The following is a 72,089-nucleotide window of genomic DNA, read 5'->3' as shown; positions in this document are numbered from 1 at the left end:
ATTATTGTTATATTTTTCTTTTGTAGCACCTAAAATTGGATTCGTGGGATGTGGCGATTGGATTTACGTTTCCCTGACATCACCACGTTACACTACACACTATTCGTTCCTAGAACCCTGTGTTAGCATCCCGTTGGGCAACTCCAGTGTTCCGCATCTGAGACTTTGATGTGTTTGTTTGTGGTCACATACAGTCAGCAACCAGACCAACGACTGTCGGTGTGGCAACGTGACTGCTTCAGTTTCATGTGGAGGAAAAACAAAACAAACATCGGCGTCGTCAGACGTGTGAGGCATCAATTCATCAAGCATCAGACACTGAACCCGTCAACCTGAAGTGGCGGCGCTCCCCCCCCTCACCCTGTGCTGAGAGATGCTTGTTCACCTGTTGTTTTCACCCAGCTGTTGACTCGTGGAGTCTTTCGGATAATTTTTTTTACAGTCACTTCTACTTTAAAATAGTTCTGCAACACTTATTTATATATATGTATATATATATATATATATATATATATATATATATATATATATATATATATATATATATATATATATATATATATATATATATATATATATATATATATTTGTGTGATCTCAAGTGGCAACTAACACAGCCATGACAAAACATTATCTGGGCAGCAGTGTAGATTAAAAGGTGGGAGATTTCTTCCCGTTCAATATGTATATCTTTAGCAGTAGCACACTGTGGAAGTATTTAGTAACAATATTGACACTACTTGTGTAGAATTGAGCCAATGCTGATGAAGCGCTTCAGCAGACTGGAGGCTGCGGGGCTCAGGCAACCCGCTGCAGACAAGTGGTTATATTCTCAACACTCGGGTGGAGTACATGTCTTGATTGCTCAAGGACTGTGGTGACTTCAGATACAGAAACACTCGACTCAGCACATCTCCCCGGGCAACATGAGAACTTTACGAGAGCCTATTTGTTTTTTTTTTAACCTGTAAAATGTAAACATCATTCTGCTCTCATTTCCGGACGCATTACTTTTATGCACTTTGCTGGATCAAAGAGCTCAAAGGAAAAATGTCAGAATGAGGATCTTTGCACTCCTCCTGAGGTTTTGATTTTAGGAATATATATATATATATATATATATATATATATATATATACACACACACATACATACATACATATACACACACACACCCATTTACTGTTACTCCACCAACTGTAATGTGGACCTGGTGGGTGGAGTCAGATTTTTTTTAAATGAGTCAATAAAATATGAAATCCTTGTCCAAGCCCTCATTGAGAAATCATCTGCAGGACAACGGCCCAAACAGTGCACCCACCCCCCACACCCTTCAATAAAGCAAGAACACATAACGCACCTAATATTCCACCTGTTTTCCCTGATAGTAAAAAAACAACCTCCGGCTCGCCCCTGCGCCTATTCCCTCACAAATAAACTCTGAGTGGCAATTCCTGCAGTGCAGTCACGTTGATAGAGACGACTCTTCCTTTCTGTTACCCTGTTTCAAAAGTTTGATTTCCTCTTTGGATCACACTCAACTGTCAACAAGCATGAGGGATCCCCACTGTGGGTTACTTAACCTTGGTCCCCTATACGCAAAGGCCATTTAGCTACTGTCGGTCATTTCTTCATCACAGCAAGTTAGTCATCAATGTCCACTGGCTAACACACTACAACCCCCCCAATGTAATGTCAAATAATCAGGAAGACGCATTACTATTACTTCGCTCTCCATGTGTCATGTGTATTGCGACATCTATTCATTGTAAAAACAGTTGGAGGTGACCCTTGGGCGGCAATCAAGTCCCATGAAGGTCAGCCAAACCAAGGAGGTGGAGGAGAAACGTACAGGTGTGTGTCTTGGCAGCAGTCGCAAGGGAGGGGGGAGACTTATTAATTTCAACACAAACTCAACTTGCTTCCTGTGCAGTGACACAAAAAAGCCCTGGCACAAACAAATCACACGTTTTTTTTTGCATCTGATGATGCACTTGTTGCTTTATCAGATGGAGCTGAACTTTTTGAGGCACACGTTTTTTTGTTTTTTCTACCCCGTTTTATTGGGTCATTACTAATGTGCACCCATGTAATAACAGTTTACACACACAAATTGCCAGAAAACAAACAACTGTTACTTCACAGTTTTGTTTCCAAGTGCTTTAAGGTTGAAATAAAAAGCATGTAGATGGGCATCTTCAGGAAGTAAAAAGCACTGACTGTAAAATGTCAACCAGTGTTTCCCTGAACTCTAGATGGATGAAGTATTGGAAAACAAGGAGATAAACACAAGTAAAGTCATTGTCTTCGTGTACATTTCATTGGTGATTCCCCCCCCACACCCCACACACACACACACACACACACACACACACACACACACACACACAGAGACCTCATCCTTACCTGAACCATTGTCATGACATGGCAGGGGTTCAGCAGATATATCACAGTCTTGGTCGCGAATTTGAACCCAACCTCCACTCCAAAAGTCATGCAAAGGGCCACCAGCAACAGGTTCTTGCCCAGACTGTCCTCCTTCGCCCGCGTGCAGTCTTTGCCCACCACCCTGTGCTCCTTGGAGAGGTTTATCTTCCTGAGCGCCACGCATACCTCCACCAGGGAGACGATGACGATGACCAGACTTTCGCTGAGGCGCTGCTGGGGCGCGATGAAGGCGGCGCACTCGGGGCCCCCGTTGCCCTCGAACTTCGGGTCCACCCCGCCGTAGATCCAGTCCAACAGGCTGTAAATGTTATATCTGGACATATTCCTCTTCTCGTGTTGGAAAAGATACGAACAAGATGGAATAAAAGACGTCACACCAACTTCTTCTTGGCGAAACATGAACTGCAAGATTTCCCTTTCGTAGCTCGTCTCGTGGTTGAGAGGCAGACATGTATATCCACCGCCTCGGCGTGCTTTAAGCTAGCTAATTCGCCAAACTACTGGGTCCACGGGCAGAGGAGGAACTTCTGCTAGCAGCGGGAGGCAGGGCTGAGGGCGACACTACCCGGAGCTGATGCTGCTGGTACCGTTACCGGCTCCGTCTTCTTCCACACTACCTCACAGTCGCTAGCAGACGATCACGGAGACAAGCTGCGGCGCTGGCTACGTGCTCTCGGTTGTATCAGGCGGGACAGCGGCTCGCGGGAGGTTCAGTTAGCGTTCGTTAGCAACCGCGCGGACACCGGATAGGCGCTAGCTTAGCTACCGATCCCACCTTGCTGAAGGGAAGTGAGAGTTTATTTTTTCCCCGAGTTCAGCCTCTCAGGCTTAGCACAAATCTAATTCAAGAACTAAAATAGGAAGTAGGGTTTCTTCCTCGCTGATTTGCATCCCTGATTATTCGCCGAGGTATACTTTGGCAAACACGTGAACAAGAAACACATTTAGATATTGACGTTAACTGTACAATGCAGTTTAATTGAAATACACATTCGTAAACGTGAGTTTATTAAAACTAGTGATATTCACAGCTGGCATTTACAACTTTTATCGTATGTTGAAATGCACCTTTATGATAGTCAACTTTTTATTCTTTCTTTTTACTTCAGGGATTACCCCAACCGACATACGGTGTGCTCTGCCTGAGAGACTAATCTGAGGGCAAACAAAAGTTCCACGCACGGAGGACTCCCAACACACGTGATGCTTCGCATGGTGTGTTCATGAAATATCAGGAAACTTCTAATATTCTTCCGTCTGAGAAGTAAATTGCCGGTGGATGCAGAGGCGGCAATGTTTATATTCTACACCTCCTTTGCTTCTTCAGCATAACGGCTCCTCAGCCGAGTATTACTTTAATTTCAACCGCGTTTGGGTAATGAGAAACTGTATCATAGTCATTGTTTTGTTAATGGGTTTCCTTCTCCATGGGGAAACATCTATGATAAAGACAGTAATTAAATTCCAAGTTATGCATGAAAATCATAATTCCTACCTGCATTTATAAAGTTAACTCAAGTTACACTCATTCAGAGCAATATTTATGAACGGATGTTGCCACTACTTAGTAAGGACACAAATAAACCTCCACACATTTACACATAGTGGAGAGTAGCATTCCAATAGGCTTTTAGTGTGGTAACTGAGACCAAATCAATAAAACTACTGGGTTTCTCACAGCAATGTGTGTTATCCCGTTCCCTCTATAGCACCCTGTTGGTCAATGTCAGACTTGGATAGTGACCTCTCATTCTTTTTGAGCTGTTTCTTTTTTATTCTGGTAAGTACACTGTAGCTGAATTAGACAATAAAGTTACTCTCAGTTTTAAAATAATTTTAATTAGTTCCACCACTGATAAAGTGTGACTGTCTTCATAGGTCTGTTTGACTGTGGCCAGTTTATCTTGAAAAGAAAGGAAAGGATTGACATGATATTTTCTGTGCAGGATGACATTTATTCTCCCAAGAGCAGGAAAACTTTTAATTTTACCACCTCTTTTGCCTTTCTCCAAGCACTGCCACTCGTCATCCCCCCCCCCCCCCCCCCCCCCCCCCTCCCTCTTCGCCCCCCAGGACACACCCATTGTTCCAAATGAAGAAAATTAAGATTGTTTTGTGAACTTTACATCACAAGCAGGAGAACATTTTTGAGTTATGTATTGTAGTTTTACAGTTGATGATTATGTCAGAAAAAAAAACATAGGCACTGTCACTTCATGGCAAAATGTCTCACCAAATGAGTGCTTTTCAATATGCAGTTGGTAATACATGGACTGGTAACTGTGCATCATATCTATTGGGGGAAAGCAACCATCACCATGGCTATCCATTGACACGCCGCGCTGTTAATTTGTCTTTTCAACTTTCCTTACAAATGCACGACACCAAAATAAGTTGTATCCTCCTAATTAGAGACAAACATGATCAAGGGCCACATTAAGAGGAAAGTTGTATGATTTGCATTATAACGGGATCCATAAATTTCCTTTGAAACCACTTCATTAAAGAACAACTAAGTCTCATTGAAGTGAATTTCAAAATACATAACTTGCCAGTATGAAAGTGCACAAAGAAATAATTTGCAAGCTGGTGTCCTCCATGCTTGTTTGGTGTTGCGTTTCCATCATAGTAGGGGGTAGTGACGTACTTTCCACACTAATTGGTTTGGGATTTGCTTCAATATGGCGAATATCTTTCACAAACAAGCCAGAGGAGATAGAGTGGAATGAATGAGGGCGCGGTTAATGAACTGACATGGAGAGACGAAGAGAAGTGAAAAATCTTTGGGAGGCATCTAATGTCTCCCACAGTGCCCGCTTTGGTTGGCCGATGCTCGTTTTTTGAAATAACCACACGCTGACATAGTTCCATTAGTGTAAGGCTGAGTGTGAGTGTGTGTGTGTGTGTGTGTGTGTGTGTGTGTGTGTGTGTGTGTGTTCGCGCCTCTTTGAAAGCAGGTCCACCAAATGACTCCGTGTTGAAATGTTGTAATTGTGGCCAAAAGTGCTTTACTATGCACAGTAAGGGAATACATGGCATATCTGGTTTGGTTGCACTGGTGGCTGAAACTGAGCCTGAATGTGAAATGAGTTGAATATGATTGCATGAATAAGGTGGGTTTTATATCAAAAGATTATTTCAAAAGAACAGGATTTTCTGATAAATGCACAAAGAGGACTCACAAGGAGGAAAACAGATGGGTTATATACGGGTCAATCCTCTTGTGCAGCAACATTTCTTTCCCCATGAATAAATCATCAAATCCATCCATTCCATCAACTATTCTAACTAATGGGTTAAATTATAGATTACGGTCTTCTTTATCACATAAACACAAAATAATGCACATCCTTTACTTTACCTTTTTGCTTTTTGCTACATGTGTGAGTATTGACTCATAAATTATATACCAGTCCACCCATAAGAATTACTATCTGAGCGCCTGCAATTGACCAATATGGTTTCCTAACAGGTAAACACGTCACTACTCTTTTATGCTAACAAATATGTTAAAAATGAAAAAAACATGCATGAGAGAGAATGCTATTACACCACCATGAAATTATTCCAGTAGACTTCGATACAAACAGTCATGGTTATGTGAGGGGAAAGATCCCATTAGTCAACGACAAATTATTGGAATTCTAGGTTCATGTGACTCATGTTACCATTGGTTTCTATTTTAGACACAGATGGACACATGTTCCGTTCCCACAGATCAAGGTGACTGATAAGGTTGTGTTTCCTGAGGCAAATATTTGTAGAAAGGGGTTAGAAAGGCACATGAAGACTCCAAATAGGGTGATTCAGGCCTCCATTCAGGAGCTTGAGGGCCTGCTGTCATTTGATAAGGAAACGGTCTCATCAGCAGACCTTTTCCCATGACTTTCATTCCCAGAAAAATAAAATGGACTCCTTTTCCACATTCTTAAAAGGGTAATACTGTGTTTGCTCTGTCCCATAAGGGAAGATACTGACGTTTATAATCCAATGGGGGCTATAAAATCCAGGCCTCGCTTCAGGACGTGGAGAGGAGCGGAGAGAAGGCTAAAGATCAACCAGCTTCCCAGCACTTGATCCTGAGGGATAAAGAGCGAGTTGGTTTCCTGGCTCGAGATGCGGAACTCCTCAAGAAATAAACTGTCAGATTGGAGCAATTTTGTGAAATCCAATTAGTCTGAGATTGAGGAGACTGGGGAAGAGCAGCTGAACGGGGAGGAAAAACAGCAGCACAGCCTCAGTTACCCAATATGTGTTTCAACCTTCTTAATATACTGTGTTTGTTCATGTAGGTCCAGTTTGTCGGCAAACAGAGAAAGCAGAATAACACTGACGGAGAAATAAGAACAGCTCTTCCCACCAAAAATATGTTTTTTTTGTGAGGGATGCATCATTTTGTGAGTGCAACTGTAACCCATGTGTCAGAAACATATAATGGGATTTGCTTGATATTTGCTGCAGCAGGGACTTGCAGTTCAGCTTTAAGTTAGAATTTTCAATTTTGTTGGTACTTTGGTGCTTTGTGAGATTCATTTGATTTATTTGGCAATGTTAACCAAGACAATTTGGCCTCGGAAAATGAGTCAGTTTCTGAGCTGCATGTCAGTTTTTAAGCTCCGAGTAAACCCGAAAGCATTAGGATTCAAAGCTGGTTTGACACTCCAGCTCTCCATACTGTTCAAATGATGAGCCAAATGTTGTCACAACTGAATCAACTCCTCATTCGAATATAAAATGGATTATGGCTGATTCAGAAATGCACAAAGAGATGCACAAAATCCTGTATCACACTTGCCAGTGCTGCCTGTAATGTCTGTTCTGGACACCGTAAGCTAATGCCCGGACTTGGGATACAACAGAACACTCACACTCACAAATAAACAATCTCCACAAAATGAATTTAGAGTTTGAATCGTACCGAAATGCAGGTTAAATTAAACCTATTTCAAAAGCACAATGCTTTTTTTTTTTACTGTCTCATTTGTGTCACCAGGGGGCGATATTACCATTTTCCCTTCCTAGGTGGATTTCAGCTTTTGCCACTTGAGGCTTTTTGGATGATATTTGAAAAAGACATTGTGAATCTGAACCTTTTAAAATACAGTCCAATTACAGACCTGATATGGTTTTAGCTCTTTAGCGGCTCAATGTGCACTCATGTTAATGATTGCAAACAGCATTTTATTGTAATACAAGCATTTTTGCAATTGGAGATACTAAAGAGTTAGAAGGCAAATCAACACTGTGCAGCTGCCGGACCACATTTAGACGTCCCATTATACGTGAGTCAATGCGAGTCATTAGAGTTCAACACGAATGTTTATGCTGATTTACTCTGTTTTGACTCCATTTGCATTATGCTGTTTATTGCCTTGCCTTGTCGGAGGTGTTAAGTTATATAGTTGTGTTTATTAAATATTGACGTGTGGACTGCAAGGAGATTAGATGTGCTATAGAAGAAGCTATCTGGGCTCCAAATAAAACAAGCAAATACATAAATAAACGAGATTTGTGTATGTTCACATTTAGCATTCACATATCACATACCTCTAAATAAACACTTCCTGAGTGTATTAACAATAAATACCAGGCAGCAGACTCTATTTTGCAAACACTGGCTAAAAAACAACAACAACCACAACAGACAAACAGAGCGATTTCAAAAAAACAAAAGCAGATGTGGACTGCTGGGCCCGAGGAAATGGCATCTGGATGGACAACAAATAAAGTATTTTGTGGGTCTAGAAGGTTTATGTTTGTCAGAATGGTGCGAAAATCAATGGACTCCTGAGGGGGCGGCTGTGCTCTGATAGGCCTCCTCCTCTCTTCACCGCAGAGCAGGAATCAGTCAAGGATATTAATCTAAACATCAGTCATGCATGGGGAACACCCCACAAGGAGAATAAGCTTGCTCATCCATGCATCTCCTGGGGGAGGTATAGAGGGCCTTTAAGGAAGGGACTTGAATGGGTAAGTTTGTCAGGGTATCATCTCGGGAGATGTGACGTGGGCTGACTTTAGGCACACAGACAATAAAAAACGAAATTGGAGAGGTTGGCACCATCGAAACTGGAATTCACGCGTAGCTGCACTGGACCACATTGTAATCTGTTAAATGCATTAAACAAATGCATCAGACAGATCGGAGAACGCCACAGTCCAAACCAGCAAAGACCAACACACGTCGCCCTGTGTGGGAAAAAAAGGGGAAAACTTTGGAGTTATATGTTAATGTGACTCATCTCAGGGCAATCTAATCCTCCAGCCGTTCCAATAAGCCACACAAGTAGCGGCCTCGAAATATTAAAATTCAAGACCAGTTCCTTTTCTTATTACCTACAATATGCAGCATTTAATTTTCTCTCATCACCTTTAAAAAAATGTCTCCTCTGCCCCCACTGTTTCCACTGCCCGAACTGGATTATCTTCCCAAGGATGAATACAGATGTGGAGCTGCTCCTCCATAAGGGCACCGCAAACTGACTGCAAGGCATCTGAGCTTTCCACTCCACAGCTCTCGTCGAATGCACCACCACTGTCAACAGATGCAGGAACACTCCAGCATGGTCAATCTTAACTTGCTAATCGATGGCATAACCTCAGCTTCACATCATGGGTGGAATTTAAAATTGAACTCATCTTGAGTTTCAGTCGGGCTGAAAAGAGGACAATTTCAAATCAATTCCATATTCAGCTGTACCGCTACGACTGGATCTGTTCAAACCCGGCGATACTAAAGCCAATAGATTTGCTGAGAAAATGTTAAATAATTGCAGAGGTTTTCAACAGAGTCAAGTCACGTCTTGTTATGTCTGGTAACAGCAATCTGCAGCTGTGACATCGATCATGTGACGTTCCACTGATGTCCATGGAATGTGATGTCCTGTTCACGCTCCAATATGTGTGTGTATCCGGTGTCTCCTCCTCATTGGAGGCAAGCAAGTAAGCACAAACCTTTCTCCATGTAAAGTTTTCATCGGGTCATAACATATTCATTTTCAAAACCCATTTGTTTGTCGTCCTGGAGCCGTTGGGGCCTGTGCTGGTCCCGGCAGCAGAGTGCAGCGTCATAACTGAAAGTGATGAATGGGCTCATCCTAATGTTTAGACCAGACAGTCTGCTGCAGTATGCTCGAGAAATCAATAATGATTATGAGGCATTCTCTTCCCAGGCAGATACAATGACAAACCATCAAACACACTCTTTTGCGAGAAAAACAACCAAAGCAATAGTTTATTTAAAAAATATTATTTTGGAAGTGTACAGTAAAAGAAGACATGGCAATGATAGGCGACAAAAAAAAACTCAGCTCAGATTCAAATTCTGGACAACCTGTTTTCATGGTCATAACACATCTCACAACACATTCATGGCACAGGTAAAAAAATTCCTGTGCCAAGTTATTTTCCAGAGGAGCAATAGAAAGCATCCGTACTGGAAACATTCCAAACTGGCATGTGCACGGCCCAGCAGCACACACATCGGGAGATAAAACCACCGAGAACACCATTGGTATCATCTACCAAGCGCCAGTGATATTGGTGATAAGAGGTGCCTGCGAAGAGCTCAAAGGGTATTAAGAGAAAATAAACACCCCAAAGCAAAAACATTGCTCTTAATGACGGCATATATTGAGTGGTCACAAGGCCAAACTCTTTCAGGGTTAATCCTTATAACCCTAAACCAACTTTTTTGAGTTTTTAAATGCAATCAGTAGATTTTGACTCTTTAGTAAGATTTAGTGGCAGCTGTAGGAAACTTCATTAGCAAATACGTATCCTCCACATTTTACAATTCCTCTTCAAAGTCTGTTTGTTTTGGTGACTTTTATATTTGGATGTGATAAAACTTTAAGGTGTTGAAATATTGGACTTTATTACGCATTGTGCACTACTGTGCCACTAGAGGGCACTTCACACTAATCATATGTGCTAGTCCATAAGGTACTTTGATTGATTTGATTAATATTAATTATTTTCCAGAATAAATATTATATAGAGTACTCGAAAACACAAAATGAATGGGGACAATTCCAGCATTATTTTTCCACTAGAATACAAAACAAGCAACCTAATTAACAACAAAGCCACAAAAGCTCCCGACAAGCCCTGAAGGCAGAGTACCTGTCTGCGGAGCTCCAGTACCTGAACAAATCGCTGAAAAGGAGCATACACCTGGGGCCAGCGGTATCTTGTTCAGCGGGAACCGCCAAGCCGAGGTTCAGTGAACAAGGTGTCGTCAAAGTAGAGGGGCCCTAGAGGGGGAACAAAATCAAAGCAAACAAATGCTGGTTAGTCCAGTTTTAGCTCACACATTAGTGGGATATGTTGACAGCATTTCCATGGAAAAGGACATTATAAATCGCAATGCTTTCACTTCTATTATACTGACCTCATGATAATAATGGTATGTTTGTGTACATTGTACATAGTGAGTTTATTTGCAGGATACTTTTCTGGTGAAAGTTATAGTTTCTCTTCTGATATTATTTCTATGTTAATTACTTTTCGTACCAACAATTACCTCATAATTACATGGTAAACAATAATTTGTCTCTGATGTGTTAGTTATGTTTCATGCCGACCATATCGTTGGAAAAGCGCTGCAAGGGACACTATAATCTGAAAGCCATATTTCCATCTCTTGATAAGAAAAAGACTACCTCACTTGTTCAAATGACAAGTGGCTGAAAGAATAATGTCAAGTCGTGCTGTGCGTTATGACCACAGGGGACCTATGGAGACTAAATCGTTGAAAAGGTCCCGGTACAAATGTGATTACATTTATTTTCTGCTGGAACAATTAGAAAAGAAGTCCACCTGAATGCTTGAAACCGAGCAGCGGAAAGAAGCCGGCTGTAGTGACTGTTGGAGTTGGCAGGGAGGAGAAACTGCTCCATAACTTCAAGATGGCGAGGCGGTGCAATCGCTCGCTCCGTATAAATATAATAATGTGGTCGCCAGAGGCGTCAGAGGGAGGAAAGGTCAGGCTCTTAGAAGTTGAAAGAAGTTGACGGATAGATTGAAAATAATTGACTCATCAAATGTCTTCCCCTGTGCTGTCTCTTATTTACACCTCCACATGCACTTCTAAAGTATCCCCAAACTGCCTGACTACCATGACTATTCATTAATTTGACCTCCCAAATTAGCAATTTAAAGTAAATTCAATCTGCAATAAAAAAAAAAGTATTGCAACCACGACCACAATAAACTAGACTCTCAGATACATGTAATGCAGTAAAAAGAAACACAACTATTTCCCACTGAAATATAATACATGTAAAATATATACATACAAAGGAAATACTTAAGTAAAGTATGAGCTAAACATGTAGTGGTGGTAGTATTCTATTAGTTATGGTTAACTGGGACACTGAAATAGAACAGATAGGTTACAACTTTAATGTTCAGACCATAGACTAAGACATAAGAAGGTTCAGACAACTCTCTGCTGCTACACGTGACGCCCTGATGCTACGTATATATCTTAGAGCAGTGATTGTCAACCACTGTGCCGCGGCACATCAGTGTGCCGTGACAGATCGTCAGGTGTGCCGTGAGAAAATTTCCAATTTCACTTAATTGGTCCAAAAAAATATTATTCAGCTGCCGCAAATAATTTTCCATTGTTGAGCGTCTGAGCCTGCAATATAGTGGCTGGCCTAGTAGTTTACTATAAAACAGGTCTGCACCTTGTTCTGCTGGCGCTCCATCAATGACGTTTCTGACGTTTCTGAGGCTCTGGAAATATTCTTCCAAAAGCCCGAAAAACACACTCAAGTGACAAAGCCTGCTCACTTTGTGGTCATCATTAAAATAAATGAACACTATGTTTCCTTTAAGTCAGTATTTATCAAACTGGGGCGTATTACAGGTGGGGCGCAAGAGGAAATGCTGATTTTACCGTACGCCGTTAATAGGTCACATGCGCATGTACGACTCGCCGATTCTTGTCATTTGGCCAAAAGCCGATCTTTATGAGATCTCCGTGAGGTTGTCTTTTCTGCTGTTGCGTCGCTCAACATGGAGCATGAATTGAGAACGGCTGCATCAAATCTACCTCGTTTTAAAAAGAGTTGTAGAGGAAAGCAGCTCACTGCAGCCACTATTAATGATACAACGTTATGCTCACACATCTGCACTCATTCTGTTTTGCAAAAAAATAGCTTGTTGTTTTCCACAATAAGCTATTTAGTTGTAACTAAATATTACTTATTTTTTGCACGGATATAACTAAATTTTCATTTTTCTAACAAAGTGATAACACATTTGTTTTTGTCTGATGGAGCAATCTGGTTCAATTGAAAGTGATTTCAATGTTCTATTATTTATAAAAGCACAGATGGAGTCACTAGTACTGTGAAGTATTACTTTGTAGTACTGTGAGGTGCCACAATGTAGTATGTCCATCAGTCGCTCCCACCCCCTAAAGCTGTAAACCTAGGGGAAACACTGAATACTGTGACATTCTGTAACTTTTTGGGTTGTTGGTGTGCCGCGGGATGTTTTTATTGTAGAAAATGTGCCGCGGCTCAAAAAAGGTTGAAAAACACTGTCTTAGAGAAACTGCGGTCCATTTAGGCTAAATACACAGTCTATGCTTAATGCTCACATACACACAGACACACACACACACACACACACACACACACACACACACACACACGCACACACACAAACACAAACACACACACACACACACACACACACACACACACACACAGCCTTTGACTAGCATTGCTCTATGAGCGCTAATTAGCAAGCACATTCTGCTGCTAACGCTGCCGCTAACGCTGCCGCTAGTAATATGGCAATTAAGCTAAAGGTCCTGCTCATCTGCAGCCAATCATGTATTCAGGAGGACTTCTTGTCCAGGAGTTTCCCTGTTTGGCTCGCTGGACTTCAGACATTCCTCTTCATGTTCTGCATCGGTTACCTGTTGGCCTTAAACACAAACTCCAAGCTGGGTTTTTTCCCGCCTTGCCGTTTGGGACCACACTTCTCCACAGTATCTGGTGCCTGTGCTCTGGTCTTGGCCCCGCACCGTCTGTTTAAGTCCTTGCAACATATCTGCAGAGGCTGCAGCCAAGTGTATTTTGGTTGTCTGCTTTTATTATCATAGAGTTGCTTGTGGTAACTTTCTTGGCATCTGCTAACTTCTGATATATTTATTGTGTTGCCATACATTGGCTTTTATGTTTTATTCATTATGAGTGAAGTTCTAGTCGTGGCTTTTTTCTTCTTCTGGGGATATGTGGCCGGTGCATTATAATACTCTCATGCTTTCTGTGTACTAAATATTGGCGAGTCACGAGTTCTCACAGGCTATTTGACCCCAACATGACTCAAATGTCAAAGATATTATGAGCTGAATTGGTTTTGCGGCTATTCCTCCCCTGCCCAACCTTGTTGTTGTTGTTTTGGGGGGACTTTGCTTTTGGCGAGTCTCTAGTGGAGGATAACATTGTGAGCAATTTGGTTTTCAGGATGTAAATGTGACCGTTGTCTTGCGTGGATAACATTCCCTCACAATATTGGCTTCACAGAAAACTCTTTTGTGACACACAAAGTAGGCCGTCACATTAACATCTTCTCCACCGACTTCATATTCAGCTCGGCATTAGATAAATATTGCAGCTCAAAGTAATGGGTCACAATTAAGTGCTTAGCTTTTTTTCTACTTCTCTTTTTCCAAATGCTGCTGCTACACTCAGCTGCACTTATTGCCAACCTAAACTCAAACGCACGTACTTAAGGTCGTCTGCTGCTGAACCAGCACTGCATCACACTGTAAGTAGAGATCGTCTGCTTCAAAGCCATGCATTTTTGTGAGTTTAATATGCTTTAGTTCAAAAGAATTTGCTGCACAGATGCCATATTGCCTGATGCTGCCAATCAGTTGGATTGCTGGGTTCAGAGTTTTCCTTCTCAGTTTATTTCATAGTTTATTCTCTTTTGTTCGGAGGTGCTTTTCTGGGTGACAACCCCATGGCGTTTGGCGTCCTCACTTAGTGGGTTTTTACCTAATCGGCATTAGGTTGTCTCATATGATTGTGGCGAGGTGGAGTTTATCCGCGTCACTCCGTCTGTGACACCAGGTGCTGATCCCGGTGCGTTCTCGCTGGCAGGGGATGACAAGGCCAGGGCATGCGCGCTAAAAACATCAACCTTGTGCAGGTCTGCATTCATATAAATCTGTTCCATCGTGAGTCGGCCAACTGAAATGCTAAGATTGTTTCTGCACGTTTAAACCCCACCCCCCCCCCCCCCTCCCGGCTGTCTGCAGCGTAATGGTGTCACCCCACTGTGCAGAACTGCATGTCTATGAGATTGAAGACTCCCCTGAGTGGCTTTGAGTCGACCACACAATTACTGGTGGATGTCTTTGGGCTGCAGTGTTCCCTGTAATGTCTTTCATTAACTGAAACCTGTCGCGTATTTCACCAAACACTCAGTCACAGCAACAGACACGTGCACGCTCTTCATCTTTATTCACTATAAAGAACAGCAATTCCTGTACTAAAGGGTGGAAGCCGTTTCTCAGGAGCCCCTGCACATAAAACCCGGGTAATAAAATGGTGGACACTTTTAGGACGACGGTTGCAGAGGTTGAAAGCAAAGGGGGAAGTATATTTTATGTCTGAGGAGATTGCCCCTCATCGCCCTCGCAGGCTGATAACTTCCTTCTCAAACTGGTTTTCAATTCCTTCCTTCACAATACTGACTCCACGCCACAGATAGAAGCACATTAGCCCTGTTTGCATGTTCATCGCTCAATGTTTATTGGTTTACCGTAATAGCTGAGGTCATCGGTTGGTTCAGTTAGTACAAATTACAATTGCATTATACTTTTTTTGGTCTTGCAGGAATGACTGATATAACTCCGAACTCTGCATTTGTGTGGAGGTGAGAGCCGGCGTCCTGTGACGTCAGTTTGCTGATTTTGTGTTTTGTTCATTTATGGTCATTATTATGCACCTGTGTCTTTTGTGATTGGTTGTTTCGCCCAGTTCTTTCATTTTCCGCAGACTATATTTTGCTCAGACTTTCATTATTTAGTTTGTGACAACACCTCTTGTATTATTATTTACTCCTCGTAATGTTTCTGGTTATGAATATGCGTAAACCACTGTTGGCTGCCGACGGCACAATAATTCAAAGATCTGAATTGAAGATTTCTCTCTCCATCCTGCCTTTGCCTTCATTAAAATTGAATGTGTGCAGGTCTGAAGTCTCATTGTGATCAAATTCTCAAATGCGCCTTACTCTTTCTGTGTTTGAGCTCAGCAGATGAGCACCACGGTCACTGAGCTGGTACAAGCAACAGCCACTTAAATCTGAGATGGGTCGTTTCATTTATCATAGCAAGCATAAGCAAGCAAACAACCTTTCCATGTCCATGTGGGGGGGGCTCACCTTCCCCGGCGTGCCGAGAGAAATTAGGTGCTTCAGCTTGGAACATAATGGCGTTCCTGTGCGGCTAGTTGAAGGCACCTACGGGGCAGTGAGGACTGGACCGGAGCCAGACAGCAACGGTAACCTTCAAAGTCTGTTGGAAAGACTCAGCAATGGGGACACTGAAAGCCCTCTGCTTTGTCGATTGCTCTGTATGGACTTCAGTAGATTTACTTTTTAAGGACTATTTTATTACTTTGTCTATTCCATCGCAGTTTGTAAATCTCAGGTTTAGATGTTAATATTGTTGTTATTATTGCTGCATATAAAAACCAAAGCTTGTTTGGCATTTGTCTCTTGGAGAAGGGCTTTGAGGATTTGCAGTTTTTACTTCAAACATGTCATTATTACTCTGTATTCCAGCTTTATATTGTGTTCCAGGGAGAAGTTTTCATAGGAAAACCACCATTTCATAAACCGATTGGGACAATGAATTATGGGCAGGATTTAAATGTTAGTAACTGTAACGCAGAGGCACAGCATTAGTTATATGGTGGGCTTCTGAAAATCTTGAGCTTTCCCTTGTGCCTAGGCTGTTTTACCTGTTTAGCATTTAATATAAAATAGTCCTTCTCGATACTATTATGAGTTGCATGTTGCCAAACCTCACAGAAATATCAAGGGACATTTAAAACCACTGATGCACAAAGAATCAGACCAAAACACTTTTCAAGTGAGCATCGTGATGAGTCCGCCGCGGTGATCAAGAAGGGTCTTACAACTCCAAGACAAAATACAACGTCCTTTTTAATCCCCCATTTTCCATTTGCTACATGTCATACAGTAAGAACATGAACGAGAGAGGGCAACATACAGAGTCCAGTCACTGAGCATATAGAGAGCAACTTCCCAACAAAAACACACAGTCCACTATGTTCCCGGAGCTGTCTTTGTGGGGGAAGTCTTTGATCTCTCAATGCGTAGGGACATGCAGTGAAATTGCTGGAGAGAGAACACAGTGTGTACAACTCTGCTTGCAGACAGCTGCTAATTCACAGTTAGGTTTGAAAAGTGCACACAAGGTACGAAGATATCTTGTAAGTAGCTCGATGATGAATATTGTCTCTACTGTACGTCTTTTAAAATACCATAACACGTAGTGTTATAGAGCTCGATGTAAGACAGCGGTACCTATTGCATGTAAAAAATAAGTGACGTGACATATCAATATTCACAAAAACTATTGGAATTGATTCCACAATATCTACAAATTCACAACTTGGTAACGCTATTCTGAGCAATTAGAATTGTTGCCATTTAGCTTATAATAAGTTTTTTAGTTAATCTATTTGCCTACGGCTTTCTACCCATCGAGAATTTGCATCAATGTAGAGGTTATGTTGTATAAAACATAATATTTAATGCTGTACTGAATAGATATATATATATACATATATATATAGTAATATACTCTTAATATACTGTATCTTATAGGATGACATGATTCTGCTGAAGTTAACACTGGCCCTGTGAGGAAAGGATTTATCACATGAAAAACAAAATCATAGCCAAACCTAAATGGCAACAATACAGTAGAGCCCTGTCTATCAAAACCCCTCAGATACGATGGTAAAATAATTCCTGAAATACCACAAGCTGTTGGCTTACAATGTTAGTTGTATATGCATGCTCTTTGAAATACTTCTTTGATTAATGTCCTCCTTTTTAAGGTTGATAAGTCGTCTCTAACTTTTGAACTACTCCATGTTTTTTCGGCTATGGCCGTTCAGTTATCAGTCTGAGCAATTTGGGTGACAGAGATTCTGCTGCAGAGGGCGGAGGTTGTGGCTTTTGTGGCTCTGAAAGTGTTTTTTCCCCTTTTCTGCTGCCCACAGTACACACAATGTGCATAAATAAGGTAATCCTGCATATTCTGCCAAGCTAAAAATAAAATGTTGGACAAATTGGGACATATATTAAACTGGTTGTCTGAAGCGGAGGCTTCAGTATATAAAGTATAATGATAAGATGAAGATGAAGTATAGATTACATTCAAGGGTGACAACTCACACGCAATGGACCAAACTATGAAGAGATCGCCTGGGAAACCATTCATGATCACTTGTCAGTGTGAAGACACAGCAGGAAAATATTGCCGAAATTCACTTCATCTGAAAGATTTGGACAGGATTTGGGTCATTTTTATGTGGCACAGAATGCATGAATGTATGTTTTACCTGCAAAACTCCTATCACAATGTGGATGTAATTCAATTGTATTCCTTTCCTCTGCTGAACACCACAACAACACATGAAATAGCCATGTGAGTGTACCTCTGGTCCCCACATTATACGACAAAATGATCACGTCTACACGCTGCATGGTGATATTTAGGAATGAGGAGACTGGCACTCGGAGGAGGACTTTGAGGCTAACAAAGGCCGATTAAATATTCGGCGGTTGCTTCTTCTCATAACTCTTGCTCACAGTACCTTGATCACATTATTCAGATGATCCTACATGAACATAACGCCATGTCATCAGATCCGGAAATACACACCCTCTGCAGATGCGTATCGCTTTGTTTGAGACGGGAATCCATTTGTTTTAGACAAAATGATAAAAATCACGAGTCAAACAGAGACCAGGCACCTCACAGTAGTCCTCACAGCGACAGTGTATCAATTCCTTAAATACCCTTTGGTTCTTAAAGCCATACCATGTCAGCTGTGTGATGTCTGATCGTTGTTAAGTATTACAAAAATAATGCTATGAAACAGGGGCACGTTCACCTGGTTTGTCATTATGCAATTAATGGGATTTATTGGGTCTATTAAAACGTTATGAGCTCCTCACAAATCTCATCAAGAGTCTATAGTGTCGTCATTTATCATGTCAGTCTGGTCATTGTTTGAGTTTGTGTGTGTGTGTGTGTGTGTGTGAGTGTTGTTTGAATATGAAAATGGTTTACCAGGAGACATTCACGCTGATGGTGAACAATATGTCCTCGACGCATGTGTTATGAAACCTTTCGACATGTGTTTTGATTGGTTCAAAGATCCTCTCCAGTGTTGAATAGTCAAATATTTAAAATCAGTGCAGTAGTGGATATGTTGAGACTGATGCCAGCCGAACAACATTTACTCACTATGAATTGAATAAGATATAAATATCTGCTCTATTATTCAGTTTTTGGAGATTAATGCAAAACAAAGCAGAATCGTTCTCCTTCATTTTGTTGTGTCTCAGCTGAACCGGCAGTAGTTTGCAATGTGGCTTTAATGCGTTTTCCGAAGTCGGAGCTGAATAAAGACGTGATGGTGGTCGTGCATCTCCATACTCGACAACCCTTTTCCTCACTTTGTATTTTTGACGTTTGTAACTGAGATGGGTTGAACTGACAAAACCTCTGTGCTACCAAAAGAGGGTAAAAACACTTTCAGAACTCTGTGCCAACTATAAATTATTAGCATCACATCAATATGCGCAAATGATTGGAGTTTTAAGTGCCTATGCAGATGTTGCTGAGGTTACGAGTATGTAAATGATGACTAACTGGGATGAATCACAGGAACACTGATACTAAGCCCTATTTTAGTGTGACAAACAGCATTATTGGAGGTTGCAGACATACACGTGTACAGATTGTCATGCATTAACCTATGACTGATACATTGTACATGGTTTGTGTTAATAACACACCTTTTTCAAAGAGGCCACAACACAGTTCACTCATTCTCCTCCGCTCCCTGTACCGCTGAAGGTACCGTTTGAATCCACTGGATGTAGCTCGTGGTCATCAAAGCGTCTATAATTAGGACAATGCAAAAGTGCATCTGGCAAAAAAGCAACATAAATTGCTTCAGAATCATATCACATCTGTGTAAACACGTACCAAGTTCAGCACAAAAGAAAAATACAGATGTCACTTAACAAACAGAAAAGCGAAGGTGGAGACAGTAGCCACAGCTTGAGACACATTTCATATACAATTTAGAAATCAACACCAAAAAAGAAAAAAACTGCTCTTCACTGTGATCACAACAACCACAGGTAGTTCGTTATTTTAGGTTGTTATACAGCGAAATGCTGTGAAACAAAAAAAAACTGTCTCCAGTGATGATAGTGTCTCTGAAACTTGTTGAGAAATACTGCATGACTGTGACATATTGGCCTTGGTTGTCTACTTCAAAACACAAAAACAGTACAGCATATGTAGACAATCAAATCAACACCAATATAATGTACACAATCAAGTATAAAAGGGCAAAAGTACAACATGAATCAAAATCTTGCTTTATGACAAGGCAGAAATGCAGAGAAATCAAAATGGAGCAAAAGAAAACTAAACACTGATGCAGAGAAAAGAAAGAAATAAAGGCACCAGGGTGCCAGCCTACAATAGACTTAAAGAAGAGAGAGTGTCTGGTATGATTTAATGTATAAAACAGCTAATGTTATTTGCATTTCCATGGAAAACGTATAATAAACGATTCAGAATTCGACTTCAGTCTGAGGTAATGGTGGTAGTTTGTTATGACTGCTCGGCTCACGGAGACGCCGCACCACGAGCCAAAACATAAATGCACATGATAATTGTTCTGGACTACGCTGGATCCTTTTAATCTCTTAGCTTCATCTTTTCACAGGCAGAGGTCTGTTAACCTTCCAAACTAATGGGCAATTTTACAACGGGCGCCCATGCCCGTGGGACATGGGTGGGTGGGTGTGTGTGGAGCAGCCACTTACTGCGGTGCACGGAGCCTGTGGACACCAGTATATGATTGCATGTTATATACACACAGACCACTGTGCACATGAGTGCTGAAAATGCAAATGTGAGCGTGTCAAAGCCTTTTTCTTTTATTATGTGTGTATTCACCAAGGCACATAGCTTCTCTGTCATTGAGCATACTCGGCCAGTTAAAACAATAAGAGCCACTGGACTAGAAAATGTACAGCCCCACGGGACGTGATGGCAATTCCAGTCGATGCTGCATTGGGTCTGTAGCGATTCAGCGCTAGCTGAAGGCCAGACACTGACGATTATTAATGATGTTCCTATGGAACTATACAGGCTGCCCCCGGCTAACGGAGCACGGTAAAGCGACAGACGAATGGCTTTTTTCTGGCGCTTTCTGATGCATCGCTGTGTGGCGGTGTCTGCGTGCGTGCATGCGTGCGTGCATGCATGTTGTTAACTTGATGGACGTGTCAAAAAACCTTATCATTGGTACTGAGCTACAGTGACAACTTCCAACGCATGCTTGCTCTAACTTATTATAAGCAAAGTGCAAACATGTCAAAACATAGTGAAAACACGGTTTGACTACTCTACAAAACGGCAAGCAATCAAGCTACAGCAAAGGGACACTTGGTTACTCACAACAGGGGGTGGGGATAGAGCTAAGTGGGGAGGAGGGGAAATAAATTCTACACAAACACAATCTGAGGTGAGAATGTGCTCCCTCCAAGGTCCACGACTATATGTGAATCTACTGTATCTTACAATTTGCCTTCCACCTGTACAGACGTGCAACATATCAAACTCTAAAGAAAACACACACACACACACACACACACACACACACACACACACACACACACACACACACATAATACGATGTAATGGACTTGGCCTCCTGCAAACCTGTCTACCTCCAGATCAAGCCTATCATTTGGTCAAATTCATTTTAAGTTGTTTGCCTTCATGATCGTGGGCTTTCTGTTGACATACGTGGCCCAGTAGCCTACGTTGAAGATGAAGAACAGAACTGGGAAAATGATGCGTGAGATCTTGTCCACTTTGCTGACACGGTTGTAGGACTTCTTGGCCTCCGTGTAGGGGTCATCCATTTTATGGAGGTATTGGTGCTTGGCCGCCGCTGCAGAGGCACTCTCGGCAATGGCCGTTAAACCCTGGTCTTTGGCCACGTTGATGGCGTAGGTGCTTCCAACAATGTTGAAGGTGTTGTTTGCCTTTTTGGACAAAGTCGCCGATTCTCTTCTCTGAAAAGGAAGAAGGCAGTAAAGGTAAAGGTTGTCAGGGGTGAAGCACCAGACTGAACAATACTTCCATTTGAACTCATAAAGAGGAAATAGAAGCAACACCACGAGACACGACACACACAAGAACAAAACAAAAGCCTAACCATATCGTTAATCCTGGCCATGTTAGCCTGAAACGGTTCCTGAAAAGAAAAGTAGAAAAGAAAAAAAGTTTACCAATTATATTAAAATTACCCAACTTACATACTCTATTAATCAGTATCTAGCTGGAAGTACTTTTGAACATGTTACACTATTAGTATAGTGAATTCAAATCTGCATCATACAAATCTGGATTGCAGAAAAAAAGGTTGTGATAAAAATTCCAGACCAAATTAAGAGTGTGGAAATATTAATATAATAATATAGTGCTGCAGGAATGAGTCCTAAAACCAAGAAATGAGCGCTTTTGCACCTCCAGCTCCCTCGTTTCAAAGGCAATGTTTTTTTAATGTGTTTTTGGTGAGATGACTGAAATAAGGTCTGCGGTTAACAAACGGCGAAGAGATTTTAACGTTTTATTCTACGACATAAATTACGTTAGGAAATACCCCTCTTGTGAAATTTTAAGCGTTTGTGTCTTTAAAAAAGGGTTGCTAACAAGTGGCTAAATGAGACCACCAAACGTCAACATGTCTTTAGTTTCGTGGTGGTGACGGGAAGCCATGCAACCGTAGTGTAGTTCGCTTATAGCACAACGTATAGCATAACGTATAGCATAACGTATAGCATAACGCTTTTTACTTTTGGTGATTGCATTCAAGTTTCAAAAGTCACAAAAGTGGTGTACATATGTGAAGATTATCTTGCTTTACAAAATGTGTGAGCATCATAAACGCTTGTTGGCCACAGAGCTTATTTTTTGCCATAGTCCAAAATCCAGTTGAAAAATCCCATTTTTGTCACGAGGTATAGTGCGATGTTGGCGTACAACAACACACATGGTCATCCCTGCAGCACTCTATATTTTGCATCACCACAGAACTAGGCTGGACTGGCGTCTGATACTGCTAACAGTAGCAATCGCAGCACAGAGTGGGATTAGAAACAAAGCAAAATAACTTTTCTGATGAACTGCCTGAAGAGGCCTGGCTGTTCTCATTCATACAAACAGCTTGCGATACAACAAACACGACAAAGGCGGTGTGTGATGAAGCTGGCTGGAGAAACAGCTTTCTTCCTACCACTCGAGAGAAATCCTTAGACAATCTTTCATATTGAAATCGCACAGGGGAGGCAGAATTTGATTTGCTAAATTGGTACAGTCGGATAGCTGATTCACACCATTCGTCCCCACTGTGGCCACTTTAAGATCTGCAGCAACGCTACAGCGCTGTGTGTCACGTAACCGAGGGATTCACTTTCAGTGCTCCCTGTTTTCACTTTCACTTTAAGCCCAGCTTTAATTTTTGCTCTACTTTTTTGGCTTCATTTAATTTTCCTTCCCTTTCCTTTGACTCCATCTCTCAAATTAGCATAACTAATATCCCCTCTTCTCCCCTTCACGCTGCATCTCATCACCAAATGTTTTGTTTGGTCTTTAGCCTCAATATTCACCCTCCCTCACAAATTGAGGCAGAAAAAGGGCTTTACACGAGACGTCTGCTGCAGTATGTTTGTTGGGCGCCTCAGCTGAACCACTTGGTCCCTATGATGCAGCAACAAGCAGTGGAATAATATTAGCAGTAAGCACCACGGTAATGTTAAGGTCTGTCCGAGGCGATGGAGGCAGCAGGATTGAGGAGGAAACGCGTTCAGTGTGATCGATGTTTCCTCCTCAAGTGAGCTAGAGAACAGGAGGAGGAAGATCATTCAAGCTCCTCTGCTAAAACAATACGTCTGGTGGAGAACCGAACAAAGCTCGCAGACAGTTGATTGCATTAAGCAGAGGAATGGTGAGACGCTGCCTGAAGGGGTCTATCTGAAGTCAATTAGTGCGGAGAGAGAAAGAGTCGCTCTAATGACCCCTGGGTAACCAGACTTATCCTCCCAGATTATAGATTCCTCCACACTCAACACCACCACGAGCCTCCTCTATCACAGCCACGGCATACATCAGCAGGAAAAGCGACTGGTTACTATATTGTGTCCTTAATGTTAGCGCCCTAAACTCTTCAGTCTTTGGCAGCAGAGATGCTCTTTGCACAGAAACCTGACAAACGAGCCGAGCGAAGCCATTTTCTGTTGCTATTTAGCTGAGCTGTCCGCCGCAGTAATTTATATGGCCTAATTATTGGGAAACCACATGTGGCATGTGTGTGTGTGTGCGTTATCAACCTAATGTGACACAGCACATAATTTACCTCCGGCCAAAGATTCTTGCGCACTATCCAAAGTCATTTGGCTAGCTGCAGGCACAAATACAGCCCAGAATACAATGCATCTATTGACCTTGTCTTTGTTACTTCTGCAAATTGTTGCATCAGAGTTTCTTCATGAGTGTGGGTGTCCTGGGGATAATTGTGCCTCGCTGTGTCCTGCTGTTTGGAGCTCAGCGTGTGCATGTGTGCGTGTAACTGAACCGTGTGACAGTCTGTCCCTGTCGAAGATTGGAGATGAGGTGTTGACATATTTGATAGCCTCAAGTATGTGAGCAGGCGGATGCATGAGCATGCACGCTGTGTTTTAGGGAGCCACAACGTCTCCGTTTGTGTCCCCGTGTTTGCTATCTCAGTGGCACGTGCGCCTGTCAAAGATTTTTGTAAATGTGGTAGTTGCCTGAGCTTGATCCCATCACTGCAGGTTGTGTGTTACACGTTAACTAATCCCGTGCTCGTGTTTAGGATTGGTGGTCAGATATGACCGCCTCATATATGCTATATTACAAAGGTTATTCCAAGTCGCAGCAGTCAGTGGAAGCTTGCCAAGAAGCAAATAATCAAGCGTAACAACCCCTCCAGCTCAAACAGAAATGGTGTGGAAAAACTTATCAAAAAAGCAATAATAAGAGGCCTTCAGGAATGGCAGCTCAGTTTATTATTTTTATTTTCCACCTGAGCAGACTGGATTTACATTCATAAACTACATACAAGTTTGGTTAAACTTAGCTGTAGCAACTTCCCTGTTGTTCAGGAGAATGATTTGCAGTGTCCTGCTGAAATGTGACTGCTAGGAATAATGATGACAGGCCGTGCCTCCAATTTTCTAACAACTATTGTTGAGAAATCTGTCTGCGTTTGTGCTGCAGGTGTGAGCCATACTGTTCACGTCTCACGATGAACTCTCCTCGGCTCCAGCAGTGACGCCCACTGCACAATGAGCCGGTGCTCATGCATCTGCTGATGAAACCAGCAAATAATATCTAACACAGTAGAGTCCAATCATGTGTCACGGCGTGCCGAGAATACGCAGGCTTTCAATCCAACCCAACTCCCCACCGGCTAATTTCTGTAATAAGCGCACCTTCAGCCGGGGAGCGGAGCGCTAATTGGGTAGCTGGCTTGTCAAACAGAACGTTAGGTCACAAAAGAGAAAGAAAATGTCATAGAAACTCCATAACCAGCCAAGTAAATGAGTGCACATTGATTCTGCAGCTCACCATTTCATTCCTAAAATAAGAAGGAGCCTGAGGGCGATGAAGTCATCGGTTGGTTCCGGTAAGGGTGATGAGTGGGGACGGTATTTTCAAAAGGACTCACTGAGTTAAAACGTCTCTCATGAAAAAACACTCCAGCTTTATAGGTTCTCCTCCTCCTCCTCCTCCTCCTCCTCCTCCTCCTATAGGTTTCATTTTTTTTATTGTAAATATGTCATAAAGGGAAAAAGCATGTGTAGCCTGATCCCTTTGCTTTCCAGTAGCTCGTTCTAGCGGGAAGTGTGATGGGAGTGCCACGTCTCCCTCTGTGACCCCATTCTTTTTTATCTATCATGACAACTGCATGCTCAGCACAGCCCCGAGAACGCAGCCCAAGCTGTTGCCATTAAGACGAGGCATCAAAAGGAAAAAAAAGAAAAGAAGAAAAAAAACCTCCACTCTGCTGCAATGTAACTCTGCAAATTATTCTCACCGACTGAAAAGTTCCATGGCAGCAATATGCAGTTCTGCCAATCACTCAGAGGACCAAATGTCAAACTATAAAAAACACTAGAGAGGCTGTACTGATTGTGTCAAACAGTTTGTACATTAGTAGCAGAAAATAGATTTGTTGCAATGTCTGCCGCAGTAGAATAAATATGGTGTGTCTGTGGCTGGTAGAAGTATTCCTGCAGCCTTTACAAAGCCACTATTTACCATGTAGTACATATTTCATAAAGTTTCGCATTTGACTTTTACATTATTCTCAAGCATAATACCAAACCAAACCCAGAAGGCCATCATTTCAATGTAGTTTTACTTATTTTGTATATTGCCACTGTTCATATGTGCCGATCCATTTTAGCGTATGAAACCCCTCAGGAATAAATCCATTCTAATTAGTTTAGTTGTAGTATTAGTAATTTATCTAACCTGTTTATGTTTTCTGCACCTCGTTTTAACATCATGGCCAGGTTTCTCCTAAAAAGCGGGGTTCAAGCTAAATGAGACATTTTATCTGGTTAAACAAACAAAAAGTTAAAGAAATAAAATAATAAAAGTAGTGAAGTTATACATTTTCTTGCACTTCAGTTAACATTACAGATGTTGGTGTTTGCCAGCTCTCTTGCTGTTAATAATAAGTGGGACTTTGTATAAACCCCATTGGTTCTACAAATTGTACACAAAATACAATTGTATGTATTCTTCTGGATGCGAGGACCTTTCTATGGTAACTGACCTCAAAAAACATCTGGGCAAACCATTCATTATTAGTTATTATATACATATAGGCTATTTTTGAGAGGAGAAAAACATGTTTTATAGTCTACCTCTCAGCACTGTCAATCAAACCACAGGGCTACCAACGCCCAATTCTGTCAGTCATGCGGTCCATACCAAGATATGAAAATAATTTCATTTATTCCTTTCATTACTGTTGCAAATGAGCCTCTTTACATTCAGCACATGACCAAGTATTTTAATTTTGCTCGTTGATTCTCAGTGGCTGCTTTGATACTATCTCATGCCTCTAATATATTTCATTTGATGTGATCACTTACAAAAACATCACAGAAATAATGTTGAATTTAAGCACTGAGGGTGCCAGTTAGTGCACTTATAATTTTTTTTATGGGACTTTGTCACAGCTTCAGAGAACAGCGTCGTGTTGTGACGCCCGTAAAACCCGCTCTAAAATTGAACAAAGCACCAAAAAACTCACCGTCACTCAACGCCCTCATAAACGACACACAAACAGCCCAGACTATTGACAAATGAAAAATCCACAAGCTGTGATTTATTAGATTTCATGAATAAAAGTGTCAGCCTCAGGTGATTCATTTTAGATGATGCACACTCACTTTTTAATCAGGGTGTCGACAGCGTTCAGACTAGAAGGGGGCCATCTTTTGTGGGGGGGAAGGAGCTTACACTGACTTACACTGAGACATATGCTGCCATCGTAAATCAGGGCCAGTGTCTTTGGGAGTTTACTTCTGTTTCTGCTCCCACAGTTCCGCCCCTCTGTCCCTGTTCCATTTGGCTGTTAATGAATAAATAAAAGCTCTCTTTATAGAGTACTTCGGGCTGCTTAAAGGAGGGAACTTTCTATCACTGTATCCAAAGTGCAATTTGCCCACGTCGCTCCGCGTGGAGTAGATGAGGACTTACTGAGCGAGTTGGAGCATTTTTAACAAGGTTGATAAATCAAAAGATGGGAAACAATTGCAATCATCTGCAGCAAAAAAGGCAAACATAAACTCCACTGTGAAGAGTTGCGTTTAGTTTTTTAGTCGGTTGGCGCGTTTGTGATTATTTATGTTGGTATAGCGTGAAAGTGTGGCCGTGTCATATCTATTATAAAATATAAATAAAAATTAAAAAAACGTAAAGTGTATATATAAAAAATTATCACTCACCCTTATCTCCATGCCCTCTTTTTTCCCATCCCATGCCCAGCTGCGTTTGGTGAAGTAGTTGACTGTGGCAAACTCAATCAAGGCAGAGAAGACAAAGGCATAGCACACGGCCATGAACCAGTCCATGGCCGTGGCATAGGCCACCTTAGGGAGGGAGTTTCTAGCACTGATGCTCAGGGTGGTCATGGTTAGGACAGTGGTGACCCCTGAGGACAAAAGGAAAACATCAGCAAATGGATCTTTTTGTTGTTGCACAAACAGTTCAGCTTTTTTTTTACAACCTGGGTCAAGTCTTGCAGAGGTTTCTTTCTACCTTTTCTTTTTGTTGATATTTTGGAAACCAGGAAGGCATGGCGATGCAAGACAAACTTTGGACAGAGTTCAATTTGTATTTAGCTCAATCATCTCAATTACTTGTTTGGGAGTAACAGGTAAAAAAGTAAAATATATGAATTAAAAGGTGGTCCATTGCACTGTATAGCTTCATCTTTACATAATCTACTATGTGAAATCAGAAACTAGAGATAAATGCTGCTAACAAAATTCCACAAACATTTTAAGTCTGCTGGGTCAAAATATAAGGAACTAGCTTCTGATCTTCGGGCATTTTTTTTTTTGTTCAAACCAGTCGGATGCATGCATTTTCTGACATCAATAGAGAAAGCCACATATTCCTAATAACAAAAAAAGGTCAATACTGTGTACATCCATAACAATCCACGTCAACAGGACCCAAGTTGGAAAAAATGCAAAATATCCTTTACCTTATACACAAACTGAGACGCACATGCTATTGCCACGTGCATATATAGTGAAAGCCACCTCAAGTGCACGACTATTGTGCAAAGGTTGGCTACTATGAACAACACATGTGAAGGTGAAAAGGAAAACGGACTCTGTCTACACACATCATTTTGCATCCTGGCCTTTACATTCAGTGCTGCAGGGGATGAAATGTGGGTCGGACAATGGTCGCCCATCCAACCACATAAAAGCAATCACTTCATCTGTTCCAGCCTATCTCATCTGATGGAAAAATGTATACACTGTAGGCTCTAAAAATTAATATTGTGTTGCAGAACAGGGAGGTCAACCAATTTCCCTGAGTCATAGATGAGAAATTAAAATTTGTGACAAAAAGATTGATGGGTAGATACTATTCAATTTATTCAAGGACAGAGATTGATTTGTTGTCTGCAATTGCATTTTGCATGACTTTGACTTTTCCAACATTTTTAAGGCAGTCTTTATAAGGACAGCGTTAAAAAAAAGTTACTGATAAAGTTGCTGATGGATAGGTTGATAATTTTCTGGAAAGATAGATGAGGGTAAAAACCTGTATACATCAGTCTTTGAATCTCTGAAACTTGATCACTGCATGATACAACACACAAAAGCAAAGAAGAGATCCTTATTTGAGCTGATCAATGCGACTGTGTGAACAAGAAAAACAGATGTGAACACTGCGGGGAACTGTGCCCCTCACAGATAATGCCTCAATCATTCCACTGAGAAAATGACACTTACAGCTTCTCTAAAACGTCTTGTGCAACTCAAAATATTTCCAAGGTTCAAGGAAAACTGTTTGTGTGGGCGTGTGTGTGGGGAACTGAAGGACCTTTTTGGTTGACTAAAAACACAGGGGCTTCTATTCCCTCGCTCACATGATGAAGAGGGCGCCTTGCCTGGCATACTATTCAACATCTACACCGTACGGCGTGTGCTACTTCACGCTCACGTGTGCTTCAGTTCCAAATAAAAATGCTAATTATTCAACAAGCACAGGTTGAGGGGGGCACTTCCATAGAGAATGCAGCACAACAACAACAATTGAAAAGAAGAAGAGCAAATTACATCTCATCTTTGAGCATAGGGTGATCTAAGCAGACACAATGTTCTCATCATGAATGGTGCCGTGTGGACAAATTGAATATATTAATCACAGTACAAAGGGACGCGTCACATATGCAGCTTGCTACTTTCTGAATAATAACATATTAACATATTATTTGCACAATATGAGATAATCGCGTTTGGTTAAACGTTTCATTGTCCCCTTTATTAACACTGACACTGCTTTCTAAATGGTGAGGATCTGATCCTATGTCCTTCCCTTGAAACCTTCATTTTGTTCCACCACTGCAAACGTGTGATCTGACTCTTCCATTGAGGGGTCCACGGTAACTTTGGTGGGGTTACGTCTGTTGCTACAAACTGATGTGTCTGGTTCTTTCTGTACTACAAAGAGCTCAGTGAGTAATACCACTGCAGGCTGCCTTGGATACAGTTGACAAAGCAGCCATCAACACACATCACCTGCCTCACTTGATACGTTCCAACTTTGCTTCGACTCATCTTTGATTAATTAGAGTTGGCAGTTACAGAGGCTGGGGAGAGTCAATGCTGTGACAAAAGATTTGGAAATAATCTAAAACTAAAAACTACTCGTCCAAGTGCACCTGAATGCACCCAGCTATGTTTGTCCACTGTTATGTTAATGAGAACTTTTCAAGGGGAATCTTTTTTAAGCCCTCCAACGGTTTTGCAGTTTGCTGAATCATCTGATGACATGAACACATGCAGCTCTGCACATTTCTTTTGTCTCCCCGCAATATGAAGGCGCCACCAGATGATTTAACCTGTCCAATCGATCGTTAAGTGCATGTCTCAGTTATATCGTAAAAACACAGGATGTCACTCACCAAATACAGTGCGAGCAGGAACCGATTCTCTGTTTAGCCAGAAGGAGACCTGAGACAGTATGACAGTCATGATGCACGGGAGGTAGGTTTGAATCACAAAATAGCCAATTTTCCTTTTCAAATAGAAATATGTTGTCATCACTACATAGTCTCCTGAGGGGGAGGAAAGAAACACAGAAAGAGATGGAGAGAGACACAGAGTCATAATTATTAATACAGCTGTGCACAGTCGGGAGATACATAAACTGAAATATTCAAGGTAAAATTTATGAAAGTTGGTGCATTTGCATCATTAAAGTAGCTCAGAGGATTGTAAACCAGAGCAATGCTATAGAAAATGCTGCTCCAGAGGATTCCACGAGCTTGTGATGTACACTTTGTGTAAAAAAGTCACATGACTGATCCAAACATGAAATTTGGAAGGGTGGAAAAAGAAGTGAAGTGACGTACGACATCACTGATTTGAATGTTTTTGGTTCAGATTTGATGGTTCACTTAGCAGCACAATAGGAAATTCAGGACAGTGGCATGTCGAGGTAAACCTTGAGATGAGGCACAAATGTTAACAGACTAGTTGTCTAAAGAAAATAAGCTTGCATAAAACACAGTTGCCCAAATATGTTGTTCCACATATTCAGTCACACTGAGCAACAATCTTCCCTCCTCACTTGAATTTTGAATATGCAGCCTTTTTCAAGGAATACTCCCCCAAAAATGTAGGCTGTAAAGATGCCTCTGAGTCATTTGTTGCTGATCCTCCGTGGAGATCTGCTGGAGCAGTGTACATAATGTTCTCCGATTTTCAGTGGAGCACTGCTTTCGATGCATATGTACATTTCCCCACAGCTCTCTTAGCTGTAGATGTGAAGATCATCAACCTGCGTCATTCTAACCCTTGATATTAAACATTTCCAACAGCTCAGATTGTTGTCACTGACAGCAGCAAATGTTCCCCTAAGCACCAGCTCTCTTTGCCATGTCTGTAATCTGTGTTGCAAAGATATGAGAAAAAAAACATTGTTCCCTGCAGGGTCTTTTTCTGAGCAGACTCTAACCAGAGCCGAACTGGCTCAAATCCTCCCGTTCCCTTGGCTTGCTGTCGTCCATTAGGTTTAAAGAAATTACTTTTTTCACCTCTAAAAAAAGTACCTTTTTTCACCTTGTTCAGTTAAACTTGTTCAACTGAACAAGTTTATGAAAGTAATCATGTTGAGTCCAGCTTGAGTTTTTGTATTTTTAGCCGGACTAGCTGGTCCTATGCAGTTTTGTGGACTGAAGGTTAAACTACCAAACAGCACTACAATGCCGATGGGCTCAAAGAGGGTGTCCTCTGTTACACAAGTACTCTTATCTCTACAACTTGCAATATCCTTTCTGCTTCCTGAGGAAAACTGGCTGAGAGCCATTCAACAAAGCGGTTCCATGATGGTTTAGACTCTAAACACAATATCTTTGGGATTCAATAGCTCACCTCTTGAGAGCTGCATGAGCAAACCGCTTCACTGCAGAGGTTAAATCTCTCAAAATGGAAAGCCAGTGTTACTCAGTTGCACTCTGTCGGTAATTACCAAGCGCCCCTCTGAATCAACCTTTCCATGGCTTTGCAGTAATCAGTACTTTCGCACTTTATCAGGTCCTGTTGCACTGTTCCCTGAAGCTGGAGGCTGATACTTAAAATGTTGCCTGTTAGATCAAAATTTATGAAAATAGTGGGGCGACTTACAATTTCTTATTTCTTTCTCAAATGAATATGATACCAGAAGCATGGGCTGGCAGATTTTCTTTTAATTCTTTGCTTACTGAAATAAATCGACTCTGGGCTCTCGCCCCGCACAGAGTAGGAATAAGACCGTCACCTCTGGCACACCTCCTCATATTATCTTTGTAAATATGCTGAATAGTTTCCCGAAAGCGGAGTCATTTCCTCGACGGACCCAAATAATGCAAGCCAAATCTAAAATGACAGAAACTGGAGAAAAGTGCAGACTGTTACTTTATGAAAAACAACAAAATAGTGCCGGTGTATTTCAATAGAAAGCAGGGAAGGCAATTTCATTTACTGCATAAATAATGTAGCAAAAGCAATAAGAGTTTATATTTTAAAGGAAAGGGTTTCATCACATGACACACACTCATTTTTGTTTCACTGCTTGCAGTTTCCTCCATCGAAATAGACCTTGGTGTGTCCGCCGAAGCTGTCAAATTGCTGTAAAATGTTGCTTGGTCCAGCCCGTTTGCACCAGCGGCATACAAGCTTAATATGGTGTGTTGTTTGGGTCAGGACCTCACCTTCTGACTGCTCAAACTCACCAAATTGGATTTAATTTAACACACACTGTGCACTGCTCTCTGAGCTGAGGATGGCATATATAGTGTACCTGTGCTGGAACTGATGTTTTCTTTGCCAATAACATGTCCCAGTAAGTCATACTGGTTCAGCCTGGAGCCATCCTTTGCCACAGCAACAGATAGTTCGTCTTCCTGGGACCACAGGTAGATCACCTCGTTATTGGTGTAAGCATCTGGGTAACAGAGAGAACAGTAATTGGCACAAAATAGCTGCAAAACTAATGACATTCCCATCAGCCCTAGCTGTATTTAGATCTACTAAATAGCAAATGGTAGCATGTTAACACGCTACACTAAGATGGTGAGCATGGTAAACACTACCTGCTAAATATCAGTAGTACAAGTACAAGTACAGCCTCACAGAGTCAGCAGCGTGGCTGGAGACTCTTGGGTAACAATTGATCAAGGAAACTCTCACTTCAAGCCAGTGGTTGAAAATGTTTGCTCTGTTTCGCTAAACGAAACACATCTCATGAAAGTATCCCATAGTCTCATATTCCTAGTGGTGAGTGCAGTTTGAGTCTTCTGAAGTTTTTCCAGGAAAGGAAAGACGCCTGTAGAGAACAATCACCAAGTTTCTTTTATTCTCCTTTTTGTTTCCTGCAGTGCGATTCTCTATCCTATTGAAGTCTGTTTTGTTGTGACCAACTGAACTGACTTACAACTTCCGAATTTCAGAGGACAGGCGTGTGCGTCCATCGGGAAATCCTCCAGGTGCATGGGGCACTCGGCATGAATGGTCAACCTGAGGGGGAGAGACAATACTCCAGCGGTCAGACGGCAGTACGTTACAAACACATCATGACGCACCGTATGTCGCCAGAAACAAAACTGTGCATTTTCATAGACCAAAGTTCTATAGTCAGACATGATATGAATGTTCCCTGACATTTTCTGAGGGCACTAAAGAAGAAAATCAAGGCATTTGACATGCCACAGTAACTGATTTTCCAGCCACATTTGTGTATTATGTTTTAAGGATAAGATAAGATGAGCTTCAGCTCAAGGACAGAAATATAGTAATAGTAGTATAGTATAGTAAAAATAGAAACTTTACAAGAACAATTACACTCAAGATTACAAGGCAAGCAGTAAACATAGTACTCACAATCAGTGTTATGAACTATTATAACATATAACATATATATATATATTATAACATATAACATAACATATAACATATATATATATTATAACATATAACATAATATAACATATAACATAACATAACATTATAACTACTATAATATGAACTATTAGTGCAGTATTGCTCTGAAGTGACATGCTGTAGTGGTGGGATTAGTCACCACACATTGTAGATAGTGTAATGTATTGTGTAATATGATTCCATCTAGAATAACAGCTTACACCAAAATTATTTATATATGAATATATAGTGATAATTAGTGTGTTTCTGTATTAATATAGAAATATAGCACATAATGTAATAAAACAGTAACAAATTGACATATGAAAATACAATATAGGATGGTGTATAGTAACGTAGTATATAATGTAATATTTATTATAGTACATATAGAATTGAAAATGAATTTGTGTGTTGTAAAAGCTGGAGGAAGAACAGACATTGCACTCTCTCCTCCCTCCCACAGACACCATTGCTAATGAGAGCTCAGCTGATTTACAACAAAGACAAAAGTCTCCAGAGAGCACCGGAGTTTATTTCGTTTTGTCAGATGGCCGAGCCACACTACGCACTCTGGGAAGTAAATAGGGAAGCAGAGCATATTATCTCACTCATAAATGTTTAATCAACATAAACCCCACAGAGCCACCCTGCAGTGGACTGAGGTACTCATGAACGGACCACGACCGGGTTCTTCTCACTCGATCACAACATTTATAGTTATCAATTCAAAACTGGGCTATCTGAGCAACCGGGATAGGAACAGAATACCTGAGCAAGTAAATGTAGTTTGTATATTGGTAATTAGTTACTGTACGTATTGTAGGCCTTGTAACGTGTTGTAACATGTCAACTTGTACACTCGATGAAGATCATAATGAATGAAGTCATGTATACTCATCATTGTAAACAGTTTCAAGTTCATTGCAGCCCACGTACTAAAACTAACGTCACAGACCACTTCTTCAGACCAACTTACTGTTTCCAATTAGCTCCTTGTGTTGCACTTGCAACAACCCTGTGACCCTTTTTACACCCTCTTGGCTGCTCTATCGTGCTGCCTCATTACTGATAAGTGGCTCAGTAACTACCCAAATTGACGCAATACAGCATAAATCAAACTGGAGCAACGCACGGCTGCATATCATACCGCACTTAAACCAGCGACTAAATGATGAAATTCATCTGATTCCTCTTGGCTGTACTGATGTTTTAATATAAACTAAGGCAAACTAAATAACAGATAACAAAATGCTTTGATTAAATACAACAAAGTGGGCTGTCCTTGTGCAATTACAAAACCTCACATGAAGTATGAAGGGGACACGGCTAAGTCTACAGCGATGCTAGCGGCATGTGAGGCTTTACTTCGGTACTTTTAGCACGGTGCTAACATGGCACTGTTTATCAGGTATAATGTTATCCATGTTCTCCCGCTCAGTGTAGCATGTTAGTGTGCTAAAATGAGCTAATTAGCTCTAAACATACAACTGAGGCTGATGGGAATTACATTTTATAGGCAGTTGGTCATAAACCAAAGTATTGAAAAAATTCAGACCTACTGGGGACGCTAGATGAAAAGTAATGGATGAGTAAATAACTACAATTCATCCTCAGGGGAACACGAATGGCATCCATCCAAGAGTCGTTTAGATATTTCAGTCCCAATCAAAGTGGTGGACCGACCGGCCACTAGCATGGTTACAAAGCAAGATTGACGGAAGAATATGAAGCACAAACCGTATATATTTAGTTTTCTAGAACATGTGTTCTAAATTCAACAATATATATATATATATATATATATATATATATATATATATATATATATATATATATATATATATATATATATATATATATTTATTCATTAAGTCTCTGCTTTAAGGCAGTATTGCACCAACTGATTCACATTTTGTTTCTGGTGGTTCATGAGCCGTTTAATCCAATTTGGGGATTTAAGAATAAATCAATTCTGGCAAAAAGTTGAAACCAAAAATATACAGCGCTTTCTTTTGAGGAGAACATTTGAAACATTTCATGAATTGATATTCTGTATCAATGGAGAAATAATTGCTTTAGTAACCAGTTTGAGGTAAACTGAGAGTGAGTGATAAATGTTTCCACACAAAAACAAGACTGCAGCAGCACTGGCAGACAATAACAGCTCATTCAATGCAAAAATAATGACGCAATCCTGCAGAGCGGAGACCTTCACAGAATTTGTCAGTTCAGATGCTGCAGACGTGCTGATTAAATGGATTTAAGCGGTTGTTTTGGGCGGAGTGCAAATCAACACAAGGAGCCGTGGTGATGCGCTTCTGACTAAACTTCCTGTGAAAATAGATGGATTTATATTCTAAAACCTAATACCTGTGACGGGTGCTCAGGCAGATTTAAGTTATCATTCTCTCCTTTTGGAGTGTTACCTCTGCCTCGAACAATAAAGGCAAATTTTGCCTAAAACCCCTTCAAATAATCAGCCAATGCTCCATTATGATGGCAAGGTAGTCCATGAATTGAACACTTACAAAATTCTTTTAAATACTTATTAGAAAAAACTTTTCATATTAGCCTTAGGATTTCTTATATTTATATGCAAAAGGTAAAGCAAAATACCACAAATAAACCAAAGGGTCTGAACAAATCGCATTGCAAATGCAACACAAAAGATAGCCGCTCCAGAACCGAAGGTTTGAATAAGGGCTTGAAACTGAATAGAATTGTAGCTTCAAACTGGATATGTGATGGCCAATAATCTGGTTCCAATACAAACACTTCATCTGGCCAAACATGTATACTTGGTTATGTAAACGCAACAGTCCTTGTAATAATCCATTCTTGGCCTTGGAAGAACTGCCGACACATCACAAATCTATTCTTTTGGGAATACGCAATGATTTTCTTTCATTATTTAATTTTCACCCTTGAAAATATAACATATACTGTAAATACATAAATACAATATATATATTCAAGTTTCTGATGAAAGTCAAGGATTATATGGGTTGAAAACCAATGAATTATTTCTCCATTCAAGCAGATTGTGTTACTCACTGGCTGTGGGTGTCTCGGTAGCTGATACTACTTATAGTGTGTTTTATGTACAATGGCACTCTATGATCAAGTGATTATTCACTGAGTTGTCTGTATAGGAAACATTTGTGGCTGCAGGTCAGTTATCTGGTACTCAGTCAGACTAAATGATCAGAAATCCAGATAGCTGCAGCAGATAGCTGCCTGGTTTTAAGTGAAACATCTATACTTTAACATCTATTGGACTAATTGCCATTACAGTTCGGTACAGATATCCATGTCACACTGAGGATAATCTCTATAAACCGATATATACAGTACATGTGAATGCAGAATCTGTAGGTGAAGGGACACGATTTTGCAATCGGTTTGTGATTGTAGTTTTGTAGTCTGAGTATTGACCAACCACGTTCCAGCGTGATCTGGTTGGCTGGTAAACAATTCTTGGAACTCATCCTTGCTTTTTATTAACCTTGCCAATTGGCTACTTCTGAAACAATCCTGTCTCTCAACTCCAACTCCATTAATCTCAAGTTGCCAATTGGACCGTAAACAGTGATCTTTGTGGAGAAGGAAGTCTTGGCCCAGATATCTGCATATCAGAAGCTTCACCGGGAACCCGAACCCCAGAAATACTGTCCAGTGTCCCTAGAGGGTGAATGAGCTCTAAGGTCTCCTCTAAGTGACAAGCAGCTCCTCCAGTGTTACTCACCTTTTTTTCAAAAAACATGTGAATATTTATTTTAACTGTTTATCTGATAACATAAATTAAAGAAGTTAAAGGGTTAATAATCAACATCCCTACCACCAGCAGGTGAACAATTTATTATGTCCAATACTTTTGTTCATTAACTGCGAAACTAATTACATTCCCCACTGGAGGTTAAAATTACAAATTACTTGCTGATTTGAATCATTTGGTTAATGTGTTTGTTTTTCCATCCATCCATTATCTGTTAGGACTATCTGTTATGCACCAAACTGACTTTTTTTAGTCCCGATTTCAATTCCTGGGCTTTGGGTATCAGTCAATACAGAGTACCGATACCAGTGTTTCATCAATACGCTCACTGTGTGGAGTTGACTGGGATCATTCTTTCATGTGTAAGGCCAGATTTCCAGCTGTACTTTGTGTTGAGTGCTCGGTAGTAAACATGCGGACACGCTAAACTATGATGGTGAACATGGCTCACATTACACCTGCAAGCTAGTGTGCTAATTGTAGCATTTAGCTCGGAGCATTACTGTGATTACGTCCGTCCTCATGGCATGGCTGGTGACTCTTCGCCTCGATGAAGTTAGTTAGTCAAAAGTGGCAGCGATTTCAAAAGCGGCTCACCTCATCGTGTAGAGAAGCGTGCCGTTGTCGACTAGCCGAAGCAGTTTGTTAGGAGTCGTCATGTTGTGGGCCACTGATTTCTTTCCGTTGTGGAAAAATGTATCGGGGGTCCAGATTTTACTGGCCAGGAGGTTGTTGAGGGGTAAAACTTGCATGGGCCCGTCAAACTTCAGCCGCTCGTCCCTCCAACTCTGACGGAAGAAGACATCAATGGTGTACTCCTGAGGGGACGAGAGTGCAAAACATTAGTTTGAGTGAACAAATAACACAAAATATGTTCTTTTGTGAATCATCTCTGCACGTGAAAGTGCTTTAGCCAGTCATTGTTTTTCATAAGATACAGGTGTGTGCCATGCTATATACACGTTTCATATACATACACATTGAGCTTTTTAAAGTCATGTAGTCCTGCATCATGTAATGACTATACTCTTTTAGGGCTAAGACACACATTTGCCTCATGTAAAAACCTTGTTGTACATCTTTTTCATGTTTTATTAATACGCAAAAAAAGTCTTTCTGTGTTGTCACCAACACACAGACAACAAAAAACAAAACAAAAAAATTACTGCAGGAAGTAGCCCATTAAAAAAGGAATTTATTTCACATCGTTCATTCAATGGGATTTGGTGTCCTAGCAACAGACTTCCCACATCAGCTGCAGACTGAATGCAGCTGTCTTAGCAGAGTGAGATGGAGATAAGCTGTGTCTTGTGCAACAGTACACATTGCTGGTGATCAATACAAGCGCGCCGTATGTGTGTCTCTGTCATTTGCTCGTACTGCGAGCGGGACTCGTGTGGCGCACCGCTCACCAGTGAGCTGTAACCGGCTTCTCATCCCACGAGTGAAAAACTGATAAAGTAATTTCTCAGTGGCTTTAACAACAGGAAGCCATCATCCCCCAGCAGGAGAAGGGCACAGCTTCCACACAACCCATCAACAGGGCCCCGCTATACAGCGCGGGGTGGACGCCTCTTAATTGTTGTGATTGGCCTCCTGGTGGCCGGCATTCAGAACCATAAAGCAATTACGCTGCATCTGTCCACGCGGCACTGCTCTTAATAAAGCAGAAAGCTTCACAGACGGACAACAGCAATAGTGAACCAGATCTCAACCACACGTGCAAATTGAGTTATGCTCCTCTCATTTGATTATTTTCTGTTCAGTAATGTCTAAAGTGTCTACAATCCCTACACATCTAATATAAAAACCAGCCATGGAAAGAGGGCTAGAATATTTTACTCAAGAAAAAGTAATTACTTTGCATACATTTTAGTCAAGTTGAGGGTTTACTTGTGCTATATGATGATGCTTGGTACAGCCATTAAATTAAAGAACACCTTCAAATTACAAAATAATGTGCATTAGCATGTCAACATATACTAACTAGTGGAAACACATCACACCTTCCTAGAATTAACCAAAAAGGACAACACTCAACAAATGTAAATGGAAAAGATATTACAACAATAAATAGGTGAAAAGAGTTATGGACACCGTGGCGGGTGCAACAAACATTTTAGGCTTGTTATGAATATTATATTACATTTCTGCCACTAAATCCTACACCCTGTCCCTTTTAAGTATGGGTCAAAGGAATGATTTAAACAACGTTGACAGTTTTTTTCAGCGGTGCAAGTAACAAATTACATTTACTCTCTTACTAAGTTTAAAAAGTAATGCATCTTCTTTCACACCAATTACTCCACATTGAGTTTGGTCATGAATTAAATGCCCAGTGCAGACAACAAAGGACTCTCCGAGTCACAAGACACGCACTATGGTGATTTATTGCTCTTTGTCCTGTGTGTCTTCGACCAAAACTTTCTGGCAACAATACAAGAAAGTTTGCTCTGTCCTGGCACAGGAAAACCCTCGAAGCGTTTAAATCTCCATTACCACAGTAAAACTCTTGAATGCACTTCACTATTCTGGCCTTTTCTGAATGAGATGCAACAACAATGCCAGACCTCATCCCAATCAGTGTAAAACATCCAGTGATGAATAAACAGACAGTAGTGGGCTTGGCTCGGCCGGACGAAGCCCTCATTTGTTTGTTTCTTTTGGACAGGAATCTCCTGTAAACACAGTGAATTCATTTGAAGACTGAAAGACAGGGATGGGGAAAAGCATAGTCGATCTCCACACTCGGCCAAATGGCGCAATCAGTTCAAATGCCAGCTGGTGTTCCTCCAGGGACTGAGTGATTGATTTCTCCTTGACAGAGGAGACGGAGCGGAGCCTCGATCCAACGGTAGTTTTCAAATGTCTATTTTTTATAGCAACAAGGATCATGAATGGATTTACTGTAGCAAGCCACTGTAATTTAAATGGCATTTATGGCACCTGTGACAAAAAGATTCATGAATATAGAATCACCCACATGAAATACAGATGCCTTTTTATGCCTCTGTGTGTAAATATATATACATATATATATATATCATCTCTATTTTGGCATCCCACCTGTACTAGAAAGCAAAGAGAGACTCAGGATATGTGGGGAGAGAAAGAGGGGCACGGCATGCCACAAGCGCCCCAGGATGGATTTAGAAGTGGATTTTTTTGTTGTTGTTACTAACAATGGATCAAATGCCTTCGAGCTTTTTGAAAGGGGTCACTTGTAGCGACAAACCCACGGAGAATGAACACTGACTGTGCAGTTCATCACAGTTCTGTGGAGCTTTCAGCGTCTTTCGGCTCATTGTTTTATGTCTCTGGCCTTCAGTAGTGCTGGTGTGGTTTCTCTCTTATCAGCACCATTTCCAGACACAGCCAGTAGCTGTTTCCAGCTACGCAGCTCTGATTAACCCGGTGCACACGTCCTGCCCAGCACCAAATGGTAGACAGACAACCTTAGCGACTAGCTGGTGAACATAGTGTTTAGCAACTAAAGAGACAAATATTGTTTTTGTTTTTTAAAAAGGAGCGTGAATGTGGGACTTAAATTCATCAGGTGAACCTGAACAGAATTGTTGTGTAAATAAGCAACTTCCGCCTCATGAAAAGGACAGTGGCTCAGTGTGCTTTCACATTCTTTAAGCTTCAAAGTACACAGTAAAGACTTTAATAAGACATTTAATGGAATCACTTTAGTTGCTGCGCATAAACAACATATATCAAATGATAAATATTTTTGTGGAATTCACCTTTTCTGCCTCTTGCAGTGTCAATACATGTAAATGAATCAGACAAAACAATCCCCCTGTTTATTCATGCATGATTCATAATGATGTAGAAATAACTGTCGTTGTCCTATATGCCATAACTAAACGGGTCTCTGATGTTTTCAAGTCAAGGTCAATTACTGAACACTTAATAGATACTGCAGAATTGTCACAGCGGTGCTGAAAAGAACGCACAAACAGATACAAATAGGGATTAGGAAACGAGGGAGAGAACGAGCTTGTCACGCACACGCAAACATGAGTCCTCTGCTCACATGTGAGCGTTAAGAGGAGTGGTGGAAAGAGTGAGAGAGTCAAATAGGGAAAAGGAAATGAGGAAAATGATAGGAAAGGCTGATAAGGTGGCAGTTAAGGTAGGATGTCCACAAGACGGGGCTAAATGAGTCCAGACGTTCAAAAAAACGACAGTGTCTGGCTCTCTGATAATGGCAGGAAGGTTGTGTCTAATATCTGATAGAATATTAATGCAGCCTTTTATCTTCAATTAATAGGTTCATTAAATTCGAAACATTTAGATATTAGATCCCATTATAATAATGTCATTATGTTTTAGTTTTAATTTGGTTTTACTCAACCGAGCTGGAAGTTTAAGTCTCGAGGTTGTTTCGGTCACTTGATCTCTCGTGGTTTTTCCAGCGGATGTGCAAGCTTATTATTTGTCTTTTCATTGAATCATCTGGTTGACAGAACTACATATCTGCCATTTGACATGCAACATCTCATTCCTTTTCCAAATATATTACACAAATAATGTCATATCCTGAAGACAAGTAGCTGAGTCCCGGAAATTGAAATCTCAGATTATTTCTGCACAGTAATTTATCCTCCGATGGTCCGACTTGATGTACACGTTGTGATTTGGTGCCCCTGACAAGATACTGGATACCGTGCGAGATAGCCATTTCCCCAATTTATTGTGCATAAATGTTGCATGTGATGCATGCTACAATGTCTTGTTTTCGACAGTAAACAGCAGACCAGAGATAACGCTGTGACTAGCAGGTGTGGGGATGATGCAGCCGGCTTCCTGGAGGCAGTGCATTCATGCGGCTTGGCTCTTCTGAACTTCTCAGTCAAAGACTTGATTAATGTCTAGTCTAATTACTGGTCCTTCTGGCTCTCGGCTTGTCAATTATTCTCTCTTGCTTCGCTTCTTGTGTGCTGTTCACCTTTTCCCTGCTGGGAGTGTAACCTGTGTGAGGCTTTTCAATGAGCTGTGAATCCCATACCAACTGCAATTATCTTCAGTGTTCATCAGCTTCTGCAGCTCTGAGGCATAAAGAGGCTTTGGCACTTTCATTGTGCCTCAGTAACATTTTGGGCCTTGGATATAATCAGCCTGCAAACAGAGAGTCGTAAACACAAGAAGGATGTGTTGCAGTGAACGAAACAGAACTGTTTCAAAACAGAAACATTATGCATTTTTTAAATCTGAGGCACATTATTAAATCAAGGTTATTTTGAGCTGCTCTCAGGGAAATGAACATAAGTTGCTCCCATTTAACAAGGAGATGAGAGCAAAAATACATTTTGGTCAACATGTAGAAGAACAAAGTGTAAACCCATCGCCTCATAATCTATAATAAATACATGTAAGTGCAGGGTTTGTTTTATTCACTGGCAACGTCCACAAAGTGCTGCACTCTTATAACGCGGGAAAGTCGTAGCTCGGTGATCGGGGTGGATGACGGGTTTACAAAGACTCCAGTCTTTGATACCAGAGACAAACTTTTTTCTTCTCAATGCTATATTTCTTTTTCATCTTTACGCACACAGCTAAAGAGGTTGTGTGTTCGAGTAATGCCAAATCGTGGGTGAATTACACTCAATATGGTACTTGAACGCATCATTTGTCACTGTCGACTTTTTCAATATTTAACAAAGACCGTGTCAGCTTTAGGGCTGACAGTGTGGGTTTATCATTTGAAGATGGGAAGTTTCATTCAAACAGGATGGCTGTGTCATCAAAACATTTTTGAATGGGCAACAAGAAGAAAAAAGAAAAAATATAGAGCTGTAAATGGCAGAGGATACGATCACTCTGTTCTGCAGAAAGGTTCCACAGCACAGTGAACACCGTTTAGCCACCACATGTTAATGTCTACTCCAATAAGGTTAATAGAGGCTCTCTAAAGTTCACAACACCTCTTTTGACAGCAACCATGTTGGAAATTGGATTTTGGAACAAACTCCAAGATAGCCAACCAAAATATTCAACATGCCATTGAATGCTTGGGCAATTAATGAGGAACCAATTCTGTCCTCAAGCTGCATGTCCAACGATCACGGATCGACCAGATTCTAAAGTGATTCTTGGGCAATCAATGGTGGGTTCAAATTGGGCTTGACCCGCACAGAGCCGTCTTTGAGTGGCCTACATATAGCCAGAAAAACACTATAGTTTCTTTAGTTGCCATTATTGGGAAAACAAATTAAATACAAATGCGCATACACTCAATAAAATGTTTCCTCCCTATGTTGACAAAAACTTGACCTGAGCACTATTAGATGCTGATCGTGTCACTGTAGAAGAGGATGAATTATAAATAAATATCAGAACACATCTGACTGATGAAGTCAAATGAAACAATGATTAAAATTACTGGGAAGTAATAATTGATACAGTGAATACAAATAATCAAAGATTTTGTCTTGAGGAGGGAGACCTGTTTTTCCGGACAACACAACACATATTTCCATGATCTCCACGCGTCCTATCAGTCCAACAACACATGCTTCACAACACTGGGCTGCCAGCAGAAAATAATGTCTCATCCTACACCATTTGTTCCAATGTTGTTGTCATCACCGATATGATTGCAGTTGGGTAATCTTCTCGATGCTCAGAAAATGAACACGTTGAAACTAGGGCAAATACAATGGGTTGCTCTTAATCCCAAAACAGACTTCCTGCCATTTGTTCGTAATATGATTGCATTGTTATGAAGTCTTCCATTTCTTGTGGCTCCCATTTTCACAAAATAAATGTAAGGTCGTAAATAGACAATGCTTGCTCGGCTTTCAAGTTGTTCTCGCCCTGAACATGAATCCTATGTGACGCTAGGGAACATGATGACATGAATGCTGAGTAAAAAAAAATCAGCCCTATTTTCTTTTCTTTCTGAAAGGTGCTGAGAATCTATAAGACAAATTAAAAAATATTGTGAAAAGGGGCTAAATTGGACGAGCAACTCTTTGAACAAGGTCAACATGATTGATGCAGAATGCAGGAGTTCACTTACACTTTTTAGTAACACAAAGCTCCATCTGTGCTGTTCAAAAGACCTTGAACTGCTCAGGCGTTTTGGAGTTTGAGTTTCCAGAGATTGACAAAGAAGTCAGTGATGGCCACATCTCACCATGGTTTCACAAAGTAGGCTTCAGCTCAGTACCTGTGACAGCCTCAATCGCTTCCCATTTCATCAGAGCAGACCTGTCAAATCCCGACATGAAACGGGCAAATGTGCCGTGACACTGCATGAATGAGTTGCGACTCATGCAGAAGGGGGGAGGGAGAAAGAAAAAGACAGAAGAAAGATTAGCAAGAGTAAGTAAGAAAGGGGAGGCTTGAGGTGGAGAAAGGCATCCACCTACTTACCAGGGATCAGCATCAAGATTGTAACCCACATTCCGGGTCTTGGTGTGACACACTGCAGGAATCAGACACGACTCTGAACAACGTTCCCTGTTATCGGCCTAATACTTGGGTTCCACTCCGATTATTCAGTTAGCTTCCCTCCTGTTGCAATAGTGGGACACTGAAGGCAGATGCGGCGTATTGAGGTCCAAGTGAAAGCTGAACGAGTGGCCCGCAGGGTGAGCGAGAAGCAGACATTTCTGGGACACTTGATGTAACAGAGATGGGTAATTGGACGACTGGATGTTCACGACATAAAGTATGAGATGCCTAGGGTATAGAATGTGCTCTGTCTAGCAGCATAGTTTTATAAGTTTCTCCAAGGGTGTATGCTTCACATTGTTCTCATGCTAGCGGCGTGACCCCAGAGATGGCAATAGCAGTCGGTCAGTCCATCCCTTTGGTCCAGACTGAAAGATCATCAATGGATGGATGGATTGCTATGAATTCAGAGTAGGATCTTTTAACTCTGGTGATCTCCTGACTCCTCATTTAACACCACGGTAGCAGGTCACAAATCCAGGGAAATATCTGTAAATCTACAAAATGCATTGTACAACATTTTGCACACGTTCATGGTCCCCAGGCGATGTATCAGACTGATTGTGCTGATCCCTTGACTTTTCCTCCAGCGCCACCAGCTGGTTGATATTTGTGGTTTTGAGTTCAGACTCTCAATAACTATTTGATAAGCAAAGACCTGTAATGCTAGCACTGTCATTATAAACAGTGCTAGCATGTTCACATGCTAATGCTAGGCAGAGCAGTACTTTGAGCTGAGTGCTAAGTATAGCCTCACAACTGCTAGCGTGGCTGTAGGGTCTTCGTCCTGTTGGTTACTTATCAATAATCCATTCTATGAAATTAACAAAGGACTGAAACATTATTCTAACAGATGGTGTATTCCAGGTTGCCTGCAGCGAATGTGGTGAAGACTAATAAGTAACAAGAGCATTTACAGAATGTGCAGTAGTGTTCCCTGATTGAGGTGATATGGTATTAAATGCCAAGCACAATCCAGGGCTATCTCAGTGTCCCATTGCTTCCTGTAGCCTCCCCCTCACACAAAACAATAGGCTGATCTCCATCCTCTAAATGTTGGTCTATTCAATCTAAAACACAAACCATGAATACATTCCTTTATGTCTTTTAACAGTGTCAAGGTTACTAATTAATGACAACAATTTCCACGGATAACCTTTTATTCACTTTAATTTCCACATTGAAATAGTTGTTTTTACCTTTTCGAGTGTGTTATACTCACATGTATTCAAGCAACGGGGGTGACTCTGGGTTCACTTATATTGCATCAATAGCAACGGTGGCATTTATGGAGTAATATTTTAGTTTATTATGAGGAGCCACTTTCAATTTAAAGCTTATTAAACAGTTAACAGGCGTTTATCAAATGACCCCTTAATGGAATCTGGAGAGAAACAACTAATGCAGTAACAACAAGATAACAAGAAGTAGACAAAAAGATACTTTGCATGTCCTTGGCAGCATACAGCTGATTTCCCTCTCTTTATTTAATGACTAAATAGCTGCCCAAAATGAATTTGTTAAACTCTGGCGAATCGTCTTTCCTTTGGGGTACACTTCAAGGAAGGATCTTAAAAAGCTTCTCTCCACCTCTGAAATACCTCCAGGATTAGTCATTTCCTCTCCTTTAACTGACCTAGAAAACTGGTCCATGCTTTTGTTTCCCAGAACCGTGTACTGCAATGCTCAACACTCCGGGGCTGTCCTGCTCCACTCTCAAATAACACATCCGACTCATTCTCAAACTCACGAACCCGAAAACACGATCACACGACCCTGACCTACTGTGGGTTTGCCTTCATTGGCGCGGAATGCCAGAACTCTTGTGTTTTCAAAGCCGAAATATGCTTTTTAAAAATCAGGACAACAACAATGCGCCCCTCAGTACATCACACGTTTACCTGATCTGTAAACCGGCTGCAGCTCTCCGCCTGCTGATGCAACAGTACTTGTTATTCTCCAAACTCAAAAGACAAACCGAGTCACCCACTTACTCCCGGAGGGTGCCCTGCCTTTTGGAAATGGACGCACATTTCAGCAAATCAGACCACTCATTATTGAAGTCCAAAGTCAAGACCGACTTATTTAGTGCAGCCAACTATCCACATTTGCTCACTGTACTGTATAACCGTTGGTCTTGTCCTCTGATTCCCTCCCCTGCTTAGAGGGCCTCAGAGCTCCTAGAGCTGATTTGTGACCAACGGTTTATTTCTGTGGCTATCATGCAACCCCATTCAGTAGCTCTGCAACAAATTCTACCAATGTGAAGGTAGAATTTAGGAGATGCAGTAGGAGAACATTTGTTCTGAATGCAAAGTGCAGAAACACAATTTCTCACTACAATGTTGTAAAACAAAAAGATCATCGAACCAAAATTCCCAAAATGCAGACTCATTCATAGAATAACATGTTACAGTATCTGGCTAGACCTTGTCAGTGTTCCTACAACAATGTAACCACATCCATTGTTATACACCACATACATCACAGATGTAAACACAAGTAATCCACATTGCCATGTATATTTACAGACTTGCAATGCGCTGTACAAGAAGATACTAAGTCGTCTGTTTTGTAGTGTGATGCTTCCTGAGGGTTGATTAGCCTGACATTTTTTTGAGGCTGGAGTGTGGAAAATCTTGAAAGTCAATGCTTGAAGTCTTTATTCAGTGTTCATGTGCAGACGGAGACAGATTACGCAGCGTAGCCTGGGGCTATAGCCTTGCCTGGGTAATGATCAGTGAAATCCTGACATCATCTAAAACTGCCGGAGCAATGCAGAAATTTAAGACATTTGATATGTTGATGCTTTGTTTTCATACATCATACATCTGTGGAAGCCTTGGCAGCGACAGGCCACATTGATTGCACGACAAAAGCATAAGTGTGCATGGACTACAGGTATTTCTGCCTTTGACAGCAGACAGAAAACACCTAATCCCCACTCACAAAACATTACCACAAGTGGGTTGCCATGTCCTGTGCAGCCATCATGTGTGCCACTGCCTGTCCTTTGTGCCGTTGATTCATGATGTTGCCAAGTGGAGAATGAGAAGAGAATACAAAATTGGGTCTAGAATTGAGTCCTGAGAGACCCCCAAAGGTGATATCTGCTGTAAAAGATAAAGCACTGTCTATTGTAATAAGGTAAAAGAAACAACTCTTTCACAAAGCAAGTTCAACACTATGGTCAGTGTCTTCAAAATAGCAGAAATGGTCCATTTTGAATAGACTGTGGCACAGTTTTAAAGAACAGGGAGCATTTGTAAAGTTAGTATGTGTTAAGACTAAAGTATAGCGCCTGGCTTCTTGGCAATCATACATTGTATTAATGGTAATTGTTTGCTCAGTGTGCTAAATGAACAGCCTTTAATATTGTAATCTGAAATAACAATCTGCTCAATCATATAATCAATACATATTTGCTGTTTTGTAACTCCAAATAGCCTGACAGGACATGGACAGATCATGAGATAACGGGCCCCTGGGCATGTAAAAGGTAATTCTGTGTCTTGTCCTCATACATGTTGTGTTCGTTTTGTAGTTGCTTTGCAACTCTTTGTGTACCTGCATCTGCTTTTAGTCATTTTGTGTTTCTTTGTAGTTGTTTGATGTCCAACAACAACTGTTGACAGGTCACTTCATACAGAGGTTGGCTGGACCCGGTAGGCTGCGTTCAGTAATCAAACCAGCCAACTTCACGCAACACTGACGGATACGATACATCCAAGTATTTTCCTGAAGCTAAACAAACTATGAAGAACTACATAGGAATTATTCTAAAAAAAGAAACTGCAATTTTACAATATATGCCTCTGAGGGGAAAAGAGATCACAACAGTGTTAGATGCTTATTGTATTGTAGTGTCTGCCAAAGTCTGCAAAATGTGTTTTGTGCTAAAATTAAACCTCATCATCCTTCTTTGTATGTGTCTCAGGTTCTAATGTACAGTGCAGATGAAGTACAGAGAAGTATGAGTCACGTCATATTTTCTATTCACAGTCAGCCTCATGTCACCTAGAGCTGTGCTGATTGAAAAAAAAAAAGGAAAATAAAGGTATCTTAAAGATAAATAAATAGAGGCAGCAAACAGCAAAATGGGAAAATAAAGTTGTTTGAGGGGTTTTGTTTGATTACTGTATTAAAACGTTTATTCCTTTGTCACATGTTTATTATTAAGCTAAAGTACAACAGCGTCAAATCTTAATTATTTAAAATATAAGGTTACAAAAAATGGCAACCATATTTTCTATTTTGGCAACGAAAAGCTTATGGTTATGCTGCCTTCACCAAAAGCGTTACTCACATCAGTTTACTCGCTCGACAATAATGCTGTGTTCACACCAAAAGCGCTGCGAATGTTACTCACGCCTGAAAGGGGGCGTGGCTTATCTCTGTGGCTTATTTCCGTAAAAACTGTTACCGTTTCTGCCATTCACCATGGAAATAACCACTAGTTCTGCTTTATACTTGTTGTGTAAATTTCACATACGTTGGAACATCAAACTCCATCGTGTGTGGGTTCATAATATTACCCGTAGTCCCAAAACAGCGTCTGAATGACGGCGGCTACTAGCGCTACTTCAGCAGGTGATGATGGGTGGAGCTTCTCAACGCTGATTCATAGTCACGCAAATTTTTTGCCAGAGTTGGAAAATTTCAACTTGCGTGAACTTTGCATGTAATCTACTCGCGCGTCAAATTCGCAACGCTTTGGGTGTGAACGCAGCATTAGTGTTGAGCCCTGCCAAGTTCAACGTAATCGGTCCAGAAGAACTAATCAGAAATGAAGGGCATTTTACAAAATATTTGTAGCCCTTAAATCATCGCCTAATGAGCAACAAAACATGAAATGGACTTAATGTCACGTCACAAACGAAGCATTATCCAGAGACGATCATGTGCAGAGATTTGTTACAATAGCCCCCTGGTGGGACCACCGCAACTCAACTCAAAGTTTACAAAACCATTCATCTTGGAACGTCATACAGGCTGTCGAGCCAGCTCAGTGCTGAGGCCGAGAATCAACCCAGTGCTCAAGGCGGTCAATTAGAGCTGCATGATCAAATATGTCAAATGCTGCATAAGGTCCCAAGACAATGCATGGCCCATCTCCAGCATCTGCTGTTTGAAGGAGGTCATCGGGGGACCAAAATGGAATTAATCCAGAATAGAGCCGTTTAAAAACAGACAACATTGGTTGTCGTAATATAAATGTCATTGTTTCCTGTTGATTAAAACTGCACTGCAGTTGATTCTGTCTTTTACAGCTGAGTAGTGAAATTAACATTGTAAGGCCTAATGGCTTATACCTGCAAGACAATCAGCTGTGTAATCAAAGTGATTATATTACCCAACACTGTTATTAAGTAAACAATATTGCCATATGAGATCATTTAAATATTGTACAGCTCAATAGGCGACAGAAACAGCATTTTAGAGTCGGTACTTGTCGGTCCTGTAAGGGATTGTAAGGTCATAATTCCTGGAGAGAGACATTGCTGTTGAGCTTTTTCAAACATATATTTTGATGCTTTGAGCACCACACGCCGAGTGCCATGAAGTCCCAATATATTTGAGAGGAGGCAGACATCTCAAAGACTGATATCTCCAAAACTACGCAACTCATGGCAAAACAATCTAGATCATTAAATAGCACTATACAGGCAAGAGGAAAAATATAGGTATTTTTTTTATATTGGGGTGACCTGTCCCCTTAAACAAGACTGGAGTTTTTATTTCCAGAAGTTGTCAGAAGTGTTGCATGCATGACAGCAAAGAAAATGAGAGAAGCTCGCTGAAATATCATTCTATTATTCTGCAGAGAAGGTTCAGAAGCTGCACAATCCGAAATGACAAATGCTGTCCAAGTACTTCTGCCGCAGCAAGTGAACACCGATAACCTGCGTAGACGTGACGACTCGTGGGGATGATTTAGGAGTTAGGATGAAGTAGAAACATGAAAAATATGCTCACCATGTCTGTGTCCGACACCGGCCCGAAACTCGTCACATAGATGTTTGTCCTCACTTCTGTAATGCTCTCTGGGGAAAGAGACAACAAGGAACAACAAAAAGAAGAAGAAAAAGAAAACATTAGAGTGAAAGTCGGTGTAGAAAAAGCTTTGCTGCAGCTCCGTCTTTGTTAAGATGATTGTTTGTGTACATGCTGGTGAAGTCTGCCGGTTGGCATTCAACTAAGCCGCTTCACACAGAAATTCTCCTGTAATCAAGGGTTAGAGGAACACTTCAAAGTGAGGAAAAACTAGATTTATGTATTAGTGAAGAATTCCTGCCCCTGTTGGACGGCTTAATATCTGGATTCTTGCCGTCTTTGTACATCATTTTGTCATTTTGCTGTGTCACAGATGGCAAGTTTCAGAGCATAATGCCGGACGAATGGTACAAGACATTTCCAAAAAATGCATTGCTCGACAGTATTGGTAATAGTACTCGCAAGTATTTGGCCCAGGAGGGTTTCTTCAACCTCAAATTAGGGGGAAAATGCAACTTTACAGATGCTTTTGAAAGTCTTTTAGTTGAGTAAAACTACCATTTGTTTGGATAAAACTAGTTTTGTCCACTACAGCATAAAATCTGCTCTGGGCTCACGTCTGTGTCTGAGGAGAAAAGATCTCCCTTTTGAACCAAAATAAATTTAGTTAGCCTGCCCTGAAAACATTTAACAGTCCCTCAGGGACTACTGGCCCAGGAATAATATGCAGCAGTCAGCGTTAAGGATGCAGCTCTGCATGCGTTCGTTACTCAAATAATGGGCCCACTTGACTGCTATTACACAATTATATGCACACATCACATGTGTGCATATAATCACATTAGGCATGTTGTAGTCTATTGTCGTATGAATCTGGCATGACGGTTACAAGATTTGTCTGCTCTGTATGTTCCTAGAGGGCCACTGTAGTTCTTTATTCATAATCACGTGTGTCTCTGCATGTTATGTTGCATTACAAGCTCTATTGCAGCTTTTGTTCCGTCACAACAATGGTCAATGAATCACTTTTGTTACCGCAAGATGTTCCGATTGATTGGATGTGGTAAATTAGCCAGGACTTTATTAATCGTGAGATGTGAAATAATTGTCTCCAAATACTTTGCAAATGATTGGAATACAGCATTAAGTAGGGCATGATGTGATTGTCGTGACGGATCTAAAGTTGCCCTCTTCAGTGTGGACTGAATCAGCTCCTCGGGGCCAAATGTGTGAAGCGGGCTTTTGGGTCATTGGTGAGACAAATAGCTGCTCCCAGTGGTGCAACAACTCGAGAGTGATGAGGCCTTTCTCCAAAAGTGAATAGATCCTCGGCTCTAACTGTGTCTCAGATCTAACTGACCACCCACAGGTGAGGTCTCAAATCCTCTGGCAAAGGCCCCCCTTGAGGGAGGGGATCCACTTCCACATTAATCATTCCTGTGACACAAATAGCTCTCGCAAATGCGTGATTATCACAAAACCCAGTCAGCAGTTTGCATGGCGGGAGAATCGGGATGAGTTGCCCTGTTTCTGTTTACAACAAAGCACCAGAGCATAGGGCAGAGCTAATAGATGGCGCTGAAAATGAAATGAAATGGGTTTTCTCCAGTTTCTTTCTGGTCCGTTTTGTCTGAGATGGTCCAACATGACTGTTTCTCACTAGGATGGAGGCTGGGTGGGGGTTTGGTGCAACAGGAGGAGGAAGATTGGTAGCCTTGTTCATGTACACGTTGAAGGTTGAAGCTGTTGACTTTGATGAGTATCCGTGCTGAAGAGGAAACCCAACTGGTGTGTCTGTCTGCAGGTAGATGGTTGGACTAAATCTAAACCAGAGGTCTTTCAATGGTAATGTTGCAATATATGTTTGATAAACTAGATGAAAAAAGATTTATCTGCAACAGAAAATTACATATTCCATGCTGTTTGGCTATTTCAAGGAATAGTGCATGCAATATCAACTAGATTTACACGAGAATATTCCTTAGTGTTAAAGTACTGCTTGCATTCTAGACTGTCTCTGTTGGTTTTTATCTGAAGTAAAAGAGACACAATGAGTCTTCCTGCAATACGCTGGCTTCTTCAAAACACAAGGCAACATTATTGTCCTATAAAATATAGACATAAGATGATAATTCCTATTTTTTATGAATAAAAGAACCATAAATAATAAATAGTTTAAACGTGGCCATCTTGCTGCGTAATAAATAAAACAAATAAGTTTACAAAATAAGCCTTCATAGAAATATTAGAAAATGTATCATATAGTGCATGCAACTACATACATTCAAGTGAACACACTACATGGCTCAGCATATGTTCATCTTTCAAAGCAATGATGCCCTACTGGCCCATGAATGAAGTGGAATATCTCAACCAATCGGACATGCTTTAGTCGTTCCGGTGCTTGTGGCTCAAGCTGTTGCAGTGGTTGCCCTTGTGTTTCCTCTGGCCTGTAATGGTCTCTCGGGCCTGGTGGGAAAGCCGGTTATGTTTCGCTGCACCACACAAGTCTGCACTACAAAGGGAAGCCATCCTGACTGCGAGTGGCGCAGGGCTCTCGCTCTCCATGCCCTTGGAGACGTGATCCCCGGGACAGAGGCAGAATATGACATTAACGGCTTTTCCTTTCTGCGGCTGCTGTCATGGGGACCAGGTCGTGCAGCCTGGTGGGGCTGCAGCCCGATAGCCACGCTCGTGGCTTCAGCAGCAAGCAGTAGAGCAGAAAGGACCATTCCAGTTGGCTGGCTGAGAAATAGCAAAGCCTGCTTGAGCATGTGGACTTGCTGTTATGCAGCACCTTGGGGTGAGAATATTTGGATGAAATGGCATCAATTAGAGGGATTTCCACTGACATGTGCTTATTTGCCATTTGGGCATTTTAGAACAAAGACTTCCACCCAAGGGAAAGCAGCTTTTCTGCACTGAGCGACCTGACTTCAGTGTGATCCCGGTGTTTTTTTTCCTCTCTTAAACACTAGCGCCTAGTCAGGCATTATACAGTATATTCTATCCATTAAATCAGATAGAGAAATACCGTGTGACCTGTTTGGTCAGTATGTAGATTGTATTGTTTAGATTTGTCCATAAAAACAATTCTAATTATATGTTTTTTGTATTCTTTAAAGCAGTGTGTAGACTTGTAGTGACCGATGGACACTTTTTTGTATCCCAATCATCTATATTATTTTTATGATCTATAAAACATATAGTGTGGCTCACCTCCCAGTCCAGGACGTAGTCTGTTGTCATATCCATCCAACAGCCGGTCTAGAATTCGGGTGAAAATGGTGATATTGTCTTTGCTATCATCAGGCAACGGCTCTCTGTGTCCAACGACTGCCCTGCAGGAAGAAATGGGGACAGAAAGGTGGGGTCAAAAGATGGAAATCTTATAAAATGTAATAAAAACGTAATATAAAAAGTAATATTTCGCTGCACTGAAGCACTGAGACTGGCATTCAGTGTCCAGTGGAGTGAAAGTCTGCTGTTTGTTTGTAGCGGCCACTGAAAAGTAACTTTTACAGTAGACTTGATTCAACACTATACCAAGATATCTCTATGATTTATTAATTAACACATTATATATACCAACTTTAAGTATAAATTAATGTTAGGAGAATTCATTGTTTTACATTTCGAACATGATCAAAAGTGATTTTATTTAAAAATGTAAACTGTACATTTCAATATAATCCAATAGTGTGAATATGTCTCTGTTCAGAAATGAATCACCTCCCTGTTTAAATGTTTTTCTAGCAGTCCAAATCTCATGCAATTGAGCCTCAGGCTTCAATCAATATTTGGATAACAACATCAGGTTGTGTTTGTTGTATTTGTCTTAACAGACTGGAACCTCCATATTTACAAAAACGGTCAATTTATGGTAATACATTCTTTCCCAAGAAGGCAATACTCTGCAGCATTTTGTTAGAGGATTCCTCGTGTGCTATCAGCCCCTGGTTATTAATTTACATGGCCCCCAATCCCCTGCAGAACAATATTGTGGTGAGATGAAAAGGCCACTCTACTGTAGGTGGAGCACTGATGAGTTAATGAGTAGCGTCTTTTAATTAAACTTAAATCCCCTGAGGACCTGACCTATAATATCCAAATAAAGCCCATCAACAAGCGGCCCTGGTGCTGATGCACAGTATTGTGCTTCTCGGCAAAGACGGAGCTTTAAGGAATTTAGCGCTTGAAGAGTAACTCCAGTTTTCCCTGAATGTTGCTTAAAGGGAAGCTCTCAACCGCAAATCTGTTTTTGCTAGGCCTCTTAGAAAGGCTTTCTGAAACTTAATCCGTCCTATAATAACAACTCAACATAAGACCCTATCTGAGCTACAACACCATTAAAACACTAACTGGGCGAAGGTCACTTCTTAAAGTGTATGCAATTGTAGTTATTTTCACCTTAGGGTGTTTGCTGTTCAGAGCACGCACACATGCCATTTGGAATGTAACAGAGTTTTGAGGCATTTGGGAAAATGACATGGGCATATGTGGGCAATAAATAAATATACATTTCTCTTCTTACAACCATTCAAAGCGCTTTAACACGACATGTTCAATGACCCATTCATTCACCACAGGCACAGCCTACGGGAGCAGTTTGTCTGGCCCGAGACGCTCAACCTGAAGCCGGGTATCGATCCGCCGATCCTCTGATTCAAATTACCCATATTTTAAAAACTGTTTGGGGATTTATTAGTTAAAGTTATAATCCTCAACATAAATGGAAATCCCAAGGACTGTTTGCTGTTGTATTAACTCTTCCCAGTCTGCGCCCGCGGATCCGCGTGGTACGATGTTTACACAATGTTTCTATTAACATCTCCGCGATAAATCGGCATCGTACATGATTCACACAGCGAGGGCTGAGCTTGGACCACTGTGGCCACCGCTTTTGCCAATTCAACCAGGACTGAAATCTAAAGAATTACAACTTTAAGAATAAAGTACTCATAATTAACCAGATGATGTCAGATATTTGAGGCTCCATATCTCCACTGAGACTAAGCTTTTCAACACTAAGCTCCCGATTTGCACCTCATTGAGTGGAGCACAGTTTGATATATTCTGGTTGTCAAGAGTATAACTAAGCTCCACCAAAAGAGTTAGAATATGACAGTATAAGAGTGTACTCAAAAAATATTTGAAAGAAATATACATTTCTGGCTTTTCATTCACAAACCTTATCAAAAAGGGACAGGCGTGCACGTTCGAAGCAGCTCAGACACCGAAAACACCAAATCTAAAAAGATTCAGAAACGTCTGGGACGAGCAAAAATATCATCTCACTCAACAAGAATCATATATCAAGACGGCATCAGTGGAGACTAAAAAATTAATGAGAAACCTTTAGTCCCCGTGAAACCATTGTAACGGTGTGTGTTCCACACTAAAATAGCCACAAAGTATGAGTGTGTAGCATCTGTGTGCTTTACTGAGGCACAGACTCTCTCTCTCTGACGCTACACACTGAAACACACACACACATGCCAACGTCTTCCAGAATCAGCCAGATGTTCCAATTCTCTGATGAGGGCAAAGCAATGGCACATTCTCTCTGCATTTGATATCATGTTTAAATACACTGGGTTTATAATCAAGCTTGATTTTCTTCCTCAGTCCTCTTCATTATTCTCACTATCTTACGCCTATAGGAAAAAAAAAAGGCAAGAATAGTCGTTATATTCCTGATCTATTCACACATAAAGAAAAACATTTAATGAAAACAAACTGTGTGTCAGAGACTGACATTGTTGAATGATTGTCTGAACCACAGAAGGTAACGGAGCTGTCGGTGTAAACACTGGAGATGTAAAGACAGACTCTCACTGTTGTGTATCTACTTTCATTTCAATGTGATGCTAAATTTGACATCCTGCATTCATATATATATATATATATATATATATATATATATATATATATATATATATATATATATATATATATATATATATTAGTCATGGGTTTAGCTAATGGATAACATTCACTTGTATAACTGCCTTGCACGTCTGATGGCAATGCTGTATTCAGCGTGCCCCACATGAGATGACTGATATCTTCACCAATGCGGTGTGAGGCAAGCCTGGGAATGCATTTATTTCGATTGATAGCAATAACATTAAAAGAAATGATTCACGACAAAACTGCACATGTGGTTGTAAAGAGGTATAGCAGGGGGACATTTACTGTTAGTGAGTCAAGGTGGGGAATCTTACACCTTTATGATTCTTTTATTGGCCGTTTTCACAGCAGACATTTAAGCTTAGGTGTCGCTAATACCACATTTAGAACTAGAGATGGCAATTTTCTGAAGGAATTGCAGTGTGAAGGCTGGATGTTGAAAAATCTGAAACTAACCTGGTTTGATGGCCTTAGAATTCGAATGATACCCATAATGCATGAAAGATGTTTAAGATTGTGAGGTTTGAATGGAGTATTTAGCAGTAGGAAAAAAATGCTTTTAAAAAGTGTCTCTCTCTGTACTAATTAGCTCATCTCAATCAGCTGTGTGTCTCCTGCTGCAATCAAAGGCGAGTGAACTGCACAGTGACTTCTGGGTCAGGCAGTTCATTTAATGGAGCACCACTCAAACCCTTGCTTCTTGGACAAAAATGTGGATCCAGTTGCCATGAATCCTATCATCATGAGCGAAAGAACAGACTCTGCAGATCACCATCGGGCCGATTTAATGCATGTCAATAACGGGAGAATGGGAGTCGGATAAAGATCGAGCACGGTCTGCTGTTCTCCAGAGATTTTCTTCTTTTTTTTGGTGATGTGAAATTCAAGCAAGCTTGAGCGTTTTTCCCCCTTCTACCAGAATGAGCTGGATCTTTCTTCAGGGCTGCCGCAGCATTGTGGCGATAGGACGAGCTGGCCATGCGAGACTGCATTCGTGGTACAGCGGTATCAAGCTTGATTTATGTCTGCCGCATCCACCTAGGTTCTCGAGAGGCCGCGCGGCCAAAGTGACATCACGCCATCAAACGCGGCCCTTCGTGGTTGTTCTGTGCAGCAGGTTTTTGCCTCTCCGTGCACACCCACTACTGGAGAACTTCGAGGAGCTCTGAGAATGTTGGTTTGCTGCTGAGAGAAACATGCAGCGAGTATAAAAGATCCACAACGTTTCTTTCCTCGCGATTCTGTGTCAGCTCGTGGCATTATTAGACGGGACAAATACCAAATCAAGGGTATTATATCTCCTGTTGCGTATGGACAGTGAAACCGCTTTATAATGTGTGCGCAACAGACTGAGCTTTGCTGGAAGTTTATTCTTTCAGAAGAAGAGACACGGCATTCAAATGTCACTCTGCAAATATAGTTTGTTAATTGGCCGCGTTCTGTAAAAGTCTTCTCCTAAATTATTGCTCAGTCCCACTCTGAATCGGATTTGCAACGTTCTTCAGCTGAGATGAAAGGGACAGAAAATATCAGAGTGATTGCAAAATAGAAAACTTGTGTTTGTTAATAAATGTTGCATATTTGCACAAGTTTACTTCAATGAATAACTCTCAATGCTTTCATGCCACTAATGTCCACTTCAAATGTTGATTATTGATGTTTTTGATTAAAGGTTCTCCATACGATACTCAGAGCATTAATATAGCATCAAGCAACCCTTTGCTATGTTTAGAAAAGTTGAAGTAATGTATATTGAGCCAAGAATGTAGTCACTCTCCCGATGTACCTGTTGTAATTTAAAGCTTCTCTGTGGTTTGTTTATATAGCCGTGCTGGCCAGCCATGCGTTTAGTGCATGTTAGTGGTCCCCACTGGCTCGCTCACGGCCTCCTTGGGTTAACACTCTTTTAGTGATCTTGCCGTTGTTTGCACTGTTGACGCTGTTAGCACCGTTGACGCTGTTAGGATTGTTGACGCTGTTAGCTGTGATTGACAGGCACAGCCTTCGCCACGTTGAGAGCCGTGTGGAGGGAATGGATATGCTCTGAATTTCAAATTGAGCGCCTTAAAGTTCATGGATGTTGCAGATCACAAAGTAGCCCGTTGTTTCTCACTTTGGAGGTAACCGGCAACGTGAGGTAGAGAAGGCGGCGCAGACTTTGTAGGCTGGTGAGATCAAATGTGTGTGTGGGCCCAGGAGTCTGAGTTAGTGGATCGGGCATGAACTGAGTGAGTGGACTGGATCTGATCCAAGGTTAGTGCACTGAACCAGTCTGACAGGTGAAGGATTGCAGGCTTTGCCAGGGAAGAGATGTAGTGGTCTCCCAGGGCACACAGGGTGGCTGCTGCCAACCAGGAGGCGTGTGGAGGGGGGTGGAGTAAATGGGGAAGCTGGAGCCAAGTGAGCAGGAACGAGAGACGTTTGGTGGGCAGTGTGAGATGAAGGTGCTTCATGAGCTGACAGCAATGACAAATAGATCAGTAGAGGAGGAGTGCCAGCTAAAGTTGGCAAATGTCTGTTTCTTCTATTGACTCATTTCACGCATTTCACAAGGCCAGTTGTTTTATCCCGCTGCCTCTGGATGTTGAATATTTGAAGCAAATTTCGTTATGGGAACTTAGGCGCTCCCATCCCAACAAACATTTGGCTGCTGCTCATCCGTCTGCAATTCAAAGTGGACACCTCGGCAAACGCCTCAGCATCCTCCCTCTAAACTGCCTCATCTCCCTCAAAGTGTCTCTCTAAAAATCCTGATACCCATCCACCACCAACATGCCCAGACGATGCACTCGCTGAACTGCGTTGCTACTTAGAGCTGGGGGCGACCAAAAATCAAAAGGATGGGATTAGTGAGGCTGCTTGGTGCTTTGTGGAGAAGATATATTGGAAGCTGATGACTTTTCTTGACTGTGGTAATGGGGACACTGGTTTACTTATTATATGTGGCAACACATATTTTAATTCCATCTTCCTGTCATCTAAATCCCATAATGGTGGGGGGGAGGGGGGGGGACAAGGCACAGGGGAGGAGATTTCTAATTAGCACGTTCTTGATTAATATATAGTAAATTCCGAGCTTGAATTCATGCATGCGTTTAACCTTTACAACATAACTAATCTCCCTCGCAAGGTCCTCCCACTCATATTCTCTCCTAGACTACCAACAATATATTGATAAGGTTATGCAGCAGCGCATTATGCAGCATATTGTCTCTTAGCAATGGATGTCTTGTAACATTCAAAGCCTTTCCAATATGGCACATTTTTCTTTGTTTGCGTCTTTCTTCTGTTTTCCACTTGCCTGTTTTATGCAGATAATATGCACATGGGGGAAAACTAAAGGGATCGTTGCTAATATACAGTAGCTTTGGCTGACTCCCATCCACACACCTTTTTAAGGAAGCGCTGCCCTCAGAACTTTTTCAAAAACTGGAGCTTATGTAATAAAAGGTGATATAGATAATCAGAGTTGTATTTTACATCTTCTAAGGAAAACTGTGATTTCTTTAAAGAATGTAAATGTCCTAGCAGTGTGGCTCTTGGTATGGTAATGTTGGTCTTTCCACCATTTTGGTCCGGACTGAAATATCTGCTGCTGGACAGATTGCCTTGACAGTTTTTGTCATGACATGCAATTGACATCTATTCAGGAAGCATTGTAATCAGTTTATCGATTATTTGGTTGATGACAAAATGCCTGCAACATTAATAACATTCCCATCAGCTATACTTTGAGATGATAGCATGCTAACGTGCTAAACTAAGATGGCGAACGTGGTGAACATTATACCTGCGTGGCATCAGCATGTTAGCATTGTTATTGTGAGCATGCTAGCAACAATAAGTACCGGGACGGTGTACTCACAACGGTCACAAAGGTACGGGTGGAATCATAGACACTTCTCACCATCAATGGTCGCCATCTTGCCTACGTTGTGGAAGGGGAAGTTCCACCAAACTTAGCGGAGATGGTGGCGTAAACATGGGCCACACATTCAAGTCAGTTTTTATGCAATTGTCAAGTAAGCAAACAAGCCAGCAGGTATTTTGGATAATCATGGTCTAATGTTGCCGGTATTGCGACATTCCTGTCCTGTAGGTGCACAACAGCAATGTTAGATTTGAGACAATAATACCTGTCGAAATTCACACACTAGAAATGTAGTGCCCACGAGCTCCCCTGCCAGCTGGGCTGGAATCCCTGCAGCAAGGTCTGGGTTGGCCCCTGGGCCTTTTCCCAGTTGGCCGTGCCTGGCACAGGCTGGCACCTGGGGGGCATTTTCAGCAAAGGCTCAATCCACCTCCACCGGACACACTTTGTAATGTGTGTTTGCAGTTGATGCCAAGTTAGGTTACGTGTCCACTGGGAACATTTCTTTTGAGTGCCGACTTCTTTTATAGATTGTATTAACTTGGGAGGATTTTTTTTGTGCAAATTTCAGATGTTGCCAAGAGATTTGCATTGGCTTTCTTTCTCTGAACAGAGGGCTGCTAAACGATTTCAACTTTGGAAAAGGTTTTCAATGGTTGCTCAGCAATAATGGCAGCCACGACCAGCACTTCCTCCCGAGCATCTGTTTAACACTTCCAGTTAAAGGGAGAGGTGGAGGCCAATGGGGGCCTCCTTGGCCCATTGATCACCATTAGACGCCAAAAGTTGGAGAATGTGTTTTAACAGGCCCAATCTGTTCAGACAGTGGAACAAGAGGAGGAAAATAAAATCAATTAAAAATGTTAATTTCCAGCTGTTATCTACACTGCTGTTCTTTACCCTTTACTTGATGGTGTTGAACAAAAAAAAAAAGTCTTTCTGTGACTGTTTGTGGAAGTTGGCTCAATAATTTAATATTAAGTTGTGTTTACTTTGGGATTTAATGTCATCCACCGAGAAATCATTCACATTTAAGTATTGGGTTGTGACTCAGATGAATCTCAAATGTCAAGCTGTTTTTAAATGCACAGTATTATTTTTGGTTCATATTCTTGTCGTTAGCTATACAACACTGTTCTCTCTTTTCTCAAAGTGTGTTCCTCTCTACATTCAATACGCATTCATCCTGTCTTTGCCTCTCAATTCCCCAATCCATCGCTGTAAACGCCTCTGCCGTATTTGATCTTGGATTTGAACAGTTATCGCCTCTCGTGTTGTCCTTGATCTTTAACTAGCTTGAATACACTGCCATGACAACCAAGGTCAGAGAGGGGGCAGGGAAATGTCTTTCCGGTGTCTGTTCAAGCTGCAAAACGAAAGCTGACCTGTCATCTGAAAGGCTCTGTGTACACAGGAAACGAAAAACTGGAGAAATGTTATTTGACAAATAATGAGAGCTAGGTCGGCTAAGTTCAGTGTTCCCATCAAAACATAGCAAACAATTATTCCAACCTAATCAGAAATTGCAGTGCAGGCTCAGTGGGGTGAAACACAGCAAGGTTTCACTGCAATGGATTAATTTAACATTTCATTTAAAGGAAAAAATCTATTTCTTTTTTTTTCTTCCAATCACGTAACTGTGATTAAAGGACATACATTTTGCAAGAGGAAACAGATATTTTAAGAAGCACAGCCCCATACAATGAAATAGGCTGGATAGGACAACAGCCTCCCTACAGCAGCAGGAAATTATCTAACATATAAGATAGGATCTGAAACGCGTGATATCAACGTTTGTGACACCAACCTACTCTCCGAGGCGTTTTTAGAAGAAAGCCCCGGCTCGCGCTGTCACACGTAGTGCTGATATCTACAGGGATTACAAAAGCGCAATCACCTGCATCAGCAGCAATGAAGAGATCATTTATATCTGTACGCATGCTCCATAGCACCGCATGCTATGAAGTGCTATACAACCTTCTCTAGATCAAACGCAACTCCAGAGCTGGTGATGTGGAGGCTGTCAATCCCCCTTTTTTTAAACTCAAAATCTCATGACAATGGAATATAGCGTTATGTCAGTGAGAGAAGGTGGGACAGACACATTCCAATACATCAAATAGGACCGTTTTCACATAAATACTGGCCACAAAGGCCATACTGCACTCTGTGTACTTCCCAACCAGGGAGTGTGCATATATTTCCTGTATACATCGCCTAAATTGCCTTGAATTAATGATGTTGAAGCCACAGGTAAAGGACACATACAGCCGGTTTTACAGCCAACATATGCATCCCCATCTGGCAGGGCAGCGTATGTCACAGCGTTCGGTCCTCTGTGAAACAGGAGGCTGAAAATATTGGAGCTCCTCTTAGTGATTACTCGCGTCCTTGACAGCAGTGTTATGCTTTCATCATTTTCCATCTCAGTAACACGTGTTCTCTGTCCTCATCTCTGATCGCCATGTTCCTTTTAACTTCATCGCTCTCTTTATTTTGCTGACTCCAGCGGAAATGTCTCCATTTTCAAGCCCATTTGCAGATGTAAATGATTCTCATTCTATTGAACTAATGCACATTACTAACAGGTATGCTGCTTCAGAATAAATATGTGGCAGTGTTTTTGTCGATGTATGGATAGGAGGGTGAAAAGGCACCTTTTCATAGTAAACATTTACCAGTTAACGTGAACATATTTGACATAGACGTTTTCATCCTTCATTCATCGAGGGGTTGCCAGAATGGCCTCTGCGGTAAAAGCTTGTCTGCGTCTACCTGTGTCAGTCACAGCAGTTGGTTCGGCATGCCCAACCACTCTGCGACATCAAGGACATTCACATGACCTTCCATACACACAGCCACACCACTCCAGTTATGCAATAGATTCAACATAGAGGAATCTTACTTTAATAAAAGGAAAAGAAATTCTGTACTGTTTGCTAAAAATCTGGAAATGTGTGATGAGATGACATTTGATATTTGGTGGGAGGAGGTGATTCGCACGTGATATTGGAGTGACCTACTCATGTGATGGAACTGCACAGTATAGAAATTAAGGCTGCAGCTAGCAATTATTTCCATTCTTCAATAAGCTGCAGATATTGTTTTCCTCATAGAATGTCCTAATTTCCCAAAGCCTAAGATGATTTAGCTTGAAAAATTATTGTGACGAATCCGTTATCCAAGGAGTTGGCAATTAAAGATGAGCTTATTACCATAATAACAATTAGGTTAGCTATCTGATTGTCCAATTTTATAATTATACTCCTGTACAATTGTTATATTCAATTAAATCAAATGTATTTGTATAGCCCAAGATCACAAATCACAAATTTGCCTCAGAGGGCTTTACCATCTGTACAGCATACGACATCGTCTGTCCTTGGGTCCTCGCAACGGACCCCCCCCCCCCCAAAAGAAAAGGGGTGTTTTAAGGGGGGAAAAAAGGAAAAAACCTCAGGCAGAACAAGAGGGAAGTGCAACAGATTTCACGTGTACAGATTGAACAACATAATAGAATTACAACAAAGTCAATCCACATCATATCAATTATAAATATGAGCATAGGTATAGCAGTAGTAGACCCAATAATAGCAGAGTAATAACAGAACACGGTGGACAATTACAAGACAAAAAGTATCAAAATCAACGCAGCAGGACCAGGGATATCACCTTTTTTCATTACACACAATATTTTCCTCGTCAAAACCTGGCACCAACATTTCCCACAATACAACTCCAGGCAACATGTTAAGGTATCTGATACGACAACCCGGTGGCACACATTGCGACACCTTGGAGGAAGGTGGTGGAGCTACAGGTACAACAAAGACTGTGAGGGAGGTGCCAGCAGAACGCAATCTAACAGCAGCACTGCTGGTATCTATTAGTCCCTAGTCTTCTTTATTAGTACGCCTAAGGAACAATGGCTTCCTACTCTGCAGCTTGAAGATTGAAGTGTATATAAACACACTTGAGAAAATGCTGAGCTCATACTAAAGATAGAAAACTGTTGCCAATTTTAAACAGTGAGTAATTTAAAAAGTAATCCGTAAAAGACGAGTCGTCACCCGTAGCTAATAACTGGACTGCACCCAACACGAGAACAGAAGTGGCCCAAGCTCCCAGATTTTATGCCTGCTGCATCATCCCTTGTCCTTGGTGGATGACTTTAAGTGCCAGGTGTCCCAAAACCTGTGCAATGAATCTCTTCTTGCTAGTGTTCTACCATCATGACAACATGACATGAATAAGTGTTACTGTCTGGCACTGGTTTAACAGACGGCAGGGAAACTATACAGAGTTTAGGTTTGGAAAATGTATCATTCATATGTTCATAAGTTTTTTTGCTCTGTTGAGAGCAAGAACAGATACATATCTTGATATTTCTCTTTTTCTTCTAAGACTCTCCTGACATTCTGAAGAATGAACAATAAAAGTAATGCCTAATACATTGTACTTTGCTTCCTACTAGTGCTTTGCTTTTACACTTCAGTGCACTGGAAAGGAAGCAATATTATGTATAATGCGGCAAGTTAGTTTAAATATACAATCAAACAAATTCTACTAGATATGTTAAAGGTTGAACAGTAATTGTCTTTTTCTCTCTGCATTGTAAATGCACTTTCAACACACTGTAGAAACGGACAAAACAATGCTGTATAAAAATAACTACACAGGAACTTGTACGAAGGTATTTGCATGTTTCATCAGTTATAACGAAAAATGAATACGTGAGTCTTTAGAAGTCCAGCCATCTGCCAAGAACACATTTGCAAAGTCAGACCAAGCTCCCCAAAGTCTCAGACACCATCTGACTGCGTTGACTAATATGTCCAGTTTGTTCTAAACCCCACAGTGGAATACAGTGTGGCATCATAAGGCCGACAATCCTCTGGCCTCCTGCTCATTTTGCATTCATCTCGTTCCAGACTATGTCCCACTTTTCCTTCTGTAACTGCAATAATACTTTGGATCGTGAGCCCCAAACCAAACATTTGTGAGTAGTTAGTGGAAAGGCCAAGCCTTAAAACAACAGTAACAGGAATCAACAGAATAAAGGGTAATTATTAGCAGTTTAACATCTTTGATGCTGTATGTTCTTAATCTGTGAGATCCACAGCTATGATCTATTAAACAATCACAATATTTAAAGGACACGTTAGCTGAAAAAATATTGCAGATAAGATAATTACAAGTAAAACTAGTGGCAATTATTATTTGATTTATGTGCACAGATATTGTGGTTATCTTGATTCTGTGATTTAGTTTCCTACAAAGATTTATTTTTCAAAACGCTTAGGCTGGATAATCACAGCCATCCACCCTATAGGAATTATTAAACGGCATGGTCCCCAAAGAGCTATTTGAAAGCCATAGAACTCTAACACATTTTTTTTTGAGTTGTTAAAATATGCAGCGCAGCTGCTTTGTGTGACCTTTTTTGTATTCTTGCAAAGTTTCTGTGTCTTTAGATTTTTTGATTGAACTTTTGGCAAACATTGGTTTTCAATCCATGTCAGGGAGGAATCTTATAACGCGTTATAACAAGCGATGTAACCTTGATCAGCAGAACATGTTCCTGCAGCAGCATCAGAATAAGCTGCTCACCTGCTTTGAGTTTACAGCAACGGGGGAGACGTGTGCAGTATGTAATTAATTAGGATTCCAACCAAATTAATTAGTTTTGCTCACAGCTACATAATTGTTTTGTTTGTATAACTCTATGAAACAATGCTATTTAAAACTCGGATGCCCATATAAATCGGACGAAAAGTAGACTCTTTCCTTGCACACCTACACTTTCCATGAAAAGCTATTACAAACCCTTTGTTCACGGCACTTTGTGTCAGCCTGTCCACCATTTCCAAAGGCACTGTTAGGTGTAAGGATTTAAATCTGCATTGAAGCGTTTCCTCAGACAGGCTCAACTGCAGGAGGATGTTGCTGGTGGCGATTGATATGGAATATTGATATGTAAAGAAACGATTGGGTTTCATAGACAATGCTCCATGGAAAGAGAGTCAGAGCCATTTCCTCGAGGAAAGAAGTGAACTAAACGACATGAATACGACATGCAAAAGATACGGCTTCAACGATGTTAGAAGAATAAAAACGACTCAATCGGACGAGTGTCAATATCTTGAGGGTCCATTCTGAGACATTCCAGACATTTAGTTAGGCGATGGTGTATTTTCTGGGAAATCCAATCCAGCTTCAGTTCGATTCATGCCTGCTGGGGTTGTCCGCTAATTGGTTACTTTGAAGATCATTGGCCAGATGCTCACTATATCAATAGGAAATTGACTGGAACTCAAAAGTAATTAGTGAAAGAATAATGACATTTTCTTCAATGAATCTGGGACGTCAGACGGACACTGGTTTCACATGGCTCTACTGTTGCTTCTAGGATCCGTTCTCTAATTGCTTACAGCTCCTCTGCCCATTCTCTGAGAAATGTAGCTTTTCTTCGTCTCTTACTTGACTTTTCAGTTGCCGTGTGAATAGAATATTAAAAGGAACTCAAGGTAATTGCAAGACAGATCAATACAACTTCAAAAATAATTAACAACAAGGGTTTACACCTCAAGAACAAAATGCGTTTTTATAATTCCTTAGTAGGTTTTGGCCGTCATTCACACCACTGTATGTCACACTCACAAGCTGAGATGCAACTCATCGTTTCTGATTTAACATGAGCTGCACCGAGTCAACATTTGACTTTCTTTTCTTTTGAAGTAGTTGCCCGGTCATTCAATCAGCGAAGTGGCTCAGCCATGAATACATTACCCTTGTCCAGACCCGTGACACATTAACCTTGACAACACTACCGAAACAGAATGTTATCTGTTGACCAGGTCACATCTCAAAGTGATGCCGCTCTCTGCCATGCCGTGAATAATTCATGTGAGATGGGGTGAGAAAGCAAGTCGAAGCTGGGCAACTTCCCTCCAATCCATAGGCAAAGTGTACATATAGCACTCTCATCCTTATAGCTATTGATTATGTGCCACGTTAGCCAGCAGCTTGGCAATAGATACCAGACAAAATAGACAACAAGACACCCGGACTGTCCACACTCGTTAAGTGTAGACTGTGGAAGGGGAAGGCTCTGGGTTGGAAGCGAGGCGAGCTGGAGGATTGCAAGACCTTCGCGAATGGAAATGAACACAGCGCTCTCATTCGTATGTAATACATGGATTGCTGGGAATAATAGCTTAATCAGCCCCGTCTCTCAGTGTGCGGGAAATGAGGAAATTTGGTGATGTGCACAATGACGGACCCCTATATGTAGGATTTGTCTGTTACACCTTAATCCATTAGGAAAGTCTCCTGCCTCAACTGTAGTAAAGCCGATTTGGAGCCCGCTGATAGCATCAGTGGGCATCAGGGAAGTGGCAGTTCTCAGCGAGAAACAGCTCTGCTGATACGCAGATATTCTGCGAGCATGTGCACGCTGACATTCTGAGGATTATTTTCCAAACTCCGGCAACTTGAACTGTGATGGACAATTAATATACACTTTCACTTTCAGATGCAAATTTCCAAGATAAATTTAATTTTTTTTTGCAGGTTTGGATTTCTCTGTAGGCAGCATAATGTCTTCCCTCAAATGAACCCAGGCAGAGCCTCATTTATTCCAGGTTAAACTGAATAAAATGTGTTAAATAAAGACTGCTGTGCGAGGGCTTTGCATATGTGGACGACATCATGTCTCAAGTAATTTCAGAGAGATTAACATTTGTGAAAATCCTTGTCACATGCTGCGTTAGGACCATGCATAATGAATTGCATTGGCTACTTGGGCCCTTTTGGAAAGGGTGCGATGACAATTTCCTGGCCCTGAATATATCAACACATACATTTCCATTATTAACCTGCTGCTCTCATCACATCTAATGGTTTCCCAGATTATTTATTAACATCCTGAATACCAATGCCAATAATTCTCCCCTCAATCTTCTTTTCTGGTCTCCTTCTGCATGATCAAACCAAAGCTACGGCCAGGCTTCCAGTACTTTTACCAACAATTTTAACTATGGAAATATGAATTATCTGTTCGCTAATATTTGTTGTAGTTGCCAATGTGAAAGTCCAAGTTTGGACAGTAGGTTGAGGAGAAAAAAAATGCTTGAACGGACAGACTTTAAATCTTATGTGGTTCCATGTTTTCTCTTCATAGTATTTACCCTCCATTTATATAAACTGCTTTTCAAAAGCCTGACATCACTCCACAGACAAAATTCAGAAAGCTTCACTACAACTGTATTGTATTTGTTTATATTTTGGCAAATTGGGACCATTGAAATATGCCGTATAACCTTCTAGCATCTCCTGTTTGCAATGTACCCATGGATGTAGAGACACCTCTCACTGGAATACTTTGACACTGAAGAAAACGTGCTGGAGTTTTAGTGGAAATAATGATATCCTCAGAAAGTGTATGTCACATTGAATTTAAGGATTTGTATATCATGTCTGCATGTTTAGATTTCAGTTATGACCCTGAGCCGTAGGACTAATTTGACACAAATTGCGGCTCAGCGTCTCTCCTCCCCTCAACTGGCCCGTGCCCTCCTGCAGAGGCGTGCCTCACAGTTTGAAAACCTCTGATCGAGATAGATGTGGACACCAGAACATTACGTCTCAATGAAAAAACCATGAGCGTTAATATGCTACTACAACAGCCTCTACTCCTTTCGGAAAGCTTCCCACAATTTGTTTTTCAGGGAGAATCCATGCAGCCCCAAAAGCAACAGTGAGGTCGGCCAGTGCTGTTGGGTGATGAGTCCTGGCTCGGAATCAGTGCTCATTCCAAATGTGTTCGATGTTGCCAGGCGCTCTATGTGGGTCTGGCAAGTTTTTCCACACCAAACTGTGGTTGAAACAAGAAAAGAAAAGGTTTCCTGAAAACTCTTTTTAACCATGTGGCCTAAATATCACTGTTTGCTGTATAGCATTAAGATGCCTGTGGGGTTCAGTCTACGCCTACGTTCATGCAAGCTTGTTCCAATGTTGTTCAGGTAAACCACCATATCCTTGATTGGGAAAAGGGTGCAATAACACAAAGCACATATTCTTATAAAATATCTCTAACCAGTTTTTGCCAGCATATTTTTCCTTGCCACACATTTCTACTTAATATATGTAATTACAAACTTGATGTGCTCCTAATAAGCGCGGAGAGCCAAGTGGCACAATGACAAAAGCAAACTTGGCTAATCCATTTGCACACTGCTCTGATTTCTCTCCCCCATCCTGCTTTCTTCCAGGTTCGATGAGCCTTTCCTGGCGTGCTTAAGTGATTTACACTCCGCCGCCATAACATCCTACCTTATCAACAATGCTAACATGGCAACCTGTGCAATCTCTTCATTTGAAATTACGAGGAGTGTGGTGAGAATGACTTCTAGACATGCTGGAGCTTCTTTTTTTTCTTCTTCTTTTTCTTTTTTGCTGATTCTCGCACACAAACTGAAAAATGTGCACAGGATGCAGGAGTGAAAATGCTGTGAATGGACAATCATGACTGTGGTGTGCTGCACAACAAAAATGAATTCACCAGTCCGTGAAATCCAGACCGATGCATACAGAGGCGAGCACAAGATACATTTCCTGTAGCTGGGAGGATGAGCTCTCTTGATGTTTGCTCTTTTTAGGCCTAATTTAGGACACAATGTTAAAGTCTCAGTGTTGCCCTGGAAGTCCTTGAGTGATGTATTGAGAGTACAGGAGGAAAGAAGGAGGAATATTCTTACCTTGATCATTCATAAAGGTTTTCTCAGGCAGCCCTGCATTTTTTTTTTGTCAACACTATTATAGAGGTCTGGTTATTTCATTTACCAAACTGACAGTCACAGCTGAGACCTTCTCCCTGTGTAATAACAAAACAAAAAAATCTTGCCGTTTCTCTGCTCGCAATATAGATTAACTTTTGCTTCTAATGGTGTTGGTTAGATAAGAATGTCTGCCGCAGCAGCGAGCCTGATTAATAAAGGTATTATTCAAACGCATCGCCGGAGTATCAACCGCAGGGACGGAGTCGGGGAAATGAAATTGGTGGAGAGCACGGTAAATGGCAAACAAAGGGCAGACGGAGAGGTGAAGTACGGCACGTTGTTGTACCTGGCTTCAGGAAGGAGGATGAGGAGCAGGAGGAAGATCCACAAGCCCAAGTCCAGTGCTTTAGGCTTCCGAAGTGCAGCAGCCATATCAGTTTAAAAAGAGGACTCCTGTAGGAAAGACGGAGATGATGTCATACATTGTTCACTGACAAACATTAACTTGTAACGAGACATTATGTCAAAATGTTCTTAACAGGTAAATGCAGATGTGATGAACATATCATTGACAAATGTATACTTAATTCTAATCATTATTTAAGCCTCAATTATTGTTATTATGTGCGCTATACTTAACCTGCCTGCTCTTATCTGTGCTTATTATTACCAGCTCTGACAGCATGTGGCTGGTATTGTTTTCAGTGTGTGTGTGTGTGTGTGTGTGTGTGTGTGTGTGTGTGTGTGTGTGTGTGTATGTCAGTCATCATGGCAAAATATGGTCCAGGAGATACTTATTGCAGCGGGAACTACTGTTTACAAGGTGGTTATGCTTATGTCTGTCTCTCTGTGGACAGATTTCATGACCGTGATGGGGTCACAACCATTGACTGTATATAAGAGGTGGATGTAGTTGGCGTCAAATGAGCCATTGATTTGTTTGAGTGTTACATTTTTTTATTGTCATTGTCATTGCTTCGAAGGAATGGAATAGGGACACTGTATTCGGCTCTGGTAGCAGTAGTGAACTGTCCACCCTAAGGTAGATACACCCTGCTTTATGGTCCATTGGACTCTAAATGGGACCATCATATATTAAATGAACATCATGCCGTATTGAAGAAGACTTGAAACTATAGCGATTAAGACCTTAAACTCATGTCTGCATTGTTTACTGAGGTAATATTGTGACAGGTAGAGCCATTTTCTCATAGACTTCTACACAATCTGACTTATTTTTGCAACCAGAGGAGTCTCCTCC

At 41.2% G+C, this 72,089-nt stretch overlaps 2 protein-coding genes across 2 annotated transcripts in view; both read right to left on the bottom strand.

The window, feature by feature from the left end:
• Positions 1–2,784, bottom strand: part of tmem164 (transmembrane protein 164) — a 13,235-nt gene extending 10,451 nt beyond the window's left edge. The window contains exon 1 of the mRNA XM_079214217.1: positions 2,407–2,784. Coding sequence (XP_079070343.1) covers positions 2,407–2,769 — 363 coding nt within the window. The 5' untranslated portion in view covers positions 2,770–2,784. The remainder of the gene's footprint in view (positions 1–2,406) is intronic.
• Positions 2,785–21,534: 18,750 nt separating this feature from the next.
• gabra3 (gamma-aminobutyric acid type A receptor subunit alpha3) lies at positions 21,535–54,599 on the bottom strand (the record flags this gene model as incomplete). Its single annotated transcript, XM_079237542.1, has 8 exons — positions 54,485–54,599; positions 51,248–51,315; positions 38,402–38,622; positions 33,542–33,624; positions 32,909–33,052; positions 30,531–30,683; positions 27,829–28,034; positions 21,535–21,855 (listed from the first exon to the last, which is right to left on the bottom strand). Exons 2-8 carry the CDS (start codon positions 51,248–51,250, stop codon positions 21,535–21,537), a joined length of 1,131 nt encoding a protein of 376 aa, XP_079093668.1. The 5' UTR covers positions 51,251–51,315; positions 54,485–54,599.
• Between the last annotated feature and the right edge of the window lie 17,490 nt (positions 54,600–72,089).

This window comes from Taurulus bubalis, assembly GCF_910589615.1.
Source record: "Taurulus bubalis genome assembly, chromosome: 2".
NCBI lineage: Eukaryota > Metazoa > Chordata > Actinopteri > Perciformes > Cottidae > Taurulus > Taurulus bubalis.
The sequence above is the reverse complement of the archived record's forward strand: the minus strand, read 5'-3'. Positions and strand labels throughout refer to the sequence as shown.